At 41.1% G+C, this 72,089-nt stretch overlaps 1 protein-coding gene across 1 annotated transcript; it reads right to left on the bottom strand.

Moving 5' to 3' along the window:
• Positions 1-27,054: 27,054 nt before the first annotated feature.
• Positions 27,055-63,685, bottom strand: LOC140629034 (heat shock transcription factor, Y-linked-like). The gene is given in 5 exon segments (XM_072818434.1): positions 27,055-27,217; positions 27,219-27,854; positions 28,294-29,011; positions 30,312-30,528; positions 63,533-63,685. Coding segments are annotated over 3 exon segments (1,257 nt in total). The 5' UTR covers positions 28,804-29,011; positions 30,312-30,528; positions 63,533-63,685; the 3' UTR covers positions 27,055-27,106.
• Between the last annotated feature and the right edge of the window lie 8,404 nt (positions 63,686-72,089).

Here is a 72,089-nt window from a genome sequence, read left to right as displayed (position 1 = left end):
TGAAGCCTCCAGCTTTGTTCTTTCTCAAGATTGATTTAACTATTGGAGGACTTCTGTGGTTCCACACAAATTTTAGAAATTATTTAGAAATGCTATTTCTGTGGTTAATTCTTCAGAATGGTAAGAATTTGCTGAATCCATAGATCACTTTGTATAGTACAGATAATTTTAAAATATTCCAATTAATGAACATCCTTTAAATTATTGCATGTTCTTCAACTTATTTCTTTTTTCATCTAATGTATAAGTGTTTCAATATTATGTTGAATAAAAGTTGTAAGAGTGGGCGGGGGGAAGCTGTAAGGGTTGGTACACTTACCTTATAACGAATCATTGAGGAAAAGCTTTTATTGTTTCTACACTGATTCTGATTTTTTAAGAGATTTTATTTATTCATGAGAGACACACAGAGAGAGACAGAGAGGCAGAGACACAGGCAGAGGGAGAAACTGACTCCATGCAGGCAGCCTGATGCAGGACTCGATCCAGAATCTCCAGGATCAGACCCTGGGCTGAAGGCGGCGCCAAACCACTGAGCCACCGGGGCTATCCAATTCTGATGCTGCCTTAGGGTTGTTGTTGTTGTTTTTTTTGCCTTTAGGGTTTTTTACATGTGACTTTTACTGTGTTGAGAAACTTTCAACTATTTTATTTAGAATTTTCATGAAAAATATTTGATTTTTCAAACGTATTTTTTTCATTTTTTTAAAAAGCATTTTATATGTCAGTTGAAATAATCATATATTGCTCTTTCTTTCATATTGTTTTTTTTTTCTTTCTTTCATATTGTTAATGTATTGTGGCACATTGGTTTGTGCATATTAAATTTCTTTTCGGGTTGATCTTGTTGGAGCTTCAAGAATTTGCTTGTCAGTATTACTCCAAGAATTGGAGTATTTATTTTTTAATTAATAATAAATAGTTGGGAATCCCTGGCTGGCTCAGCGGTTTAGCGCCTGCATTCGGCCCAGGGCGTGATCCTGGAATCCCGGAATCGAGTCCCACATCGGGCTTCCTGAATGGAGCCTGCTTCTCCCTCAGCCTGGGTCTCTGTCTTTCTCTATCTCTCTCTCTCTCTCTCTCTCTCTCTGTGTGCCTCTCATGAATAAATAAGTAAAATCTTTAAAAATAATATAATAAATATTTGATAGTTCCTTTAAAAAATGATTTATTTATTTAGGTGTGGGAGAAGGGGCAGAGGAGAGAACTTCAGACTCCCCACACCAAGGGGAGTGTGTTAGGCTGGGATTGAGAGGGTGCTCAATCTCATCACTTAATGACCTAAGCTGAAACTAAGACTTGGAGGCTTAATTAGCTGGGCCACCTAAGTGCCCCAGCTTCTTTCTTTTTTAAATTATGAGTTTACATTATAGTTGATGTGTTATATTGGTTGCAGAGGTTACAGTAATTCAGCAATTCTATTAACTGCTCTCTGCTCACTGTGACAAGTATAGTCACAATATGTCACCATATAATGTCATTACGATTTTATTCACTATATTCCTTATGCAGAAAATTTCATCCAAGTGATTTATTTATTCTGTAATTGTTAAGTTTGTACCTCTTACTCCCTGTCTCCCCCATTTCTCTTCTGGAAACCATAAATTTGTTCTCTAGGTTTTCTAATCTGTTTTGTTTTGGTTTTATGGATGTTTGTTTTGTTTTCATATATAAGTAAAGTCATATAGTATTTATGACAGAATTTTTCTGTCTGAATTGTCACTTAGCACAATTGCTTGTTTCTATGCTCATCCGTGTTGTTGCAAATGGCAAAATTTTGTTTTTTTGTTGCTAAGTAATACACCACTATATGTATGATAGGTATATAGTCCCACATTTATAACATTAAAAAAAAATTTAAATGTAATTGGAGCAGCTTGGGTGGCTCAGTCCGTTAAGCATCCAACTCTTGATTTTGGCTTTGGTCATGATCTCAGGATCCTAAGACAGAACCTTGGCTCATGGAGTCTGTTTAAGATTATCTCTCCTCTCCTTTTGCCCCTCTCATGCTCACTTACCCTCTCTCTCTCTCTCTCTTTCTCTCTCTTCCACTTGGAAATAAATATATAAATCTGTAAAAAAAAGTTTTAGTGAAGTTTCATAGTATTTTAATATTCTGATTTATTTATTTATTTCAGTTAGAATGGTACCCTTGGTGTAAGTCTATCTTGTCTGTCACAAATCATAAGATTTCACATCCTTTTTTGTGAATGAGTAATACTCTGCTGTATTACTATCTATACCATTTATTCATTCTCTATTGATAGAGATTAGAATCTTTCCTCATGTTGGTTATGGTAAATCCTGCTGCAATAAACATAGGAGTGAATATATCTTTTCTTTTTTTAGTTTTTATTTTTAGTAAATTAAATTTAATAATAAAAACATTCTAAAAATGTAACATTTTTTCTTTTTCACAGTTGCTAGTGCTGCTCCACACCTCTACACAGTCTGGTGCTAACTAGCTACAATGACTTCTAAATAGTGTATTGAAACACTGAACCTATTAACTGCTATATTCTCAAGCTGACTCCTGTAATTTTCTGGAGATTATAGATGTTGTTGTTATTGTTTTTCTTATCGTTGTTGTTTTAAATAATCACATCCATGTTTTGAAAAAAATAATTGTCTTTATTTTTATTATAAAAATAAAACTGATCATAAAATTTGAAGCCTCATATCACATGCCTTAATTTCAAGGGTATTATTTTAATTTACACCAATTTGGCATGAGGCTGATTGTCTCATTTTAAGAATGGTCTAAATACTACTATTTTCTTTTTTAAAATAAATATTCAAACAGAATACCCAGTTGACCAGTATTGTTTGGTAAATATTTTAATACTGTAAAACTAGATTTATGCAAATCTTCCAGCTCTGCCCTGTAGCTTTCCTTTAGAGTCTCACCACTTTCTATTATAGTTTTCAGTTAGTTTTTAGCAGAACTAACCATTAACATACAGCTTAACACAAAAGAAGTTAACAGGAAAAAAAAAAAAAAAAAAAAAAAGAAGTTAACAGGGAAGCCGGGGTGGTTCAGCGGTTTAGCGCTGCCTTCAGCCCAGGTTGTGTTCCTGGAGACCTGGGATTGAGTCCCCGTCAGACTCCCTGCATGGAGCCTGCCTCTTCCTCTGCCTGTGTCTCTACCTCTCTCTCTGTGTGTCTCTCATGAATAAATAAATAAATAAATCTTAAACAAACAAACAAAAAAGTTAACAGGAAAACATTTAGAATCTTTTGCTTATACATTATAGGATAGTTGTTGAGATGTCTCTCTCAAGTGTGAATCTGTTAACAGTAAGCTTTGGGGTCTTTGAAATCCATTTGAAATAAAAAGGACTCATTAATTTTGCTAAAGATGTATAGCATCCCTCAGAGCCAGCTCACAGAGGCCATGTTGGTCCCGTGTCTGTAGAGAGCTCTGTTGTGATGGACGATGACAGGACTTCAAGCTACTGATAGGCTGGGAACTTAGTATGTAATGGTCCCAGAGAATTCCTAGTTATCAACCATACTAAGCTATTGCAAATAAGTATTTCTATTTGATAACATAGTTTAAATTTATTTGCAGAAAGAAAAGATGAATATGAAAGTGCTACAGGTGTTTTACTGAGAGAAGGGGATGCTAAAATCTCTTTGTATAGACAGAGTCTGCTGGTTCCATATCTTTAAAAATGGATTCTCTTGAGTGTTTTTGCACTGACAGGTCTCAGAGAGTCTATCTCCCAGAACTCAGAAATTGATATCAGCTTACATTTTTTCGTTGTTTGATCCTTCAAAAACCCAGAGAGATTAACTTGAAGAACAAATCAAAACAAAACAAAACAAAACAAAACAAAAAGCAAAATAAAGGCAACATCTTCCCTCACCCAGGAGTATCAGGAGTCCTACCAAAGGGTGGAACATGCAGAGAACTCCAGCCCTCAGTTCTTACATTATGTAGCTCCCCTGGAATTACATGTGAGCATGGAAGGACTGATAATGGCAATGCTCTTCAGGAGATGGAGATCTCTGGAAATCAAGCAACCGTTCATGGACTTTGATCAGCAAGGTACTTTTAGGTTGAAATATGCCCTCCAGCAGAAAGCCTGAACTTCATATATTGATATTTTTCTCTGTCAACAGAACACTATTAGGCCATACAGACATAATGAAAATGAAACACAAAACTAAGAAGTCTACTTGCTATTGAGCTTAAAATTTTTAATCCAAAGGTGCTTTTGTTTACTAGACTGCATAGAAAACCTATCATAGGATTGCATCAAACTCAGTTTTACTATAAAACTCCTAGGTTGAAAATATCTTAAGGTAAATACCCAGTAGTGAAGTTATCAGATTATATACATAATTTCCATTTTTAAATTTTTTGAGAAATCTTCATAGTGTTTTGTAGAGTGGTTGCACCAAGTTACCAACAGTACATAAAATTCCTTTTTCTCTACATCCTCACTAACATGTGATATTTCTTCTCTATTTGATATTATTAATCTGACAAACGTGAGGTAGTACCTCACTGTTGTTTCAATTTACAGAAGTTCCCAGATAATTAGTTTTGTTAAGGGGTATTTCCATTTGGAAAAATGTTCATTCAGGTCTTTTGCTCATGTTTAATTATTTGTTTTGTTTTTGGTGTTGAGTGTATAAGCTGCTCTATAGTTAGGATATTAACCTCTTATCAGTTATATAATTTGCAGATATCTTCAGTTCAGAGGGTTGCCTTTTTGTTTGATTCATTTACTCATTCCTTTGCTGTCAGCAGCTTTCCATTTCTGGTGTAGACTCAATAATTTGTTTCTGCTTCTGTTTCCCATTTTCTGAGGAAACATATCCGTAAATATGTTGCTATAGCTGATATCAAACAGATTGCTGCCTCTGTTTTCTTGTACTTGTTTTCTGGTTTCAGGTCTCACATTTAGGTCTTTCATCCATTTTGATTTTTATTTTTGTGTATGATATAAGAGAGGGGTCCAATGTCATTCTTTTTTTTTTTGTAGCTATACAGTTTTTCCCAGAACCATTGTGAAACAGACTCTCTTTTGCCATTGTGTATTCTTTTTCTTTTTCTTTTTTCTTTTTTTTTTTTTCCCATTGTGTATTCTTGCTGTGTTTGTCATACATTGACTATGTGGGTACTGGTTTATTCATCAGTTATCTATTTTGTTCCTTTGAACTATGTTCTTATTTTTATGCCACTACCAACCCATTTGATAAGTATAATTTTATTTTAATTTGAAGTCCAAAATTGTAATAACTCTAGCTTTGTTCTTTTTCAAAATTGCTTTGACTATTCAAGGTCTTTTGAGGTTCTATATGAACTTTAGGATTATTTCTTCTAGCTCTGTAAAAAATGCTATCAATATTTTCATAAGGATTGCATTAAATCTGTAGATTTCGGTAGATTGCTTTGAATAGTATGGACATTTTATTTTTTAAAATTTGTTTGTTCATGAGAGACCCACAGAGAGAGAGAGGCAGAGACACAGGGAGAGGGAGAAGCCAGCTCCTCACAAGGAGCTTGATATGGGACTTGATCCTAGGACCTAGGATTGTGACCTGAACTGAAGGCAGATGCTCAACCACTGAGCCACGCAGGTGCCCCTAGTAACATTTAAAATGTTATTAATATTTCAGGGATCCCTGGGTGGCGCAGCGGTTTGGCGCCTGCCTTTGGCCCAGGGCGCGATCCTGGAGACCCGGGATCGAATCCCACGTCGGGCTCCCGGTGCATGGAGCCTGCTTCTCCCTCTGCCTATGTCTCTGCCTCTCTCTCTCTCTCTGTGTGACTATCATGAATAAATAAATAAAATCTTTAAAAAAAATGTTATTAATATTTCAGTTCATGAACATCAAATATCTTTCCATTTGTTTCCATTGCCTTCAAGTTCTTTCAGCAATTTCTTACAGTTTTCAGAATATAGATCTTTCACTCTTTGATTAACATTTACCTATGTTATTTATTATTATTGGTGCAATCATTAATGGGATTATTTTCTCAATTATTAATAATTGATTATAGTGAATAAAACTTTAATGTTTTGTTGGACTCCACTTGCTGATATTTTATCGATAATTTTTGCATTTATGTTCAACAAATATATTAGGCTGTAGTTTTCTTTTTTGGTGGCATTTTTGTATGGGTTTCGTCCTAGAGTAATACTACTCTCAAAAAACAAATTTGGAAGCATTTGTTTTCTTTTATAATTTGGAATAATTGAAGAAGAATAGTTAACTTTTTAGAAATGTTTTCACTTGGAGGCAGTTTAGTCCGGGACTTCCACTTGTTTGAACTTTTTAAAATTTTTGATTTAGGGGATCCCTGGGTGGCCTAGAGGTTTAGCGCCTGCCTTTGGCCCAGGGTGCGATCCTGGAGACCTGGGATCGAGTCCCACGTAAGGCTCCCGGTGCATGGAGCCTGCTTCTCCGTCTGCCTATGTCTCTGCCTCTCTCTCTGATGACTATCATAAATAAATTAAAAAAAATTTTGTTGATATATTTTTGTTATAGTTCAGTACACTCCACTTTTCTATTTCTTCCTGAGCCAATTTAGGAAGACTGTATATTTTTAGAAATTTATTCACTTCTTTCTTGTAAAAGTGAAACAATGGAGCCAAATGGTGTACTGATAAATTTCATGTTGATCCTTCTTAACACAAGAAAGGCGACAAAAAGTGAATATTGGTTTCAGGAATAGAAGTTAGTGATTCATTATTTACATACAACACCCAGTACTCATCACAAGTGTCCTCCTTAGTCTTCATGACCTATTTCTTTTTTGGTGGACTTTAGGGTATTCTATATAGTAGAATGTCATCTGCCAATGGTGAAAGTTTTACTTCTTCCTTACCAGTTTGAATGTTTTGTAGTTCTTTTTCTTATCTTATTTCTGCAACTAGACATCCAGTACTATATTGAATAAAAGTGGGGAGAGGAGAGGATCCCTGGGTGGCGCAGTGGTTTGGCGCCTGCCTTTGGCCCAGGGCGTGATCCTGGAGACCCCAGATCGAGTCCTGCGTCGGGCTCCCGGTTCATGGAGCCTGCTTCTCCCTCTGCCTGTGTCTCTGCCTCTCTCTCTGTGTGACTATAAAAGTTAAAAAAACAGAAGTGGTGAGAGTGGACATCCTTGTCTTCATCCTGATCGTAGAAGGAAAATTCAGTTTCTCACCCCTGAGTATGATGTTGGTTGTGGATTTTTTATATAAGCTCTATGATTTTCAGGTATGTTATCTATCTACTTCCCTCTATCTACTTGAGAGTTTTTAATCATTAAAAAAATGTTGAATTAGGGATCCCTGGGTGGCGCAGCGGTTTGGCGCCTGCCTTTGGCCCAGGGCGCGATCCTGGAGATCTGGGATCGAATCCCACGTCGGGCTCCCGGTGCATGGAGCCTGCTTCTCCCTCTGCCTGTGTCTCTGCCTCTCTCTCTCTCTGTGTGACTATCATGAATAAATAAATTTAGAAAAAAAAATGTTGAATTAGAAAATGATTAAATGGGATCCCTGGGTGGCGCAGCGGTTTGGCGCCTGACTTTGGCCCAGGGCGCGATCCTGGAGACCCAGGATCGAATCCCACATCAGGCTCCCGGTGCATGGAGCCTGCTTCTCCCTCTGCCTATGTCTCTGCCTCTCTCTCTCTCTCTGTGACTATCATAAATAAATAAAAATTTAAAAAAAAAAATTAAAAAAAAAAAAAAAAAAGAAAATGATTAAATTATTTGTCTTCATCTACTGGAATGATTGTTATTTTCTTGTTAATGTGATGTATCACACATTGATTGACTTGCGATTATTGAAATACCACATGCTTCGCTGAAACTATGTATAATTTAAATGTGCTAAATGATTCTTTTAACATAGTCTTAAATTTGATTAGCTCATTTTTTGAGTATTTTCATGTCTATGTTAATCAGAGTTATGGGCTTGTACTTATTTTATTTTGTGCAGCATCTTTTTGTGTTCTTGGTATCAGGGTAATGCTGGACTCAGAGGATGAATTAGAAAAATTTTCTTTCTCTTACATTTTGGAATATTTCGAGAAAAATAGGTGTTAACTCTTCTTTGAAACTGACCTGGACTTGTTATTTGGAGATATTTTATTGATTTAATTTCACTTTAATTCCTTGGTGATTCGCTTGGGAAGATTATAAGTTTCCAGGAAATTTTCCATTTCTTTATATTGTCCAATTTGTTGCCATGAATTTTTATATTTTATAAATTAATTGTTTATAATTATAAACAATTATAATTGTTTGCATTTTTGTGCCTTTTTTTTTTCATTCTGAATTTATTTAAGTCCTTCTCTTTTCATTGGTAATTCTGGCTTATGGTTTATTAATCTTATCTTTTCAAAGAACCAGTTCTTGGGTCTATTTATCTTTTATCTTTTCTAAAAAGATTTTATTTATTCATGAGAGACACGGAGAGACAGAGCAGAGATATAGGCAGAGGGAGAAGAGGGAAAAGCAGGCTCCATGCAGGGAGCCCGATTTAAGACTTCTTCCCAGGATCACACGCTGGGCAGATGCTCAACCGCTGAGCTGCCCAGGCATCCCTCTATTTATCTATTTATCTTTCTATTTTTTGTTTGTTATTTCATTTAGTGTCACTCTAATTTTAATTTCCTTTCTCCTACTAGCTTTAATCTTTGTTCTTCTTTTTCTAGGCATAGGGTTAAATTTTTATTTATTTTTATTTTTTTATTTTTAAAGATTTTATTTATTTATTCATGAGAGACACAGAGAGAGAGGGAGAGACACAGGCAGAGGGAGAAGCAGGCTCCATGCAGGGAGCCTGATGTGGGACTTGATCCCAGGACTCCAGGATCACGCCCTGGGCCAAAGGCAGGCTCTAAACCGCTAAGCCACCCAGGGATCTAGGGTTAAATTTTTCACTGGAGATTTTTTTGTTTCTTAAAATAGAACTGTATTGGTATAAACTTCCCTCCTAAAACTTCTTTTTCTGAATGAAAAGAATATTGAATCATTATGTTTCATATTTGTTTATTTCCATGTAGTTTAGATTTCCAGTTTATTTCTTCCTTGACACTTAGGTTTTTAAGTAGCATGTTGTTTAGTCTCCATATGTTTGTTTTTATCTAGTTATTTGTTATGTAATTAATTTCTAGCAGCCTTATATGTGAGCTATTCTGGAGAATGTTCCATGCATTTTTGAAGGGTGTATTTTCTACCTTTTTTGAATTGAATGATTTCAATGTATCTTTTAGGTCCAACTGGTCTAGTGCGTCATTCAAAGCCACTGTTTCTTTTTTTTTTTAATATTTTATTTATTTCTGAGAGACAGAGAGAGAGAGAGAGGCAGAGGCACAGGCAGAGGGAGAAGCAGGCTCCATGCAGGGAGCCTGATGGAGGACTCGATCCTGGGACTCCAGGATCACGTCCTGAGCGGAAGGCAGGCGCTAAACCCCTGAGCCACCCAGGGATCCCAAAGCCACTGTTTCTTTATTGATTTTTCTGTCTGGATGATTTATCCATTGATGTAAGGAAGGTGATAAAGTTCCCTCCTATTCTTGTATATCAGTCAACTTGTCTTTTTTAGGTCTGTTAATAGTTACTTTACATGTTTAGGCATTCTTATGTTTTATATTTGGGGCAAAAATATTTAAAAATTTTATGTCCTCTTATAGTATTGATCTCTTTAACATTATGTACTGCCGTTTGCTGCATTCTCCTGTTTGAAGTTTATTTTGTCTGATGTAAGTATTGCTTCTCTGGCTTTCAAAATTTTTCATTTGCCTATTAAATCATTTTTGGGCAGCCCCGGTGGTTCAGCAGATTAGCGCCGCCTTCAGCCCAGAATATGATCCTGGAGACCCAGAATCGAGTCCCACGTTGGACTCCCTGCATGGAGCCTGCTTCTCCCTCTGCCTGTGTCTCTGCCTCTCTCTCTCTCCTGTCTCTCTCTCATGAATAAACAAATAAAATCTTAAAAAAAATTATTTTCAACTCTTTTTTTCCAATTTTTATAGTCTTAGGTCTGAAATGGTTTACTTGTGGGCAGCATGTAAATGGGTCTTTTTTTTTTCTCCTTTTATTTCTCCTTTTATTTACTGAAAGACTTTTGATTGCAGCATTTGGACCATTTATATCCGAAGTAATTATTAATAAGTACATACTTATTGCCATTTTGCTGTTCTCTGTTTCTTTTTTTTTTTTTTGTAGTTGTCCTCTCTGTTCCTTTATTGTTCATGTCCCTTATAGTTTGATTATTTTTTTATGATGTACGTTGACTCTTTCTTTCTTTTTTTTTTTGTGCATGTATGTACATAGATTTTTTATTTGTGATTACCACTGGGTTCATATAGAACATCCTAAGCAGGGGCATCTGAGTGACTCTGTCAGTGAAACATCTGCCTTCAGCTCAGTCATGATCCTAGGACTCCCTATTCATTTTGTTCTCTATTTAGCCCATCACAAAACCACCTCCATTAACCCTCAGTTTGTTCTCTATCATTAGCAGTCTCTTCTTCCCCCCTTCCCATGAGTTCATCTCTGTTTTCTTCTTACACTGCACATATGAGTGAAACCACACATTATTTGCCTTTCTCTGAGTGTCTTCTTTCACTCAGCAAAGTACACTCTAGCTCCATCCATGTCATTGTAAATGGCCAGATTTCCTTTTTATGATGCCTGAGTAATACTCCATTGTGTATCTTCTTTATGCATTCATCAGTCAGTGAACATTTGGGCTCTTTTCCTACTTCGGCTATTGTTGATAATGGTGCTATAAACACTGAGATGTATGTATCCCCTAGAATCTGTATTTTTGTATCATTTGAATAAATACCTAGCAATGCAATTGCTGGGGCTCTAAGTGCTTCTAGTTTTCACTTTTGAAGCACCTCTATACTGTTTTCCACAGTGGCTGCACCAGTTTGCATTCTCAGTAACAGTGTAAGAGTGTTCCCATTTGTCAACATCCTCACCAACACCTATTATGTCTTCTACTTTTTATTTTAGCCGTTCTAACAGGTGTGTGGTTGAATCTTATTTTTTTTAAGTTGAATTATAAATTAACATGCCATAGAGTTCACTTCTTTAAATTGTGTTTTGAGGTAGTTTTTAAGTGCACTCTCAAAGCTGTGCAGCTGGTGGCCACTAACCACTAGTCCCTACTGGACTATGAATGTTTTTAGCTGACATACTATTCAGATGGTATGAAGTTCACCCTATCAAAGTGCATGGATTCAGAGGATTTTAGTATGGTCACAATGCTGTGTACTCCAGCAATGCAGAAGAAAGAAATGATTTCTTAGCAAAATACATCACGATTTTGTAATCATGACCTGGTAGAATTACAAGGGATGATTTAGGTCATTCCATACAATCTATTTATTACAAAAGGTCCTATATTAGTCATATATTGTGCTTGATTTTGACCTTTATTAAGTGTTTCAGAGATAGGTGAAAGATTGTTTTTTTTTTTTTTTGAAAGATTGTTTTTAATGGGTAAGCTGTGTTCCCTGGAAAAAGTCCCATTGCACAAATGTCAGTTGTACCTTTTTAAAAAGATTTTTATTTATTTATTTACTCATGAGAGACCCAGAGAGAGACAGAGACACAGGCTCGGGGAGAAGCAGGCTCCCTGTTGGGAGCCCAATGTGGGACTTGATCCTGGGACCCTGGGATCATCATGCCCTGAGCCAAAGGCAGACACCGAACCACGGAGCCACCCAGGTGCCCTGTCAGTTGTGTATTAATAGGAGAAGATTATAATGTTTGCGATTTTAGTTTGGTACTTGCACCTCTAGAAAATAAAAAAAGAGGGACGCCTGGGTAGCTAAGCACTTGAGCATCTGCCTTTGGCCCAGGGTGTGATCCTGGAGTCCCAAGATCGAGTCCCATATCAGGCTCCCTGCATGGGGCCTGCTTCTCCCTCTGCCTGTTCTCTGCCTCTCTCTGTGTGTGTCTCTCATAAATAAATAAATAAAATCTTAAAAAAAATAATAATCATAATGACAACACAGAGTTTGTGTTCTCAGACCTGAGGCTCAAAGCAGCACTTGAAACATTTTACAACACTGAAGCCTTAGATGCTGAACAAAACAATGAATGTCTCTAAAAAGTAATGTTTTAATGTTCATTTGTCACATGGGGTGTTCATCTGGATTATTGCAGGTAGGCTTTTACAGAATTTTCATTGTACACTTAAGTACCTTCAGAAAAAAAACATTGATATCTCATCAGATGTCAGAGCATTTTTCAGGCCTCTGGGCCTCTCTTACGCTCAGCTTTGACTACTGTTTTGTCTGACCCATAATTTGTAAAGACAGTGAAATAGAGTGCCTGGATGGCTCAGTTGGTTAAACACACCTCACAATCTGAGGGTCCTGGGATCAATCTTGCTTTAGGCTCCCTGCTCAGTAGGAAGTCTGCTTCTACCTTTCCCTCTGCAACTCCCCTTGCTACTGCTCTCTTATGCCTTCTCTCTCAAATAAATAAAATCTTTTAAAAAGGAAAAATAAAAAAATATAGACAGACATAGTAAAACTACTTTTTAAATATCAAAAGGAAGTTATGGTACTAGATTTTGCAGATCTTAGGGTTTGTAAAGGATCAGTCTGGCTGCTGTAAAGGAAGAGATCTTTGGAAATTGTATTATACACTTCCTAATTGACTCATCTATTTATATTCCTTAAAAGTGTGTCAGAAATAAGGCCAACATGTAATATCATGGGACCAGCAGGCACTAGGGATTTTGTAAAGGCCTCTTGGTTGTCTCCTTTGCTCTTTGAGGTCCCCACTTTGAAGTGGGCCTGTGGGCCAAATCCAATAGGATTAGCAAAGGAAGCATAGTATATGTTCAAAAAGGTGTTAAGGGACAGAACATTCAATTATCATCAGTGATTAAATGCACTGACTTTACATGCATTGAATGAATTGCCGTAATGAATTATCTTAAATGTTAAAATAGGTGCTTTTGACATTGAACCCAAGTTACTGATATTACAGTAAAACCTATAGGATCCCACAAAAAGAGGAGACAATTGGGTAAGGAATCTCCCTAAGATGGAAAGTGTAGACACTTAAACTAAACCTTGAAGATGGGAAAGGACTTGATTAACCTCAGGGTGCCTGGAGGCACAATACTTTGGGAATCCTACTCACATAATTAGAAGTTTTTTGGGTGGCAAGGGTCCAATAAGGAAGAGATGGGCAATGCCTGTATGGCAAAGGTCATCTTTGGTGATATGGTGAGACTGGAGGAAAGAAGTGAAGCCAGTCACAAAAATTTGGCTCTCTGAGAACAGAGGTGTCCAGTTGAAGTCAGATGAGGAAACTGTGTGAGGATGAAGTGCTTACAATGTCAAGATTTTTAAGCAGGAATAAATATGACTTATTTGTAGGAGACAATGTCTTGCCCTTCATATCACAGGTGCTGGTGACTAAGGGGATAGATTATTTGGCCTTTTGGGGAGCATCTGAATTCCTGAATAACCAAACTCTGTATCTCTTGTCCTGATTTTTTCAGAGAGTGCTTTTCTGGAGAATTAGATATTTGACTTCTTCCTCTCAGTTTGTGATTGAAGAGCTACCTTTGTGATTGCCACATAGTGTCTGTGGTATGCCACTGTTTCCTGAAATAACATGTGAACAAATGAGGATTCCTTGAGAAAAAAACAAGTAATGGGGGTTACCCAATCAGAGTTAATAGCTACCCCAGACTGTCATGCAGTCAGTGATCCTAAGTGTTTAAAAAGGCGTTAAAAAGGTGGGGGGAGGGATTCTGAAAGAAGCTTAAGAACAGTTTCTGTTGAAAAGGATTCCTGTAGAGCCTGAGTTTGAGAAATTATTGAGTATGAGTTCTCTGCATAACCTTCCCATGCCTGAGGCTTTAAAGTACAGTACCAGGACTGAATGGCTGAGGATTTTGCACATGCTGGACTCAAGTATCTAAAACAAGAAGTATGATAGACTGCAACTAGGACTAGTTGCAGTGTGAACTTGAGTAAACTTAGACTGGAAAACACTGAAGAAAAGTAGAAAGGAACACAATGAATTGGTCCAGCAAAGTTCTGTGGTTATGGATGGGCCTTATTTTGAACTTGAGGACTGGATCACTTCTTGGCCTTTTGGTTAAGATCAATTGAACTTGAGGACTGGAATTGTGAGACAATACTAGAATATTTCAGAGTAGGCTCTAAATATTGTCTCAGTTACAAGCAAGATGTGGCGACCTGTTCAAAGTCTGAGGAGGTGTTAGTAGTGGCAGAGGTGGTAGGACAAGGAAAAAATAGAGACATGGGTTGTGAGGATGGATTGCAGGGAGGTGCACAAACTGAGATTTCTAAATCTGAAGGGACTCTGGATCTTCCTAATTTAACAAACTTGTCTCTAAATTAATTAGTTGCTGTCATGTATTTCTCTTTCCCACAAGGATTTAGGTTCAGCTTAATTTCTGCTTAACTAAGTCATTTCATCTGCTAAATCTGGGTGATCTTTACCCAGAGAGACCAGAGAGACTCCTCATTTTCTTCAAGGCATCTTGTCTATCTACAGTACTGCAAACGTTGAAAGAATGTCTACTATTCATAATTTTCCTCAGATATAGACTCAGGTATACATTGTCTACAAATACAGAAAAGAAGATATGTATACTGTACTTCATCAGAATTGACAGCAAAGTCTGAACCTTGTTGGATTCATGGGTAAAGAAAGTTGTTTATGTTAAAGAAGGAACCAACATTTAGAGAAAAAAACAAGTCATAGGAGTGACCTAACAGAGTTAATAGCTACCCTTTCCCTCTTCGTTTCCCATTTTGTCATCTGGTGATGACTTAACCATTCTAAACTGGATCTTCAAAGACACATTAACTCTTGATAAATGCATTAAGCAGAGGAGGAAGAAATAGTATACATCTTTTTGGGAATAAGGTGAGCTCAGTTAAAGGCACTCTAGAATTAAGTATTTACCTTTGTACCATAGACACAGTTTCAATAATTTTTTAAAAGATTTATTTATTTATTAATGAGAGACACACACACACAGGGAGGCAGAGACACAAGCAGAGGCAGAAGCAGGCTCCCCCCAAGAGGCCTGATGCTGGACTTTATCCTGGATCCCAGGATCACGCCCTGAGCTGAAGGCAGATGTCCAACTGCCGAGCCACCCAGGCATCTCAGTTTCAATACTTTTTAATAGCTTGTTAAAACCTTGGAGTATTCACAAAGGTGGAGGTTTTGGGTTTACCAGGAACGTGGAGACTAAAAGGGTGATGAGCTCGGGACCATGACTTCCTCCAGCAAGTAGCCTTATTGTTAGAAAATATCTTATCTGGGACACCTGGGTGGCTGAGCGGTTGAGCATCTACCTTCAGCTCAGGATGTGATACTGGAGTCCCGGAATCGAGTCCCATGTCAGACTTCCTACATGGAGCTTGCTTCTCTCTATCTCTGCCTCTCTCTCTCTCTCTGTATCTCTCATAAATAAATAAAATAAAATCTTCAAAAAAAGAAAGTATCTTATCTTTTCTTCTTCTTCTTCTTCCTTTCCTCCTTCTTCTTTTTGGTTATTATATTCTGTCTCTTTCCTTCTCTAAACTCCTCTTGGGGTTAATGTGCTCAAGATCCCAAAGAGAGGAGAAAAGCACACCATCAGGCTTGTGCAGGCTTTCCCTTTTGTGCCTCCTCTGCACGCTCACATGTTTGTGTGCATGTGGAATCTTGAGCATATTAACCTGGAGTGGTTTCAAATGGTCATTGTACAAGAGCATAAAAAATGGTTTAGCAACCATAAGCAAACTTACTTCACTTTATAGCATATCCTAGGACAGGTCTAGGTGTTGATTGTTTTCATTCAAGCCCATCAAGTATTGAGGATTAGCCTAGTCAAATGCTTCTTTTAAAAAAAAGATTTTATTTATTTATTCATGAAAGATACAGAGAGAGAGAGAGAGAGAGGCAGAGACATAGACAGAGGGAGAAGAAGGCTCCCCTCAGGGAGCCCAATGCAGAACTCCTTCCAGGGACTCCAGGATCATACCCTGAGTGGAAGGCAGATGCTCAACCACTGAGCCACCCAGGCATCCCTAGTAAAATATTCTTGTGTTCAGTGTAACTTAGTGTGTTTTTGGTGCTTCGCAAAAGTATATTTGCTTTAATTATGTTCATACTTATTTCTGATCAGACATTATCAGCACTGAGAAGATGGGAAAGTATTTCTGCTCAGTCTGTGACACCAATGGCTGTTTTGCCATTTCACTGTGTCACATACAGCACCAGAGGCAAAGGTAAGTCCTGGAAGCCAAGTCAAGTAGATTTGCTTGTTTCCAGACTGATAATCTGTCACTAATAGGGACTCAGGGATATTTCCCCACTTCAGGGTCTTGTGCTTGGTATAAGATGTCAGTATTCACTACCTGTCTACTGCAAATGCCAGAGACATATGCAAAGATGTTAAATATTATTCATTTGGCTTTAAATGCTAAGTACATTTACAGATTAAGTACATTAATCTGGTGGCACTAATGTGGAGTACTTATCTTGTCATCTGTTATATCTTTGATCTTTCATGGCCTTGAGCCTGCCTGGATGCAGGATCCATACATGATATGGAACTTTGTCCCACCACACAGACTGAGCCCCATAATAGGAATTGAGGATTGAGCAGAAAGTGATCTCCTGTCCAGAGGATTCTACAGTCACTGAGGGGAGAGGGTAGACAAGTGGGAGAAAAACAATGTCACATTTTAAAAATGTGGAACAACTAAAAAACAATTGGTTTTCTACAAATACTGTGGCTACCCCAGTAATAAAACGTTTAGTGTTCAACACACCTGACACATTCCTCTTCCGCATCACATTCCCATGACTGTGGAGGCTGACTTTTGCAGGTCTACTGGTGTTAAAGGCATCCTGTTAAGTATTTTCCCCTGCATTGGGGAAAAACAGTGCAAACCTGACCTGAGTTATTGTGCATAAAGGTTAGATTCAGAGGTTTATCAGTCTCGGTATATAGTTTAATGATGTTTCATCCACTTAATGAATAGTTACAGTGTGTTTTCTGTTTCAGAGCCAGGTAAGGAATCTGTGGGTGTTTCAAGGACTGAGGTGCATTGTGGAGCTTGGCTTAATGGTACCAGAGCACATCTTCTCACAGGATGGATGGAGGCTACATGGTACTAGATGCACTTTTAAAGAGAGAGGTAATGGGCAGCCTGGGTGGCTCAGTAGTTTAGTGCCACCTTCAGCCCTGGGCCTGATCCTGAAGACCCGGGATCAAGTCCCAGGACCTGATCCTGAAGACCCGGGCCTGAAGATCCTGAAGGCCTCCCTGTGTGGGGCCTGCTTCTCCCTCTGCCTGTGTCTCTGCCTCTCTCTCTGTATGTCTCTCATTCATAAATAAAATATTTAAAAAGAGAGAGAGAGAGAGAGAGAGAGAGAGAGAGGTAACATGTTTTCCAGAAGCAGTTTCATGTGTAGCAAATAATGGTCACTTTTAGGTAGTTAAAGACAAATGACTCTTGTTCCCAAGATTTCAAGTTTGATACTGTGGTGGAGAAATAAACAGATGGTAGTATGGCTAACACGCAGAAATGGTTGATCAGTGAGAGGATCTGCAACGGGTACAGTAAGCACACTAACAGATTCAGAGATAGAAAAACAAACTAGTGGTTGACAGAAGAGAAAGTATGGAAGGTGAGTAGAACAGCTGAATACAGCATAGGGAATATAATCAATAATGTAATAAGTTTGTGCAGTGACAGATGATAAGTATACTTATCATGGTGAGCTCTGAGTAGTAAGTAATATATATGTCAAGTATATTTCAATTTAAAAACTAAATAAATATTTAAAAGATAATGACAGAAAGGGTACATGGATGGGTATTTTTTGTTTATATTGTTGTTGTTGTCTCCCCTTTCTTCACCCTCAGCAGCAATGCTACCTAATATGACTATTAGTTCCAACTGAAGTGAGGTTCCAACTGAAGTGAGAGTACGTCACAAAAGTGATGTAAGAAAAGGTTAGAGATGGGATGCCTGGATGGCTCAGCAATTGAAAATCTGCCTTTGGCTCAGGGAGTGATCCTGGGGTCTGGGATTAAGTTCTACACCAGGCTTCTTGTGAGGAACCTGCTTCTCCCTCTGCCTATGTCTCTGCCTCTCCCTCTGTGTCTCTCATGAATAAATAAAATCTTTTAAAAAAAAAGGGGGGGGTGTAGAGAGTTGCAGGTAGGATCAAAGTCTTGAACAGATATCCTGTTACTGTGAGTTGAGTCTGGTTATACGCGTATAGCCTGCAATTTTTGGAGCTGATGAGTAAGGTAGAAAGAGGGTGGTATTTTTCTAGAGGCATTTTATTACTGTTTTTAAAGATTTTATTGACTTATTCATAGAGATACAGAGAGAGAGAGAGAGAGAGAGAGAGAGTGAGGCAGAGGGAGAAGCAGGCTCCCTGTGGCTCGGAGCCCGACATGGGACTCGGTCCTGGGCTCCTAGGATCATACCCTGGGCTAAAGGCGGCGCTAAACCGCTGAGCCACCGGCGCTGCCCGAAAGGTAGTGATTGTACCTTCCTGAAATGTTGGTTTGCTACTTTAAGAAGTAATACTTGATGGGGAACACAAGTTACATGGAATGGGTGTTGGTCAGCATCTATTTGTGCTGATCAACTATGTTTATTTGAGATAACATAATGTACCACTTGAAACTCCTAAACAGGGATCCCTGGGTGGCGCAGCGGTTTAGTGCCTGTCTTTGGCCCAGGGCGCGATCCTGGAGACCTGTGATCAAGTCCCACGTCCGGCTCCCGGTGCATGGAGCCTGCTTCTCCCTCTACCTATGTCTGCCTCTCTCTCTCTCTCTCTCTCTCTCTCTCTCTCTCTCTCTGTGACTATCATAAATAAATAAAAATTAAAAAGAAAAAGAAAAAGAAACTCCTAAACATCTCTTCTGGAACATAGTAGCATTGGATGGCCATTGGATTGATGATGGCCATTGGATTGATGTGAGGCATTTTGAACAGCCCCCATTTGATAAATGATATTTGAGCTTTGCTGGTATCACAAGTCAAGGAGGAGAAATAGGAGGTAGATAATGGACTGTCACTTAAGAGAGAATTGAGAGAAAAAAGGATTATATACAGAAATCATCTAACTGGCAAGTGAACACATCTATTTAACCTGTCTATATAGATGTTATATTCTCAACAATAGAATTAGATTTGCTGGGACTCTGTAACTACCTTCATAGAGCTCCAGGATATGACATATCATCAGAAATAATATGTCTCTGAGAAGGAAATGATAGATGATTCTGTGGCTCACTTAGATATGTCAAGCAAGAAGTTTTAACAAGTGATAAAGATTAGTTCAGCTAAGTACTCTTCTAGCATAGCAGCTACTAGAAAACTCTGGAACCAGTATTCCCTAATCAGTACTAAGTGGCTAACTGATATGGTATGGTGGGTTATCAGCTTTGAGTCTAGTTAACAAAGTTTTTCTCAAGATCCCTCCCTTTCTAACTGAGAAAATGCTAAAAATAGATGGTGAGCATTTTGGTTGGCTTTGCTTTTACATTTTGGTGAACCTTCCTGTGTTACAGTGCAAGTTATGCAAAGTGAGGCAGGAATCATATACCTTGTTACTAGTTATGCTGTACCATCCAATATGGATCACTGTCATCAGGTTGATAACATAGTACAGATTGATTTAGAGACTGGCAAGGCAGTGACTTCATCAAATTTTACATAGGTAAGTTTTCTGTTGCATTTTTCCTATTTGTTCCTCCTTTCTTCTCTACATCGCTCTTTCTTCGTTCCTTCCCTTTCCTGTTTTTTACTTCTATTTTCTCTATATCTTCTTCATTAGAAAGACCTGAAACTGAAAGTTAGACAATGCCTATGGATTCAGGTGGAGATGTTCTCATTGAGTCTCATCCCTCAGTCTATATATTTGACTCTGCAAAAGAACAAGAGGCTGCCAGGTGGTCTCTGAGACTTGGTGTGACCATCAACAATGGTATGGCTTTACATTTCACAGCATCCATCAGCCCACTATTTAAACATTTTTATTATTATCATTATTATTTTTCTTTTTTGGGGGGGAGAGAGTGACAGAGTACAGTGGAGAGGGGCAGAAGAGATGGAAAGAGAAAAATCACAAGCAGACGCTGCACTGAGCACAAAGCCTGAGGTGAGACTTGATCTCATAACGCAGAGAACACGACCTGAGCCAAAATCAAGACTCAGATGCTTGGGATGCCTGGGTGGTTGAGCTGACGGTTGAGCATCTGCCTTTGGGTTAAGGCGTGATCCTGGGATCTGAGGATTAAGTCCTGCATCAGTCTCCCTGTATGAAGTCTATTTCTCCCTCTGCCTATGTCTCTGCCTCTCTCTATACATATATCTCTCATGAATAAATAAATAAAAATCTTAAAAAAAAAAAAAAGACTCAGGGCTGCCTGGGTAGCTCAGCGGTTTAGTGCTATCTTCAGCCGAGGGTGTGATCCTGGAGACAGGGGATCAAGTCCCATGTCGGGCTCCCTGCATGGAGCCTGCTTCTCCTCTGCCTATATCTGTCTCTCTCTCTCTGTGTCTCTCGTGAATAAATAAATAAATAAATAAATAAATAAATAAATAAATAAAGACTCAGATGCTTAACTGACTGAGCCACCCAGGTACCCACATCCCAGTTTTTATAGTTTATTTAGCTGTATTAGCTACAGCTTGCCATGAGAAAGGGACTTTGTATTTCAAAGTGTGATAAATTTTAGGTGTGTTTGTACAGTAGAAGGGGGCTAGGGTACTGATGTAGTGATGAAGAGAAGATAGGCCCGTAGATTTTTCTGTTTCTCCTCCTCACGCCTCAGACTGCTCTGATAGAGGTTATTTTCCACTGTTTGCTGCTGTCTCCTATATTAAGAAAGTAAGCAATGTTCCCATACTTGTAGTCTAAGTTCCCCCAAACAAGGAAAAAAAAAATAGGACAAGGAAAAATGATGGGAACTTTCTTCTGTCTACTTGCATTTAACTGTAAACATTTGTTCTGCTGCTTTTGTGTCCTCCCTTTCTCTCATTTTCCTGTGATTGTCCTCTCCTTGACCTGGATCCAGGATCTGCCAAAGTTCTTACACATTGTAGTTTGTTGTAATATCTGTCTGGATCTCTTTTAAACTAAGAGAATGCCTCACCATTTAGAATTTGGAGCCTGGGCTGGTGGTCACATTCACTACTCCAGAGCCAGAGATTTTTTATTATTGTTTCATCACAATAACCTGGCACCTGTGCTATAGGCACTCCTGGTGGTGTACCTAGAAATTGTAAATCTGGAAATTGACTTGGAAATTGTAGACCAGAATACTTTGTTGGTGTCAAAAGTTTTAATAGTCTTCTGATTAAGTAAAAGCATTGGTGGGACATTAACCTGTTTGGGTCATACTTATGACATCTAAATGTGTTGCTCAATTTCAATATGACAAGAGAATAAGCAGACATCACTTGCCTCCCAGTGGCAGTACACAGTACTACTCATGAAGTATTCTTATCCGAGTAGAATAAAACATAATTAAGAGAGAGGGGGAAAAAAAGAAGAGAAAGGAAAATAAAGATTGGAAGATACCTAAGACACTTAGCAATGAGATATACTTATCTTTAGAGACACTTATCAAATGTTCTTCAGGTTTAGACAGGGTTGGGGCATTTCTTCTAAAATGATCCAGTACAGGAGTACTTACTTAGGTGTAGATGAATCAATGTAGGCCATAAGTTGGAAAATATTAAAGCTGGAATGGGATATGAATGTGGGGGCTCATTAGTGATATTCTGGGAACTTTTGTGAGCCTTTCAAAATAATTTTGAATAATGAATGATAAATATGAATTATATGTTCTATTTCCAGTTACAAGAGTAACTTTTTAGTAATTTGATTTCCAGCTAACATTTAACTTTACTGAACACAAAAATTCTTTGCAGTTGTTTTTGATCCTGGAATTATATTCCTGGTATTATTAAAACTGGCATTATTGGGCAGCCCTGGTGGCGCAGCGGTTTAGCACCGCCTGCAGCCTAAGGTGTGATCCTGGAGACTCTGAATCGAGTCCCATGTCAGGCTCTCTGCATGGTGCCTGCTTCTCCTTCTGCCTGTGTCTCTGCCTCTCTCTCTCTCTCTGTTGTCTCTATGAATAAATAAAAAACTTAAGAAAAAAAATACAACCTTGCCTTAAAAAAAAAAAAACTGGTATTGAATTATTAACAGTTGTAGTGGCAGATGGAGTCTTCAATGCCATACACTAATATCTGAAATGTTTGTGAGTTTGTGAGTTTGCAAACCACCCTTGAATATGATAATGCTTTGGAAGGATGCTCAAACCCATTAAGAGCTGTTATACTCAAATTACAATTTATTCTTGGGAAAGGATACAGGTTAAAATCAGCTAAGGGATGTGATACAATAGGAAAGGGTCCATGAAAGCTGAGTATTCCTGAATTGATGTATATGGAGTACTGTCAATAAGGCAGAGAGTACTGCCAATAAGGCAGAGATCCATTATAGCTTTTAGATGTCAGTCACATAAACATCACTGGCCATAATTATGGCTGATACAAGCCTCTAGACCTGGCATAAGGACCCTAACATATACACAATGGTAGCCTGTACTGTCTACCCAGAAATTGTCAGCTAACAAAAGCACTATTATACGGGGCGCACATTCCAGAGGCAAAGAGGCTTCTTACTTTGGAGTAAGAAGAAGACAAAGACTATATATATTCAAACAAAAATCTTAAAAAAAAAAAGGAAGAAATATAAAATTAATAAAAGAGGCATGGAAGAAGCAAGCCTGATCCTCTTTCCAGCAGAGTGTGATGTTTTGGAGCATCTCTAAATCATAGACTTGGCCCTTGTGGGGCTTGTGTTGGTCTTCTGAGGGAGAAGCCTGCCGGGCTGGTCCACAAGTTGACCTGCCTTTGTAAACATGCCTTGGCAGGCCAGGGGTGGGGTTTAGTGTAGGGGCCTCCAGTAGAGGTGCTGTGTTCCTCTCTGGAGTCCATTGTGCTTGGTGGGCATGGGGTGGGCCGGATGGATGTAGAATATGGCATCACACGACCCTCTCCGCCACAGAGTAGGACACACAGGCTAGAGCTTATTATAGTGCTCAAGGGAAATTGCAGCCAGGTTGTGTGGTCTGCACATGACTCAATCTCCTATTCCCTATGGCCCAGAAAAGCCATCCAGAAGCTTGACTCTATTGTGGCAGACAGCAAAAAGCAGGAGCCAGGCTCCTAACTGCTCCCTGAGCAGTTCTGCTACAGAAATGCAGCTGCTTGGTGCAGCCACAGAGGAGTTTAAGCCCACTGTGGCTCAAAGAAATAGTTAAGAGGTTTTCTGCCTCCTGGGCACCCCTCTAACCCTGCTATTGAGCACCTCTCCATGGCTTCTAGATATCCTTTTGTGCGTGGAGAAGGGAAATAGTTCTTCCAAATATACTCCAGAAAGGGGAGCAATCTTCTCCAGTGAGATCCTGGGGGCACCTTATCCTGGCTTATTGTGAGGTCACAACCCATTGTACTCTTCCCAGTTTCTCCTTTTCCAAGACTTGACTCCAGGGACGCCTGGGTGGCTCAGTGGTTGAGCGTCTGCCTTTGGCCCAGGGTGTGATCCTGGAGTCCTGGGATCGAGTCCCGCATTGGGCTCCGTGCAGGGAGCCTGCTTCTCCTCTCTCTACCCGTGTCTCTGCCTCTCTCTCTCTCTGTGTGTGTCTCATGAATAAATAAAATCTTAAAAAAAAAAAAAAAAAAAAAAAAAGACTTGACTCCATGAAACAGGTTTCCCGTAGGGTTTTCTCCTCCTCAGGTCCAGGGCACTGAACCTCAAACCTGCCACCTTCTCGCCCCAACCCCAGGGCCCTGAAATTGGCATCTTTCTCTCCCTCCAATTGCCAATTGTTTTCTTATCCTCAGATCCTCTTCCTAAGTGTTCAAAATAGGATATTGATCTAGCTATTTTCCAACGATGAGGCAAGCTCAAGATCCCCTTACTACTCTGCCATTTGAACTCTGTCCCATTGTGTGATTTTTCTTTAACATGTTAACATTGATATTGAAGTAATTAGCCATGCATGACAGGAAAAAAATAAAGGGATCATGGTGTATATTCATATTTTGACAAATATAAAATTTTTATACCTCTATTAGTGATGGTTATTGAGTGTGATTTTTTTTGTTCTATTCTGTTTATCTAGTTTTGGTTGGAGGGTAAAATTGCCTTCATAGAATTAATTGGAATATGTTCTCTTATTTTCTCAGAGAGTTTATGTCATATTGATATTCATTATCAGACTGTTTGGTAGATTCTTGTATTTTTATTTATTTATTTATTTTTTAATTTTTATTTATTTATGATAGTCACAGAGAGAGAGAGAGAGAGAGGCGGAGACATAGGCAGAGGGAGAAGCAGGCTCCATGTACCGAGCCCGATATGGGATTCGATCCGGGTCTCCAGGATCGCGCCCTGGGCCAAAGGCAGGCGCTAAACCGCTGCGCCACCCAGGGATCCCGATTCTTGTATTTTTAAATAAGATTATGTAGAATTGCTGTTAATTCTTTAAATAACAGTACACTTTTGCAGTGTAAGTGTAGATATGGGTTTCATATTGCATGAGTTGGGGTATACTGCATGTTTTACACAGAATTTGTGTCATCTAAATTATGAAATTTATCTGTGTGCAACTGGTTCATGCTATTTTTTTAATTAATTAATTAATTAATTAATTTATTTATTTATTTATTTATTTATTTATTTATTTATTTATTGTCTCCAGGACCTAGAGTGACATCCCATTTCATTTTGTATACTACCGAAGTCACCTCTTATTTTTCTCTTCAGTCTTGCTAGAGGTTTATCAAATTGACTACTCTTTTTAAAGAACTAGCTGTCTCATTTTTTAGTTTATATCACTAATTATTTTATTTCCTTTTGTTTGCTTTGAATTATTTTACTTTCAATCTAATTTCTCAAAAAAGTTCAGTAACTGAAGCATTTCTTTTTTTTTTTTTTTGCATTTCTTTTTTAATGTTTACAGTTAATGTCATAAATTTTGTTCTTAGCACTAATTTGCATGTATCTGTATTGATACATTGTAAATTCAGGTTTTTAAAAAAGATTTATTTATTTATTTATTTGTTTGTTTGTTTATTTATGAGAGACAGAGAGAGAGAAAGAGAAGCAGAGACACAGGCAGAGGGAGAAGCAGGCTCCATGCAGGGAGCCCAGCGTGGGACTCGATCCGGATCTCCAGGATAACACCCTAGGCTGAAGGCGGCACTAAACCACTGAGCCACCCGGGCTGCCCCATAAATTCTTTTTTAGTTCAATATATATTTCCTTTTGTATGACTTTATTTGTTCATGAGAGACACAGAGAGAGAGGCAGGAACATAGGCAGAGGGAGAAGCAGGCTCTGAACAGGGATGCCGATGTGAGACTCAGTCTAGGACTCCGGGATCACACCCTGAGCCAAAAGCAGACGCTCAACCACTGAGCCACCCAGGCGTCCAGGTCAAATTGAAATTATTATTATTTTTTTTAAATTTTTATTTATTTATGATAGTCACAGAGAGAGAGAGAGAGAGAGAGAGAGAGGCAGAGACACAGGCAGAGGGAGAAGCAGGCTCCATGCACCGGGAGCCCGACGTGGGATTTGATCCTGGGTCTCCAGGATCATGCCCTGGGCCAAAGGCAAGCGCTAAACCGCTGCGCCACCCAGGGATCCCTCAAATTGAAATTAAATTGTACTTTAGAATACAAAGAATTAGGGAAGGTAGGAAAAGAATATGCAAATCATGCTTACCTGTCTTTTGCATTTGCTCATTCACTTTTCTACCTCTTCTTTTTCTGACACCTTCTCTGTCTTTACTTTTGCCATATTTCATTCAATAGTTTAACCATATCACTCTACCTCTCATATTCTGTCATAATTTTCTTTTCTTTTGGTTCTCCCGGTGTTCTCCATTTATCTCACTTAAATATTTTTCACTTTTTGTTATCACTCATTTTTCTTTAAAACACTTATGTATAATATAATGTTGTTGAGCTACATTTTCTATAATTACACATTTGATAACTAAACAATTGTGATTAAGGCATATGGGCACGGATCATTATAACATTGTCATGAAACTCCAGAAAAAAATCAGGATCCCATATACAGAGTAATGATTCCAAATTTTTCTTTTTTTTCTTTTTTTCTCTTCTTTTTTTTTTTTTTTAAAGCTCTTATTTATTCATGAGAGGCAGAGACATAGGTAGAGGGAGAAACAGGAGGGAGCCTGATGTGGGACTCGATCCCAGGACCCCAGTATCACAATCTGACCCAAAGGGAGATATCTGCTCAACCACTGAGCCATTCATGTGTCCCCCAAACTTTTCTAAATAACTGGGAGAATGTAATGTAATTGAGAAAATAACGGGTAAATGCTGCATATTTGTGTTTTCTAGATTTCATTTACATACATCCATTCCACGTTATGTTTTCATTTTTTATAAAGATTTTATATATTCATGAGAGACAGAGTGAGAGGCAGAGACATAGGCAGAGAGAGAAGCAGGCTCCAAGCAGGGAGCCCGATGTGGAATTCAATCCAAGGACTCCAGGATCACGCCCTGAGCCAAAGGCAGACACTTAACCACTGAGCCACCCAGATGTTCCTCCACATCATTTTTTAAAAGATTTTATTTATTTGAGAAAGGGAGAGACCATATGCTAGGGAGAGGGAGAACCAGACTCCCCACTGAGCAAAGAGCCTCATACAGGGCTCCATTCTAGGACCCTGGGATCATGACCCGAGCTGAAGGCAAACGGTTAACCAAGCAAGCCACCCCAGCACTCTCTTTCATATCATTCTAATTTATGAACTCATTTGATTCATACTGGACTATTTTAGAAATTAACTCCAATTTCTTCTTTTCTTTTGCTCTCATTGTTTTTTAAACAGTTAACTATCTTATGATGTATAGAAATGTTCCTGCCAAATGACCAAAAGTTACAATAAATAAGACAATAAAGCATTACTCTCAACTATTTAAAAAAATAAACATATAAAACCATAAAGGTGAACAAGTAATTTATTGTTCAAATAAGAGAATTGCCAGAATGTGGTCATTTGCCAACAAATGTTAATCTTTGTTGTCTTGGATATAGATAGTCCTTTGATAAATCAGTTGTAATTAGGATGATGTACATAGGATGGAGAGGGTTGATCAGTTGACCTTGAAAGTGAGGCAGCAGAAGTATCAGCTATCATTGGCATCGTGAACCATGGGTTGCCTGCTGGTTGCATGTTAGGAAAATGAGCCTCATTTCCTGAAAAATCAGCATATCTAGCTGCAAAAGTGGGAGGCTCCACCATTGTTCCAAAGTAACTGCTCTGTAAAGGAGATATGATGCCATACTGAGATGTAGAAGTTGTAGTTGTAACAAAGTTTACAATGTGGCCATTTGCTTGAGTGTAGTTGCTATGTGAATGCATGTGGAAAGTGGTCAATTGGTTTAAAACAGCATGTTGCTCCATTCCAATTTGTTCTGATGGTCTAACTGACATTGGTGATGTAGGAGAAAAATCACTTTTCATGGGGTCAGTTGTAGTAGCAATTCTCTGACTGTTAGAAGGCTTCCTTATTAGAGGCACATTTAAATTGGTGGAGTTTGAATATACCCTTTCTCCACTAGTTTCACCAACCAAACCAAAATTAGGACTATCCACATTACCTTCTGCACTGCAGGGTTTCTTGTTGAAATCTTGTACTAATGATACTGTAGAAGCATTTTTAATCCCGACTCTTCTTTTCATTCTTACTAAAAGTTGGGGGCAGCCTTGTTTAAAATTTGGATTATGATAGAACTGTAACTAAAACCAGAGGAGACAGCTATTTAGTGACATTTTCAACCAAGATACAAGATAATCATCTATAAAATCCAAATTTAGTTTCATAACACAGTCATCAACTGATACAGGTACTATGTTAGTAATTTTTAAATTTTACCTATAGTAAACAAATATTTAATTATGGTTCATAATGCTCAAAGTATTATTTATCATTACTTGTAAATATGTGAATATATTTTCAAGTGGCTTGAGAACCCCACTTAAACAGGAGTTCATTGATAAAGCTCAAAGATACTAGCAAAATTTCTTATAACCCTGAATGTTTCATGCATAAGCTAGCCTTAATTTTTAAGAAATAATTATTTGTAAATTAAAAAAATTTTTTTTCATATAACTTTAAAAATCTGGCTTTAGCCTGTATACAGGTACATATCTACTGCTGTACAAATATTTTCAATACCTTGCTTAAAACAGAGGCTTCTTTTTCCTCTGCTAGAAAGTCAGCCAGAGAAGCAGATCTTTGAAAATTCTGTCGCATTTTACTAAATCCATAAAGGTTAAGCTGGCGAACTAAACTCTTCATACTTCCAGTTTCAAATATTCTGAAGGGAGCCTTTCTCTCCAAAACTTCTTTCTTGAAGAGTTCCTCATCAATCACTATAGATGTTCCCTTTTCATCCCACCAAATTGATTTGAACTGATCACTTTCAACTATTTTCCAAAGTTTTCTGGGAAAGGTCAGAGAAAGAAAATCATTATCTTCTTCTGGTTCAGAGACATAGAATGTGTAACGTGGTCTTTTTATCAAGGATCCTCCTGACAAGGCCTGAAAAGCATTTTCTTCAATCATAGATCTCAGGTCCACATCCCCAGTGAATGTGTGATCACACAAAGGAGAGCTGATAGAGGCTGCAGAACCTGTCGATCCATCTTTAGGAGAATCTTGAGTTTCGGAAGAAACATGTGCCATCTCAAATAAGATTTCCTTCAGCTACGTTTCTCATCTGCATGGTTTTGAAACTGCAGCTTCAAATGTCACTTTGGCTGGCCTACACAGATAAACTATCCTGACCATCACAATGGTTTACCACCTGAGTAGTTGTGACATCACAAGATGCCTAGTCTCCTGGCAATTAAAGGGTAACATTTAGCCAGTGTTTCCTTTTGAATTCATTCAGCTAAAATAAAATAGTTATAATAAAATCTCTTTAGGCAGCAACCAAAAAAATAAGATTTACAAAATCTCATTTTTACAGAACTTTTAAAAAAAATAAATATATAATCATATTTAGCCCCTGAAATAAAATTATTTCCTTCTTTCTAAACACACTATTGCTAGATTGATGTCAATTACATGAAACCTGGTAAATGAAAAGTGCAAAAAGTGAGTAAAACAAAAGATTTTAAAAGTTCTGACAACTTGGAACTTAAATAACCTATATACATAAAGAAGTCATAGCCCTTGAGACCACAGGTTAGTGGTTGTCCTTGGCCAGATGAGAGGGGAATGGAAAGTTCTGTTTAAAGGATTTCTCTTTAAGGTGATGAAAATGTTTAAGAATTAGGTGATATGATACATCATTACAAAGATACAAATGCCCGTGAGTTGTATATTTTTAAATGTTTATTTATACATAACGTATATTTTGCCTCAATTTTTAACTGTATTTTCACTGACAAAATATAATTAGATTTCTGAATATACACTTATCTGTGTATCTTATGTAACTAGTCTGTGTTAAACAGTATAAATACATTTCATAGTCATATTTTTTTCATAGTCATATTATTATAATAAATATTATTTTGTATGTCTGTAAAAACCTATTAGTCAAGAAGTAAAAGATTTTTAAGATAAAACAGTAGGGCTACCATGAGTGAAATCCTTAGGAGTGAAAGATAAAAATGACAAGGCAGTATTATAAGTAAAACCAATTTGCATGTCTATTTGTGTCTCAGGAGAAAATTGTTTATTGCAAGAGCCAATGTATTTATGTAAAAATATTAAGTGGAATAATCTTTGTTACCAACAAAGGAAAGATTCATTTGTGAGGCAATCTTACTTTGAGTAAAAAGTTCCTTCTCTGTCTAGAAATAACCATACTCCATCTACAGTAGGAATTTCCATAGATTAATGGTATAATATTATGACTGATTTGTCTTTAAGTATTCCATATGTGTAAAAGAAATTAATTCTTTTTATATTTGTCATATTCTAGCATGCATAGCAAGAGATATCAATGTTGGGAGGATGTCTTTGTTTTTTAACATTTTATTTATTCATGAGAGACACAGAGGGAGGCAGAGACACAGGCAGAGAGAGAAGCAAGCTCCATGCAGGGAGCTCAACATGGGACTCCAACCTGGGTCTCCAGGATCACACCCTGGACTGACGCGGCGCTAAACCGCTGAGCCACCCAGACTGCCCAGGACGTCTTAATTTAATATACTTTTTAATGGCTTATTTTTATGTATTACCTTGAGTAATAAATATTTTCATATCAGTAAATATTTCATGAGATCAAAAGATACTCCTTCCAGGCAGACTCAGTTAAGCATCTGACTCTTTGTTTCAACACATGTTGTTATCTCAGGGTCTTGAGATCAAGTCCCATATCAGACTATGCACTCAGCAGTGAGTTGGCTTGAGATCTTTCCTTGTCCTTTTCTTCTTCTCTCCAACACTTGTGAAACTCTGCCAAATAAATAAATAAAATATATCATTGTTTAAAAATTGATATTCCCTCCAGATGCAGATTCATGGATTTTGACAATTATTTCAATCAAACATTTTGTTTTGCAAAATTGTACAGATTTTATTTATATTCTAGGGCATTTCCTTAATTTGCACATCATGTTTTATTGGGGATCTAGTGATTACTTATGGCTACAAACAATGACGTGTGCATGTAGAGAAAACAGAGAGTTCACAGAAGGAACAGACAGCAGAAATTGTGGCTGAGACGTTTGAGGAGCTAGAAAGGATGGATCTGTAGGGAGGAAGAAGAGTTGGGGATTTTAGGAAAAGATTGCCTAATTAAGCTTTCACCTGACTCCAAATTATAACTCTTAAGAGAAATGAGCAATTTCATCTGGAAAATGTGAATATAATAGGTTGTATCTTCTAAGATTTCTGTCTTTGTAACCTCATTATCAGATAGCATGTGATACACCTTATATTTTCCCTGGCTAATGCTTACTCTATTTAAAAAAAAAAAAATTGTTTCTTTTTTGTCCTCTTTTTGTGAAGGGGTTTTCTAGATTGAATAGAGATTTTTCTTTTTAATTATGTTTCTCCAGTATGTATTATGTTTAACCTGGAGACTAAATGAAAAGAAACAGGCAAATGAGAGAAGATTAAGCTTGCAAAATAAGGAGACAGGTCACATGAATTCAAGGGAGTAAAGTCGCTCATTTGAGTAAGAGTCCTAAAAGATTTCAGATTGAAAATAAAACCACTTATACTTTGAATGTGTTCTAAAACTATAGGACAAGCCAATAAGGAGCAGCTCCAATAGTTCTCTTTCAGCTGTTTTTACCTGTCCCATTCTCTGCCTAAACCCAGATATTTTGCAATTAACTGTATTTGTTGTATTTGTCTCCTTTTCTAAGACTTAACTCCATGAAACAGGTTCCCTCCCCTTTCTGGGCCCTAGGGTTTTCCCCTCCTCAGATCCAGGGCACTGAACCCCAAACCTGCCACTTTCTCTCCCCAAGTCCAGGGCCCTGAACCTCCCACATTGTCTCCCCAGTCTAGGGCACTCAACCTCAAACTACCACCTTATCACCCCCAGTTCAGGACCCGGAAACTCATACCTGCCACCTTTTCTCCCCAAATCCAGGGCACTGTACCTTGTACCTCGTCACCTTCTCTCACCCAGTCCAAGGCCCTGAAACTCATACCTGCCACCATCTCTCCCCACCCCAGGGCCCTGAACATCAACATCTCCCAACTTCTCTCCCCCAGTCTAGGGCCCTGAACCTCTCACCTGCCACCTTCTCTCGGCAAGTCTAAGGCCCTCATGGTCACAACGACCACCTACTCCCAACTGCCAGGGCCCAGAATTCGCATACACCACATACTCTCCTCCAGTCCAGAGCCCTCAAACTCACACCTGCCACCTTCTCTTCCCAAGTCCAGAGCCCTCAAACTTACACCCATCACCTTCTCTCCTCCAGTCGAGGGCCCTGAACCTCACACCTACCACCTTCTCTCCCCAAGTCCAGGGCCCTGAACCTCTCACCTGCCACCTTCTCTCGGCAAGTCCAAGGCCCTCATGGTCACAGCCACCACCTACTCCCAACTGCCAGGGCCCAGAATTTGCACACGCCACACACTCTCCCCAGTCCAGAGCTCTCAATCTCACGCCTGCCACCTTTTCTACCCCCTCTCTAGGGCCCTGAACCTGTCTCCTGTCACCTTCTCTCCCCTGGTCTAGACCCTGAACCTCTACCTGTCACCTTCTCTCCCCAGGTCCAGGACCTTCACCTCATACCCACCTCACACCTGCCAGTTTCTCACCCAAGTCCGGGGGGCCTTTTCCCTAAGTCCAGGGCCCTGAACTTCACACTTGCCACCTTCTCTCCCCAAGTCCAAGGCCATAAACCTCACACCTGCCACTTTCTCACCCAGGTCCAGGGCCCTGAATCTCACACCTGCCATCTTCTCTCTGAAATTCCTGGACCCTGAACCTTGCATCTTCCACCTTCTCTCCCCCAGTCCAAGGCACTGAACCTTGCACATGTGACCTTCTCTCCCCAAGTCCAGCGCCCTGAACCTCCACGTGCCACCTTCTCTCCCCAAATCCAGAGCCCTTAACCTCACACCTGCCACGTTTTCCCTCCAAGTCCAGGGCCCTGAACCTCACACCTGCCACCTTCCATCCATAAGATCCAGGCCTGAGACTCGCACCTGCCACCTTCTTCTCCCAGTCCAGGACTATGTACCTCACAATTGCCACATCTATCCCAAGTCTAGGGCCGGAATCCCTCACCTGCCATCTTGTCTTCCCGAGTATAGGGCCCTGAACCTCACACCAACCACCTATTCTCCCCAAATCTAGGTCCCTGACACTCCCAACTGCCACCTTCTCTCCCCAAGTCCAGTTCCCTGAACCTCATACTTGCCACCTCTCTTTCCCAGTCGAACACCCTGAAACTCACACCTGCCACCTTCTCTCCCCAAGTTCAGGGCCCTGAACCTTGCACCTGCCACCTACTCTCCCCAACTTTACAGCCCTGAAACTCACAACTATCACCTTCTCTCCCCAAGTCAAAGTCCCTGAACCTCACATATACCACCTTCTTTTTCCCAGTAATAAGTCCCTGAACTTCACTCCTGCCCACTTTTCTACCTAAGTCTAGGGCCCTGAAAGTCACATCTGCCACCATCTCTCCCTGGTCTAGGACCCTGACCTTGGACCTGACACTTTCTCTCCTTAAGTTCAGGGCCATGGACTTCCCACCTGCCACCTACTCTACACCAGTCCAGGGCCCTGAACCTCACACCTGCCACAATCTCTCCCCAAGTCCAGGGCCCTGAACCTCGCACCTGCCACCTTCTCTCCTCAAGCCAAAGGTGCTGAACCTCACCTGCCACCTCCTCTTCCCATGACCAGGACCCTCCCCATGGCCAGGACCTGGCACCGGCCACTATCGCTCCTCTGGTCCAGGCCCCTGAACCTCACACTTGCCAATTCTCTCCACAATGTCAGGGCCCTGAGACTCGCACCTGCCACCTACTCTTCCCAAACCAGGTCACTGAATCTTGCACCAGCCACCTCCTCTCCCCAAATCCAGGGCCTTGAACCTCACACCTACCACCTTCTCTCCATAAGGTCAGGGCCCCGAGACTTGCACCTGTCACTTCTGTCCCCTAGTCCAGGACCCTGTACCTCGCACCTGCCACCTTCTATGCCAAGTCTAGGACCCTGAATCCCGCACCTGCGACCTCCTCTCCCCCATTCAGAACCCTGAAACTCACACACACCACCTTCTCTCCCCAGATCAAGGTCCCTAAACCTCACACATGCCATCTCTCTTTCCTAGTCGAAGACCCTGAATCTCGTACCCACTGCCTTCTATCCACCAATATAGGGCCCTGAAACTCACACATGCCACCTACTTTCCTCAAGTCTCGGGACCTGAAACTCACAATTTGCACCTTCTCTCCCCAAGTCCTGGTCCCTGAACCTCACAACTGCCACCTTATTTCCCCAAGGCCAGGGCCCTAAAACTCACAGCAGCCACCTTCTCTCCTCAAGGCTCTAATCCTTGCCTCTGCCACCTTCTCTTCGCAAATCCACAGCCTTTAGACTGGCATGCACCACCACCTCTCCCCAAGTCCAGGACCCTGAACCTCACACAGGTCACCTCTCTCCCCAAATCCAAGGCCCTGAAACTCATATCTGCCACCTTCTCCCACAGTCCAGGGCCTGTAAATGAGTCCTGCCACTATCTCTCCCCCAGTGCGGGAACTGAAACTCATACCTGCCAAGTTCTCTGCCCTTGTCCAGGGCACTGAAACTCACACCAGCTGAGTTCACTTCCCATGTCAGGGCCTTGGACTCACAACTGCCACCTTTCCTGGACCCTCTACCTTAGACCTGAAAAGGACTCTCCCCCAGTCCAGATCCATGAACCTTGCACATGCCATCTACTCTCCTCATCAGGGTCCTAAACTCACACCTGCCACCTTCTCTCCAAGTCCAGGACCCTGAACCTCACACCAACCACTATCTCTCCCCAAGTCCAGGGCCCTGAATCTCACACCTGCCACCTTCTGTCTAAGTTTCCAGGGCCCAGAAACGCACAACTGCAACATTCTCTCCCCAAATCAAGGGACCTAAACATTAGTTACCACCTCCTCTCCCCAAGTGCAGGGTCCTGAACCGTGTACCTGCCCCCTTCATTCCCCAAATCCAGGGCCCTGAACCTCAACCTGCCACCTTCAGTGACCAAGTCCAGGGCCCTCAACCTTGCACTGGCCACCATCGCTCCTCTGATCCAGGTCTCTGAAAATCATGCCTGCCTTCTTTCTCAAAGACTAGGGCCCAGACTCACACCTGCCACCTTCCTTCCCCAAGGTCAGGGCCCTGATATGCACTGCCACCTTCTATCCCAATTCTAGGGCCCTGACTCTGTCCCAGCTGGAAGGGGGAGGACCTAGCTGGGCCACCAGGTAGCAGAACAAGCATCACAGGTTATGCAACCTCTTTTAGCCACATTTATTTTTCTTATCGCAAAATGAGGATAAAACACCCAGGCTGCCCACACATAGGACAGATGTCAAAGATAGGATAGGAAATGAGAAGGTGATGGAATGGATAGAAGATGGTAGTGGAATAGGTAGGAGATGGCAGGGGAATAGGGGTCCTCAACTCACCTGGCCCCACCAACTCACCTAAATTACTTTCAAACCATCCTGAAAATCTACAAATTTGACCTGAGATTGATTGATTGATTGATTGATTGATTGATTGATTGATTTTAATTTATTTATTCAGAGAGAGAGAGAGACTGAGAGGCAGAGACACAGGAAGAGAGAGAAGCGGGTTCCACGCAGGGAGCCCGACACGGGACTCGATCCTAGGTCTCCAGGATCAGACCCCGGGCTGCAGGCGGCGCTACACTGTTGCGCCACCGGGGATGCCCTGACCTGAGATTTAAAGAGAGAACAGCCGGAACACTACAGAGAGAAGGTTTTCACTTCTGACAAGGTAGGAAGGCAGAAAAATAAAATAAAATGGAATCAAGTTGGGGAGGGGTCCTGCGAGTGTCCAGGCTAAAGAAAGGTGGTGGAGCCTCAGGACAGGAAAGACCAGCCCCAGAGAAGCAGGAACTTTAAAAAATCTGCACCGGGTACTTCTCGGAGGGAAAGGCACTTAGCAGGGAAATCCAGCAGAAACGCAGGAGGAGCTTTGGAGCCTCTGGTTTCCTGTAGTCACTAACAGAAAAAGTGCACCACAGGGGAGAGCAGGGCACAAACTGGGCGGATCTCAGTAAAGGGGTGGAGCGCACACCTGGCGGGGCCTCGGGGAGAGGCTGGTCGGTCAGGCGGTGGCTCCGGGTGGAGGGGTCTGTGCCCTGCTGCCTTCAGGAGCCACGTGCCCAGGAGCACAATTCCACCAGCACAGGTCCTGAATCCCAGGGTGCTGGGTGGACACAGCCCAGGATCTTGTGTTCCCCCAAGGACAGGCGGAGGACTCTCCTGCCGCCAGGTGCCCCAAAGCTATGCAGATCAGTGCCCCCCCCCCTCCCACCTCGCCCCTGCCCTGGGAGCATCTAGACCACTGCGTCCTGGGACACTGTAGTAGTTAACCTCTGGAGCTGACTCCAGAGCTGGAGACCTGGCCACCACCAGTGTTGTTCCTCCTGGTGTCATCCTGTGCCTGGGATGGAGCGGGGCTGCTGGGGAACAAGGGCCTCACAGGATTAACATCTCCCACTGAGCCATGGCAGGGGTCGAGGCAGCTACCCCAGGTGCACACAACTGAGAATCAGCACGCAGCGCAGCCCCCCACCCCGCCTTCCGCCCAGATCAGCTGGAAGGACAGGGGAAGAGCAAGTTCTTGACCAACCAGCCCTGGAAAGCTCCAGGGGAAGTCAATGGACGTACAGTATATAGAACCAGAGGGTACCACTCCTATTTTTTTTCTTCCTTTTTCCAGTACAACTCGGTTTTATATCAGACTGTAAATTTCTATTTTTTTCTCTTTTCCCACCTTAACTACAATATTTTACCACCTCTTCATTTTTAAGATTCTTCCTTTTTGACTTTCACATTTCTACAATTACAGGTCCTAGATATGTTTTCCACTTCTAGATTACCTTCAACATACTCAACTTAATTTGGGAAGATATACAAGATTTGTTTCTTTATTTTGTGTTTTTTGTTTTCTCTGCCTCACTTTGTTCTACAATGGCAGAAGTTAATAACTTCTAAAACATGACCAGCATGCACCCAGAACCAAGTGGTATACCATGCTGGTTCATTCTGTGAGATTCCTCATTCCCCTTCTGCCCCCTCTTTTATGTCATTTATGTTTTGCTGATCAGTGTTGGGTCCTTCTACAAGTATTTCTGGTTTATATAAATTTGGGACTGAGCATCTTCTTCTTCTTTGTTTTTTTGTTTTGTTTTGTTTTGTTTTGTTTTTGTTTTTAATTTTTTTTAAATTTTTATTTATTTATGATAGTTACAGAGAGAAAGAGAGGCAGAGACACAGGCAGAGAGAGAAGCAGGCTCCATGCACTGGGAGCCCGATGTGGGATTTGATCCTGGGTCTCCAGGATCGCGCCCTGGGCCAAAGGCAGGCGCCAAACCGCTGTGCCACCCAGGGATCCCTTGTTTTTGTTTTTTAGCGTCTTCTAATATACAGAACTTAATAGACTCAGAAACAAGAGGATCACCCTCTAGGTCTCCTCAGGTAGACTACATTCTCCATCCACCTCAACTTCATCACCACCACCGTCTCCCAGTCCCCACCCCCTTTTTTCCTTCTTTCTTCTTTTTTTTTTCTTTTTCTTTCTCTTCTTATTTGGGAGTCTCAGCCTTTTATTTTTTACTACTTTATTTTAAGATTTGTTTCTTACTTTAGTGGTCCTTTGGTTTTATATCTTTGTTTTAAATTTCCTGTCTCTGACCATGGCAAAAACATCTAGGGTGAAATTTACTTAGGTTGTGGTTGATATTCTTGACTCAGCCTGCTTATACAACCACTCTGCACTGAGCAAAATGACTAGAAAGAAGAACTCACCCCCCCCCAAAAATAAAAAGAATCAGAAACAGTACTCTCTGCCATAAAGTTACAGAATTTGGATTACAATTCGATGTCAGGAAGCCAATTCAGAAGCACAATTATAAAGCTACTGGTGGCTCTGGAAAAAAGCATAAAGGAATCAAGAGACTTCATGATTGCAGAATTGAGATCTAATCATGCTGAAATGAAAAAATCAATTAAATTAGATGCAATACAAACTGGAAGCCCTAACAATGAGGGTTAATGAGGTAGAAGAACGAGTGAGTGACATAGAAGACAAGTTGATGGCAAGGAAGGAAGCTGAGGAAAAAAGAGAAAAACAATTAAAAGAACATGAGGAAAAGTTAAGGGAAATAAAAGAAAGCTTCACAAGGAAAAATCTATGTATAATTAGGGTTCCAGAGAATGCCAAGGGGGTCAGAGGTCCAGAAAACATATTTGAACAAATCATAGATGAGATCTTCCCTAATTTGGGAGGAAGCAGGCATTCAGATCCAGTAGATAGAGAGGTTCCCCAGCCCCCCAAAACCAATTAATATCATTCAACACCTTGACATTTAATAGCGAAACTTGCAAGTTCCAAAGATAAAGAGAAATCCTTAAAGCAGCAAGAGACAAGAGATCCCTAACTTATATGGGGAGAAATATTATATTAACAGCAGACCTCTCCACACAGACCTGACAGGCCAGAAAGGACTGGCACGATATATTCAGGGTCCTAAATGAGAAGAACATGCAGCCAAGAATACTCTATCCAGAGAGGCTCTCATTCAGAATACAAGAAGAGATAAAGAGCTTCCAAGATAGGCAGAAACTGAAAGAATATGTGACCACCAAATCACGTCTGCAATAAATTTTTTTAAATTTTTATTTATTTATGATAGTCACAGAGAGAGAGAGAGAGAGAGAGAGAGAGAGGCAGAGACACAGGCAGAGGGAGAAGCAGGCTCCATGCACCGGAAGCCCGATGTGGGATTTGATCCTGGGTCTCCAGGATCGCGCCCTGGGCCAAAGGCAGGCACTAAACTGCTGTGCCACCCAGGGATCCCCGTCTGCAAGGAATATTAAGGTGAACTCTAAAAGAAAGAGGTGAGCCCAAAGAAATAATCCATAAAACAGGGACTGACTAGGTATTACGATGATACTAAATTAATATCTTTCAATAATAACTCTGAATGTGAATGGGCTAAATGATCCCATCAAAAGAGGCAGGGTTTCAGACTAGATAAAAAAGCAAGACCCATCTATTTGCTGTCTACAAGAGACTCATTTTAGACCTAAGGACACCTCCAGCCTGAAAATGAAAGGTTGGAGAACCATTTACCATTCAAATTGTCCTCAAAAGAAAGCAGAGGTAGACATCCTCATATCAGATGAATTAAAGTTTATCTCAAAGACTGTAGTAAGAGATGAAGAGAAACAACACTGTATCCTACATAAAGTGTCTATCCAACAAGAGGACCTAGAAATCATGAATATTAATGCCCCTAATGTGGGAGCTGCCAAGTATATCTATCAATTAATAACCAAAGTAAAGACATACTTAATACACTAATACTGGAAGACTTCAACATGGCACTTTCTGCAAATGACAGATCTTCTAAGCACTATGTCAACAAAGAAACGAGAGCTTTAAATGATAAACTGGACCAGATGGATTTCACAGATCATACAGAACTTTGCATCTAATGCAAAATGAATACACATCCTTGTTAAATGCACATGGAACTTTCTCCAGAATAGACCACATACTTGGTCACAAATCAAGTCTCAACCAATTTCAGAAGATTGGGATTGTCCCCGCTTATTGTCAGACCCTAATACTTTGAAACTTGATCTCAATCACATGAAGAATTTTTTAAAAGATTTTATTTATTTATTCATGAGAGACACTGAGAGACAGAGTCAGGGACACAGGCAGAGGGAGAAGCAGGCTCCATGAAGGGAGCCCGACGTGGGACTCGATCCCGGGTGTCAGGATCATGCCCTGGGCCGAAGGCAGGGGCTAAACCACTGAGCTACCCAGGGATCCCCCACATAAAGGAATTTGGAAGATACTCAAACTCATGGAGGTTAAAGAGCATCCTGCTAGAGATGAATGGGTCAACCAGGAAATTAGAGAAGAATTAAAAAGACTAATGGGAACTAATGAAAATGAAGATACAACCATTCAAAATCTTTGGGATACAGCCAAAGCAGTCCTCAGAGGGAAATACATCGTAATACAAGCATCCCTCAAAACATGGATAAAACTGAAACGTACAAGCTAAACTCGCACCTGAAGGAACTGGAGAAAGAACAGCAAATAAAACCTAAAGCAAGCAGAACACAGATAATAAAGATTCAAGCAGAACTCAATGAAATAGAGAACAGAAGAACTGTAGAACAAATCAACAAAATCAGGAGTTGGTTCTTGACAGAATTAATAAGATACATAAACCATTAGCCAGCCTTAGTAAAGGAAGAGAGAAAAGACTCAAATTAATAAAATCATGAATGAGAAAGGAGAGATCACCACCAATACCAAAGAAATACAAACTATTTAAAAAACGTATTATGAGCAGCTGTACACCAAATAATTAGGCAATATAGAAGAAATGGATGCACTTCTGGAAAACCCCAAACTACCAAAACTGGAACAGGAAGAAATAGAAAATCTGAACAGGCCAATAACCAGGGAAGAAATTGAAGCAGTCATCAAAAACCTCCCAAGACACAAAAGTCCAGGGCCAGATGGCTTCCCAGGGAAATTCTATCAAACACTTAAAGAAGAAACAACACTTATTCTACTAACGCTGTTCCAAAAGATAGAAAGCAATGGAATACTTCCAAACTCGCTTCATGAGGCCAGCATCACCTTAATTCCAAAACCAGACAAAGACCTCACCAAAAGGAGAATTATAAACCAATATTCCTCATGAACACAGATGCAAAAATTTTCAACAATATCCTAGCCAATAGGATCCAATATTACATTAAGAAGATTATTCACCATGACCAAGTGGGATTTATCCCTGGGATGCAAGGTTGGTTCAATAGTCGTAAAACAATCACTGTGATTGATCATATCAAAAAGAGAAAAAAACAAGAACCATACGATCCTCTCAATAGATGCAGAGAAAGCATTTGACAAAATACAGCATCCATTCCTGATCAAAACTCTTCAGAGTGTAGAGATAGAACATTCCTCAGCATAAAAGCCATCTGTGAAAAACCCACAGCATATATCATTCTCACTGGGATCCTTTCCCCTAAGATCAGGAACACAACAGGGATGTCCACTCTTACCACTGCTATTCAACACAGTACTAGAAGTCTTAACTTTAGCAATCAGGCAACAAAAAAGAAATAAAAAGTATTTAAATTGGCAAAGAAGAAGTCAAACTCTCCCTCTTTGCAGATGACATAATACTGTACCTAGAAAACTCAAAAGACTCCACTCCAAGATTGCTAGAACTCATACAGCAATTCAGCAGTGTGGCAGGATACAAAATCAATGCCCAGAAATCAGTGACAATTCTATACACTAAGCAAGACTGAAGAAAGAGAAATTAAGGAGTCAATCCCAGTTACAATTGCACCCAAAAGCATAAGATACGTAGGAATAAACCTAACCAAAGAGGTAAAGGATCTATACCCTAAAAACTATAGAACACTTCTGAAAGAAATTGAGGAAGACACAAAGAGATGGAAAAATAGTCCATGTTCATGGATTGGAAGAATTAATATTGTGAATTGGCAATGCTACCCAGGCCAATTTACACATTCAATGCAATCCCTATCAAAATACAATGAACTTTCTTCAGAGAGTTGAAACAAATAATCTGTGTGGAATTAGAAAAGACCCCGAGGAGTCAGGGGAATATTAAAAAAGAAAATCAGGGCAGCCCCGGTGGCTCAGCGTTTTAAGCACTGCCTTTAGCCCAGGGCATGATCCTGGAGACCTGGGATCAAGTCCCATGTCATCTTCCTGCATGGAGCCTGTTTCTCCCTCTGCCTGTGTCTCTGCCTCTTTCTCTCTCTCTCTCTCTGTCTGTCTCTCATGAATAAATAAATAGAATTTATTAAAAAGAAATGAAAAGAAAAGAGAAGCTGAGCCAGGTGCATCACAATGCCAGATTTCAGGTTGTACTATAAAGCTGTAAGCATCAAGACAGTTTAGCACCGCCTGTGGCCCAGGCGTGATTCTGGAGATCTGGGATCCAGTCCCACGTCGGGCTTCCCGCATGGAGCCCACTTCTCCCTCTGCCTGTGTCTCTGCCTCTCTCTTTCTCTCTCTGAGTCTCTATGAATAAATAAATAAATAAATAAATAAATAAATAAATAAATAAATAAATATCTTAGGGAAAAAAAGACACATAAATCAATGGAACAGAATAGAGAATCCAGAAGTGGACCCTCAACTCTATGGTCAGCTAATATTTAACATAGCAGGAAAGATATCCACTGGAAAAAGGACAGTCTCTTGGACAGCCATGTGCAGAAGAATGGAACTAGACCATTCTCCTACACCACACAGAAAGATAAACTCAAAATGGTTGAAATATCTAAATGTGAGACAAGTTTCCATCAAAATCCTAGAGGAAGAATGCAGGCAACACTCTTTTTGAACTTAGCCACAACAACTTCTTGCAAGATATATCTATGCAGGTAAGGGAAACAAAAGCAAAATGAACTATTGGGACTTAATCTAGATAAAAAGCTTCTGCACAGCAAAAGAAACAGTCAACAAAACTACAAGACAACTTATAGATGAGAGAAGGTATTTGCAAATGACATATCAGATAAAGGGCTAGTATCAAAGATCTATAAAGAACTTATTAAACTCAACAGCAAAGAAACAAACAATCCCATCATGAAATGGGCAAAAGACATGAACAGAAATTGCGTTAAAGAAGACACACACATGGACAACAAGCACATGAGAAAATGCTCCGCATTGCTTGCCATCAGGGAAATACAGATGAAAATCCCCATGAGATACCACCTCACAACAGTGAGAATGGGGAAAATTAATAAGGCAGGAAACAATAAATGTTGGAGAAGAGGTGGAGAAAGGGGAACCCTCTTGCACTCTTGGTGGGAATGTGAACTGGTGCAGCCACTCTGGAAAACTGTGTGGAGGTTCCTCAAAGAGTTAAAAATAGATCTGCCCTACAACCCAGCAATTGCATAGCTGGGGATTTACCCCAAAGATACAGATGCAGTGAAACAACAGGACACCTGCATCCTGATGTTTCCAGCAGCAATGTCCACAATAGCCAAACTGTGGAAGGAGCCTCAGTGTCCATCGAAAGATGAATGGATAAAGAAGGTGTGGTCTGTGTATACAATGGAATATTACTGAGCTATTAGAAACTACAAATAACCACCATTTGCTTCAATGTGGATGGAACTTGAGGATATTATGCTGAGTGAATTAAGTCAATCAGGGAAGGACAAACATTATATGTTTTCATTCATTTAGGGAATATAAAAAATAGTGAAAGGGAATAAAGGGGAAAGGAGAGAAAATGAGTGGGAAATATCAGAGAGGGAGACAGAACATGAGAGACACCTAACTCTGGAAAAAGTACAGGGGTAGTGAAAGGGGAGATGGCAGGGAGTTGGGGTGATGGGTTGGGACTGGGTGATGGGCACTGAGGGGGACACTTGAAGGGATGAGCACTGGGCGTTATACTATATGTTGGCAAATTGAACTCCAATAAAAAAATACAAATAAAAAAGAAAAATGTCTATTTAGGTGTCTGTCCATCTATAAATCACCTATATATTTTTTTGCTGGGTTGTATAATTTTTTAATGTCTTTTTTAAAAAATAAAAATAAAAAAATTAAAATACCTTTTTGACATTAACCCCCATATTAAATGTATCATTTGCCAATATCATCTCTCACCCTGGAAACTGACTTTTTCTTTTTGTTGTTTTTGTTAATAAAAAAAACCCTTTTTATTTTGACATAGTTCCGTACTTCTGCTTTTGTCTCCGTTGCCTGAGGAAAGATATTTAGAAACATATTTCTATCGCTGATGTCAAGAAATTACTGCCTGTTTTTCTTTTAGGATCTTTATGGTTTCAGGTTCACATATATAAGTCTTTAATCCACTTGAGTTTATTTTTGTTTACGGTGTAGGTTAGTGGTCCGGTTTCATTCTTTTGCACATAGTTGTCTAGTTTTCCCAAAACCGTTTGTTGAGAGTCTTTTTTCCATTGGATATTCTTTCCTGTTTTGTCTACAATTAGTTGACCATGTAATTGTGGATCTATTTTGTAATTCACATTATACAGAATGGGGACGCCTGGGTGGCTCAGCGGTTTAGTGGTTTAGCTCCTGGCCTTCAGCCCAGGGCATGATCCTGGAGATCCTGGATCAAGTCCCACGTTAGGCTCCCTGCGGAGCCTGCTTCTGCCTCTGCCTGTGTCTCTGCCTCTCTCTCTTTGTGTCTCTCATGAATAAATAAAATCTTAAAATAAAGTAAAATAAAATAAATAAAATAAAATACCTAAGAATAAAGTTACCTAAAATACCTAAGAATAAAGTCTTTTATAGGTAAAAGACCTATACTCCAAAAACTAGGAGTGCCTGGTGACTCAGTCAGTTAAGCATCTGGTTTCAGTTCAGGCAATGATCCTGGGACCCTGGGACCCAGTCCCTCATTAGGCTCCCTGCTCAGCAAGGAGTCTGCTTCTTCCTCTCCCTCTCTGCTACTCCCTATTTGTGCTCTCCCTCTGTAAAATAAATAAAATCTTTAAAAACAAAAAAACTATAAAACAAAACAAAAACTATAAAATTCTTACTGATGGAAAACAATGAAAATAACAAATGGAAAGATATTGCATGCTCATGGTTTGAAAGAACCAATGTTGGGACACCTGGATGGCTCAGTGGTTGAGCCTCTTGTCTTCAATCAGGGCATGATCCCAGAGTCCTGGGATCAAGTCCCACATTGGGATCCTTGTGTAGAGCCTGCTTCTCCCTCTGCCTATGTGTCTGCTGCTCTCTCTAGGTCTCTCATGAATAAATAAATAAAATCTTAAACAAACAAACAATGTTGTTAAAATGTCCATGCTATTAAAAGCAATCTAAGAGTTAGTATAATCCCCATGAAAATGTCAACAGTCATCTTTAAAATTTTTTAAATTTAATTATGGTTGACATATAATATTATTTTAGATTCAGGTATACAGCATAATGATTTGACATTTGTACACATTACAATGTGCTCACAATGATAAGTGTGGCTACCAACTGTTCTCAAAGTTATAACAATAATACCATAATCCCTATGCTATACTTTTCATCTCTGTGAATCATTTTATAGCTGGAAGTTTGTACCTCTGAGTCCCTTTTAACCATTTTTGCTCACCTTCCACCCCATCTCCTCTGGCAACCATCAGTTTTGTTCTCTATATTTGAATCTTTTTCTGCTTTTGTGTTTTTGCTTAGTTTATAACTTCCACATATGAGTGAAATTATAAGGTATTTGTCTTTTTCTGTCCTATTCTATTCAGCAGAATAACCTCTAAGTCTATCTGTGTTGTTTTTAATGGAAAAATAACATCTTTTATGGCTGAGTAGTATTCCATTATACATTTAAAGCACATTTTCTTTATTAATTTCTCTATTAGTGGATATTTAGGGATATGTTTGTCTTTTTTAATTAGTGTATTCAGGGCAGCCCATGTGGCTCAGTGGTTGAGCACCACTTTTGGCCCAGGGTGTGATCCTGGAGACCCAGGGTCAAGTCCCATGTCAGGCTTCCTGAATGGAGCCTGCTTCTCCCTCTGCCTGTGTCTCTGCCTCTCTCTTTCTCTGTGTCTCTCGTGACTAAATAAATAAAATATTTTTAAAAAATAATTAGTGTCTTCATTTCCTTCAGGTAAATATCCAAAAATGGAATTACTGAATTTTATGGTATTTCTTGTTTTAATTTTTTGATAAACTTCCATAACATTTTCCATGGTGGCTGCCCTAATTTACATTTCCAACAGTGCATGAGGTTACTTTCCCTTTTCTTGGAATTATAATCAACATTTATTTTTTCTTACCTTTTGTGCTCTAGCTAGTTTGAATTGTGTAATATCTTATTGTGGTTTTGATTTGAATTTCCCTACTGATTAGTGGTATAGAATATCTTTTCATGCATCTTTTGGTCCTATACATGTTTTCTTGGAAAAATATCCTTTCAGAGGCCCATCTTTTAATTGGATTGACTGGATGGTTTTTGGTGTTAGGTTGTATGAGTTCTTAGATATTTTGGTTATTGATCACTTGTTGGGTATATTGTTTGCAAAGAACTTATTCATTTTGTTGTTGGTTCCTTTTGCTGTGTAGAGAAGTGTTTTACTTCAGTGTGGTCCCAACTGTTTATTTCTGATTTTGTGCCTTTGCCTGAGGAGCCAGAGCCAAGAAAATATTACTAAGAATGGTCCAAGAATTTACTATGTTCTCTTTTGGAAGTTTAATGCTTTTAGTTTCTATATTTAGGTCTTCAGTCCATTTTGAGTTTATTAAGTTGCCCAATGTTCTTTTGCATGTAGCTGTCCAGCTTTCCTAACATCATTTACTGAAGTGACTGTCCATTCTGCCACTGTATATTCTTTTTTTTAAAGTTTTATTTATTTATTTTAGAGAGAAAGAGCATGAGCAGGAGGAGCAGAAGGAGAGGGAGAGAGAGTATCAAGCAGACTCCATGCTGAGTACATGTGGAGCCCAATGCAGAACTTAGTCTCATGACTAAGAGATAACGATCTGAGCCAAAACCAAGAACTGGACACTTGGGGGATCCCCGGGTGGCTCAGTGGTTTAGCACCTGCCTTTGGCCTAGGCCATGATCCTGGAGTCCCAGGATCAAGTGCCACATCGAGTCCCACATCGGATTCCCTGTGTGGAGCCTGCTTTTCCCCCTGCCTATGTCTCTGCCTCCCTCTCTCAATGTCGTTCATGAATAAATAAAATCTTTAAAAAAAGAATTGGACACTTGACCAACTGCCACCCTCCTTCATTCTTGCCTCCTTTGTTATAGATTAATTGACCACCTGTCTCTTAATTTCTGAGATATCTGTTCCACTTGTCTGTATATATTTTTCATGCCAGTGCCATGTAATCACTGTTTTGATTACTTTACATTTGTAGTATATTGAGAAATCTAGAATTGTGATAATATTTGTTTTTCTTTCTCAATATTGGTTTGGCTGTTTTCTGTAGTTCCACACAAATTTTAGTCTATATTCTAGTTTTCTGAAAAATACTATCTATATTTTCATAGGGATTGAATTAAATCTGTACATAGCTTTGGGTATTATGAATATTTTAAAAATATTAATTCTTCAAGTCCTTGTGCATGGTATATCTTTCCATTTTGGAGGGCCTGTTATCTTCAGTTTCTTTTATAAATGTTTTACTGTTTTTAGCATAAAGGTCTTTCACCTGTGGTTAAATTTATTCCTAGGTATTTAACTTTTAAGATGGAATTATAAACAGAAACTTTTCTTAATTTCTCCTCATAGTTCATTATTAGTGTATAAAAATACATTAGATTTCTATATATTAATTTTGTATCCTGCAACTTCACCTATTTCATATATTAGTTCTAACAATTATTTGGTGAAGCCTTTAGGGTTTTTTATATGTAGTAAAATGTCATCTGCAAATAGTGACAATTTTATAACTTTGTTACCAATTGGGATGTAATTTCCAGTACTGTATTCAATAAAAGTGGTAAGTGGACTTTTTTGGCTTTATTCCTGATCTTAGAGGAAAAGGTTTCAGCTTTTAACTTTTCATTTCTTCATTGAGTATGATGTTCGCTTTTATATAGCTTTTATTGTGTGGAGGTATATCCACTTTGTTGAGAGTTATTTTCATGAGAGGAAGTTGAATTTTGTCCAATGCTTTTTCTGTGTCTATTGAAATAATCATATGATTTTTTATCATTTATTTTGTTAATGTAGTATATCATGTTGATTGGTTTGTGGATCTGAAATATTTTGAATCATGGAATAAATTCCACTTTACTATGATTAATATTTTTTGTATGTATTGCTAAATTGCTAATATTTTACTGAGAATTTTGCATTCCTAGGTTATTCTTTGGGAACATTTGCGTGTAAGTTTTTTTGGTTGGTTTTGGTATCAGGATAATACTAGGGCAGCCCAGGTGGCTCAGCGGTTTAGTGCCACCTTCAGCCCAGAGCCTGATCCTGGAGACCAGGGATCAAATCCCACATCAGGTTCCCCAGCATGGAGCCTGCTTCTGTCTCTGCTTCTCTCTCTCTCTCTCTCTCTCTCTCTCTCTCCCTGTCCCTCATGAATGAATAAATAAAAAAATTTTTTAAAAGGATAATCTCATTATTTGGATCTTTCCTTTCTCATTGATTTCTGGAATAGTTTATGAAGGGATAGGTATTAACTCTACCCTAAATAAATTGATATGATTCACCTGTGAAACCATCTGGTCCTTGACTTCTGATTATAGATTCAATTTTGTTAGTACTAATTGGTCTGTTCAGAGTTTGTCTTTCCTGATTTACTCTTGGAAAATCGTATATTTTTAGGAATTTATCTGTTTTTCCTAGGATGTTCAATTTGTTGGTATATAAATTTTTCTTGTAATCTCTCATGATCCTATTTCTGTGGTGTTTGTTGTAATTTCTCTTTTATTTCAGGTCTTTTCTCTTTGTTTTCTTTTAAATCTTTATTTATTTATTTATTTGAGATAGAGGAAGTGACACACAAGTGAGCAGAGAGGGAGAGCAAAGGAATCTCAAGGAAACTCCCTACTAAGTGCAAGCCCAATGTAGTACTCAATTCCACAACCTCAACATCATGACCTGATTCAAAAACCACGAGTCAGGGCCATCTGACTGGCTCAGTGGTTGAGCATCTTCCTTTGGCTCAGAGCATGATACCAGGGTCCTGAGATCAAGTTCAACATTGGGCTTCTTGCAGGGAGCCTGTTTCTCCCTCTGCCTATGTCTCTGCCTCTCTCTCTGTCTCTGTGTCTCTTGTGAATAAATAAATAAAATCTTAAAAAAAAAATCAAGAGGCAGACACCCAACCTATGAGCTGTGCCACTCCCCTTCTCTCTTTTCCCTTAGAGAGTCTGGCTAAGTTATAAGAATTTTACTTTTTTGAAGAACCAGTTCTTCCTCTCATTAATTTTTTCTATTTTTTTAAGCCTTAGTTACTTGGATGACTGCTCCGATTTTTACTCTTTTCTTCACTCTACTCACTGTGTGCTTTCCTATCTTTCATGTTTTTCTTTCTCTCTTTCATTTATTGAGGCGGAAGTTTAGATTCTTTACCTTAGATGCTTCTTGTTTCTTGAGGTAGGCCTATGTTGCTATCAATGTCTATCTCAAAAAGCTTCTATTGTGTCCCGAAGATTTTTTTTTAAGATTTTATTTATTCACTCATGAGAGACACACACACAGAGAGGCAGAGACATAGGCAGAGAGAGAAATAGGCTTCATGCAAGAAGCTCGATATGGGACTCATCCCAGGACTCCAGGATCATGCCCTGGGTCAAAGGCAGGCGCTCAACCACTGAGCCACCCCAGAGTCCCTGTCCAGAAGATTTTTGAATGATTGTTTTTCCATTTTCATGTGTCTCAAGGTATTTTTAATATCCTTTTTCATTTCTTCTTTATTAATAGGTTGTTTATTAGCATGTTGTTTAGCTGTGTTTTTTTCAGCATTCTTGTGGTTGGTTTCTAGTTCTATATCACTGTGGTTAGAAAGGAATCTTGCTATGATTTCAATCCTCTTAAATTTATTGAGACATCTTCTGTGTTTTGTTATGTGATATATCCTGGAATATGTTCACGTGCACTTGAAAAGATGTATATTCTGCTGGTTTTAGACAGAATGTTCTGTATATGTCTGTAAAGTTTATCTGCTCTAATGTGATCTTCAAAGATAGTTCCCTTTTGATTCTCTTCTGAATGATTTAACCACTGGTATAATTGAGTGTTAAAATATTTTAATACTATTGCATTACAATCAACATTTCCCTTTATATTCCTCTTATATTTCCTTTCCTTTTATGAAATTAATTAATTTATTTATTCATGAGACACACATTGAGAGAGACAGAGAGGTAGAGACACAGGCGGGGGGAAAAGCAGGCTCCACACTGGGACTGGATCCCAGGTCTCCAGGTTCACGCCCTGGGCTGAAGGCAGCGCTAAACTGCTGAGCCATCTGGGATGCCCTATATTTCCTTTCCTTGTGGTTTATCTACTCAGGTGGTCCTATGCCTGGTGCATAGTTATTTATAATGGTTAAAAATTTTAACGATTTATCCATTTATCATTATATAATGCCTCTCATTTGTTTGCTTATTTCTTGTTACTTTCCTTTTAAAGTATATTGTCTGGGGACACCTGGGTGGGTCAATAAGTTAATCATCTGCCTTCAGCTCAGGTCATGATCTCAGAGTCCTGGATTGATTAATTTTTTGTATTTTCTATGCTTTTGTTGAACTCATGAGTTCACCGAGTCTGTCAAGTCTGGAGAGCACGTTTATGACCATTACTTTAAACTCTATCAGGGATAGCCCAGGGGGCTCAGCGGTTTAGCACTGCCTTCAACCCACGGCATGATCCTGGAAACCCAGGATAAAGTCGCTGCATGGAGCCTGCTTCTCCCTCTGCCTGTGTCTCTGCCTCTCTTTCTGTGTGTCTGTCTCTCATAAATAAATAAAAAAAAATCTTAAAAAAAAAAAAAAAACCTCTATCAAGTAAATTGCTTACCTCCATTTTAATTATTTTCTGACTTTTTATGTTTTTGTTTTTTTTCATTCTCTGGGATTGAAAATGCTGGCACAAACCATTTTTCTTGCCCTCTGTTAGCCTAACTGGCAAAAGCACCAATAGAAGTTTAATTGTAACCCGGGTGCTTTTTGCCCTGCTGCCACTGTGCTGGATGTGAGACTTAGTGATACAGTGTGCTGATCCTTTAGGAGCAGAGTCTGTTTCCAAAATTCTTATGGCTCTCCCAGAATTAATTCCCTTCTTATTTTCATTTTTTTACATTTTTGGTTTGTTTTATTCTCATATATAACTTAACCTATGCTATGGTATATACATTGTCAGTACTATGCAACAAATATATGAACTGCAAATGTCAGCCATATCTGTAATTTAAAATTTTCTGGAAGCCACATTAAAAAAAAGATAAGGGGTACCTGGATAGCTCAGTTGCTTAAGCAGCTGACTCTTGATCTTGGCTCAGGTTATGATCTCAGGGTAATGAGATTGAGCCTCAAGCCAGGCTCTGCACTAAGCATGGAGGTTCCCTATGATTCTCTCTTTCTGCCTCTGCCCCACCCCGCTGCCACTTGCTCTCTTGCTCTCTCTCACAAAATAAATAAATAACTAAACAAACAAATAAGTAGTAAAATGTATTTGAATAATTTATTCTATTTAATCCAGTGTATGAAAATATCATTTCAACCTTTAAAGTAGACATACTTTTCAATGTTATCTGTATTTTATATCTCTCAATTTGGATGAGTCAAGTTTCAAGTAATCAGTAGTCATCTGGCTAATGCCTACTAAAATGAAAACAGAGAGATAGACAGACCATAAGAGACTCTTAATTCTAGGGAAAAAAACCTGAAGGTTGCTGGAGGGGCAGTGGGTGCAGAGATGGGGTAATTGTGTGAGGGGCATGAAGGAGGGTACATGATGAACTCTGGGTGTTATATGTAAAGAATGAATCACTAAACACTACTCCTGAAACTAATAATATATTATCTGTTACCTAAATTGAATGTAAATTTTTTAAAAAATTAAAATAAAATGAATAACACACATCTAGTTCGAAAACATAATCTTATGTTAAAATATAACACTAGAGCACCTGGGTGGCTCAGTGTTTGAGTGTCTGCCTTTGGCTCGGGTCATGATCCTGGGGTCCTGGGATTGAGTCCTGCATTGGGCTCCCCACAGGGAGCCTGCTTTTCCCTCTGCCTATGTCCCTGCCTCTCTCTGTGTCTGTCATAAATAAATAAATAAAATAAAATTAAAAAAAAAAAGAAGAGGAGATAGGCTTGCTTTTCTTGCCTCAACTGTCTGTAAATTATTGTTATTATTTACTTTGACTCTTTGCTTACTATTCCAACATATGTAGATTTTATAAAAAGCACTGTGACCTCTTGTGTTGGAGATAAAATGTGCAGTATTCTATAACCTTAAAAAAGTGATTTCTTACATAGCAGACTTTAATGTTTTCATAAATCACTATGCTTTGAAAATTAGACACTTATCAATCATATTGCTGTGTTTTTCTTTTTAAAAAAGATTTGAGGGCAGCCTGGGGGGTGGCTCAGGGGTTGGGTGCCCACCTTCTGCTCAGGGCATGACCCTGGGGTCCTGGGATCCAGTGCTACATCGGGCTCCCTGCATGAGGCTGCTTCTCCCTCTGCCTGTCTCTCTGCCTCTCTCTCTCTCTCTCTGTCTGTCGTGAATAAATTAAAAAAAAAAAAAAGATTTCATTAAAAAAAAAAAGATTTGACTTATTTCTTTGAGAACGACAGTACAGAAGAAGTGGGGAGGGCAGAGGGAGAAGCCGATAACCCTTCTGAGCAGGGGAGCCCCATTTGAGTCTTGATTCCAGGACCCTGAGATCATGACCTGAGCATCAGCTACACAGGTGCCCCAACAAATTCTTAAAATACATATTGTTTACAATATCTGATTTTTAACTCTGTATGGAATCTGTTATACATAAATATTTTCACTATATTTGTATTTTTTAAAGATTAGGTATAACAAAAATTTTAAGGTGCAATTTATTAATTAATTAGTTTTATTCATTCAGTTCATTTTTTCTCTTTACAAATTTTTATTTGAATTCCAATTAGTTAACATACAATATAAGACTAGTTTCAGGTGTAAAATCTGGTGATTCATCCTTATATATCATACCCAGTGCTCATGACAAGTATCCTTAATACCTATCACCTATTTAACCCATCCCCACATGTACTCTCCAGTAACTGCAGTAATCTGTCAGGTTTAATCCAATCGGTAGTGAAATGAAATAGAGAGGCCAGGCAAAAGTTGGTAGAAACAGGCTTTTAATGGGATGTGCGCTCTCCCTCTCGGGCAGGGCTAGAGAGGTTCCAAGGCCTACAGGGGAGGGAGAAAGCAGGGAAGTTGCAGGCTGGGGAAGTGGCGAGCAGGAGAGTGCTTTTTAAGGGGGCTTTTTAAGGGGGGGGGGGAGGAGTAAGAGGTTGTGTGTCTGTATGAGTTGATAGGTATTAGGCATATTACTGGTGAAATCGGCATGGGGCAATAACTGCCCATGCCCATATATGGGGTCTGGGTAAAGTACAGTTCAGATTTCCTGCGTAGGTCCAGTCTCCCCCTGATGAAGTGTCCTGGGGCAGTCTGCTGGTGATGGGAAAGTTCTGAGGTGGGGGCAACAAGGTGGAGGGTCTGCCACCGTTTTCTTGGTGCCTCCTGATCCCCTTTGATCCCCCTGGCCCAACATAATCAATATCTTCTTTATAGTTAAGAATCTGTTTCTTGGGATGCCTGGGTGGCTCAGGGATTGAGCATCTGCCTTCAGTCCCGGGTGTGATCCTGGAGCCTTGGGATCAAGTCCTACATTGGGCTCCCTTCAGGGAGCCTGCTTCTTCCTCTGTCTGTGTCTCTGTTTCTCTCTCTCTCTCTCTCTCCGTGTCTCTCGTGAATAAATAAATAAAATCTTAAGAAGAAAGAAAGAAAGAAAGAAAGAAAGAAAGAAAGAAAGAAAGAAAGAAAGAAAGAAAGAAAGAAAGAAAGAGTCTGTTTCTTGGTTTGCCTTTCTCTCTTTTTTTCCTCCCTGTGTTCATTTGTTTTGTTTTTTGTATTGCACAGTAGTGCAATCATATGGTATTTGTCTTTCTATGACTGACCTATTTCACTTAGTATAATACTGATTAGCTCAATCTACATCCTTGCAAATAGCAATTTCATTCTTTTTATGGCCAAGTAATATTTCATTGTACATATGTACCACATCATTATCCATTCAACAGTCAGTGGACATTTGGGCTTTTTCTATAATTCGGCTATTGTTGCTCTGAATATTACCATACAGGTATCCCTTTGAATTAGTATTTTCATATCCTTTGGGAAAATACTTAGTAGTACAATTGCTGGATCATAAGATAGTACTACCCAGATACCAAAGTAAGACTAAAAAAAAAAAAAACCAAAAAACTAAGTCCAGTTCGTCAGATACAAGTATTTCTACTCCAGCTTTCTCCTGATATCCATTTATATGATAAATATTTCTTCCTCACTTTTAATCTATAGCTGTTTTTAGGTCTAAAATGAGTATCTTGTGCTCTCACCACATTTTTAATCCATTCTGAAACCCTATATCTTTTGATTGGAGGGTTTAGTCCATTTACTTATATTCAAAGTAGTTATTGATAGATATTGATATTGATAGATTGTATTTAGTGCTGCTTTATTACTTGTTTTATCATTTTTTCCCTGGAGATTTTCTTTTCGCTTTTTGTTTGTTATTTTTGGTCTTTCCTTTGCACTCAAAGAGTCCTCCCTACTATTTCTTGCAGGGCTGGAAAAAACTCACTTATTTTTTGTTTGTCTGAGAAACTCATTATGTCTCCTTCTATTCTGATGATAGTCCTGCAGGACAGAATATTCTTGATTGCAGATTTCTCTGGCCTTCTGAAGAAGAGGTCATGTATTGTCTAGGGCCTGTTACTCCAGGGAGTGTCTCTGGCATGTGCTATGTATACTCTGCTGCTGTGTTTTGGCTGCTCTGTCCTTAGGCTGGTCATCTGCAGAGGCTCTCTTTACTTGCAGTGGGCAGTGTTTGGTTGTTGGCCTAAAAGTGGTGAGTTGTAACTGGGTGTTCTCTGGTCTGCTTGTGAAGTGAGATTAGACATCATCTCCCGCAGAACTGAGGTCCTGCAGAACTCTCTGCATCTGGTGATGTGGACAGTGATTTGTGCTGGTCTTTGGGGGAGGGGCCTACTATGCAAGCTTGAGTGAGGGGGACAGTCCCACTGAAGCACAGGGCAGTGGGGCTCAATGTAAGTAAGCCAGCCAGACAATGTCTGTGCAGCACCACCTCCTGCTGGTGGCTCTGTGTTCATGCTGAGGGGAGGTGGAAGAAAATGGCATCAGCCAACTGCCCTATTCCTAGAAAGGCATCTCTGTGAATGCTGCCTCCCAGGAATACTCTCAAAGATTTGTGAATAATCTCATCACTATGTGCTCCACATAGTGTTCAGATTATGTTTCCAGGCTGGCTGCACCTGGGTTGGTTGCCTACCTTCTTCCCAGGAGCAGTACTGTGGTCTCAGGGCCCTATCCCAGCCCAGCCTGCAGACCTTTAAGACTCCAGGTTTAAGCCCCACGGACTGCAATAACACATGAAATCCAGGCCCTCTCACTTACCACGCCACTGGCTTTGGGGAAAAGTTCTTGTGTGTTCCTCTCTGTGTTCCTCTGTCTTACATTTCTCAATGACTATGGCTTCCCTGCCTCCACACTACCCACAGAACATTTCTTCCCTAAACCACTTCTCTGTACTACTCATCTTCTTTAATGGAGTATCTTCTTTTCCTTTATTTGTGGATTTTGTAAGGCTTCAAATAGATATCTGGGGTATTTAGGATAATTTGATAGATCTCTAGTTGTGTTTTGAGAGAAGATGAGCCTAGGGTCCTCCTACTCTGCCTCCTCTCCTCTCCTGACAATGGATTTCTGTTTATTGATTTTGTTATTTTACAACTTTACTGAATTTACTTATCCATTTTAGTTTTTTGGTGGAGTCCTTCAGATTTTCTATACAGAGTATCGACTGCAGTCATTGAAAATTTTACTTCTTCCTTTCTACTTTAGATGTCTTTTATTTCTTTTTGTTGTCTGATTGCTGAGCCTAGGACTTCCAGTATTATGTTGACAGAACAGCTTTGTCCTGTTCCTCATCTTAAGGGGAAAAGCTCTCAGTTTTTCACCATTGTATGTCATATTAGCTGTGTTTTTTTTTTTTTTTTTTCATTTACGGCCTTTATTGTGTTGAGACGTGTTCCCCCTACCCCTACTTTTCTATCAAGAAAGGCTATTATACTTTATCAAATGCTTTCTCTGCATCTTTTGAAAGGAATATATGGTTCTTATCCTTTCTCTTATTGATGTGGTGTGTATCATGTTCATTGATTTATAAATATTGAACCACTCTTGCATCCCAGTAATAAATCTTACTTGATCGTAGTGAATGATTTTTTAATATGTATTGTTGGATTCACTTTGTTAGTATTTAGAGGATTTTTGAATCTATGTTCATTCAGAGATATTGCCCTGTACTTTTTAGGGTGTGTGCTTTATCTGGTTTTGATATCAAAGTCATTCTGGCCTCATGGAATGCATTGGGAAGTTTTCTGTGAACTTTTTTTTTTTCTTTTAGATCTTATTTATTTATTCATGACAGATACACACACAGAGAGAGAGAGAGAGAGAGAGAGAGAGGCAGAGACACAGGCAGAGGGAGAAGCAGGCTCCATGCAGGGAGCCCAATGTGGGATTCGATCCCTGGTCTCCAGGATCACACGCCAGGCTGAAGGAACAGCTAAACCGCAGGGCCACCTGAGCTACCCTGTCAACTTCTATTATTTGGAATAGTTTAAGAAGAAAGGTATTAACTCTTCTTTAATTTTTTAAAAGATTTTTTTCATTTATTCATGAGAGAGGGGCAAAGACATAGGAAAAGGGAGAAGCAAGTTCCCTGCAGTGAGCCTGATGCAGTACTTAATCTCAGGACCCCGGGATCAAAACCTGAGCTGAAGGCAGACGTTCAACCACTTAGCCACCCAGATGCCCTCAACTGTTGCTTTTATTTTCATTTTTCTCTTTATATTTTTTTAATTTCCTATTTGATTTTTGGGTTGACCCATCCATTTGTTTGGTAGCATGTTCTTTAACCTCTGTGTATTTGTACTTCTTACAGATTTTTCTTGTGGTTGATTTCTAGTTTCATATGTTGTGGTCAGAAAAGATGCGTGGTATGACTTCAAACCTTTTGAATTTGTTTAGACTTCTTTTGTGGCCTAACAGTATGTATCTTGGGAATGTCCCACGTGTCCCATATAGTACTTCTTTTAAAGTTTATTTTGCCTAAGGGGTGCCTGGATGGCTCAGTTAAGAGTATGATTCTTGGGTGATGCCTGGGTGGCTCAGTGGTTGAGCCTCAGCCTTCAACTCAGGGCATAATCCCAGAATCCTGGGATCTAGTCCCACATCAAGCTCCCTGCATGGAGCCTGCTTCTCCCTTTGCCTGTGTATCTGCCTCTCTCTTTGTATCTCTCATGAGTAATAAATAAAATCTCTTTAAAATACCCTCAACATGGGATCCCTGGGTGGCGCAGCGGTTTGGCGCCTGCCTTTGGCCCAGGGCGCGATCCTGGAGACCCGGGATCGAATCCCACATCAGGCTCCCGGTGCATGGAGCCTGCTTCTCCCTCTGCCTATGTCTCTGCCTCTCTCTCTTTCTCTCTCTGTGACTATCATAAATAAATAAAAATTTAAAAATAAATAAATAAATAAATAAATAAATAAATAAATAAATAAAATACCCTCAACATAGTAGGTTTAAAGGGAACATAACATAAAAAATAACACATACGAAAAACCCTTAGCTGATATCCTCATTGGAGAAAAACAGACCTTTCTCCTAAATGAAGAACAAGACAGAGATGTCCACTCATCACTGTTGTTGATATAGTACTGGAAATCCTAGCCTCAGCATTAGGCAGCAAAAAGATATAAAAAGCATCTAAATCAGCAAGGAAGAAGTCCAACTTCCATTATTTGCTCATTATATAATACTGTTGGGCTGGCAAGACTGGGGACCTCAAAACCACTGACCCCAGGCCAGCAACCTCTCAATAACTCTGCCTTGCCACCCTACCTAACTTATCTTACAAAGACCTGTAACCCTTGCCCTAATTGGAATGCTGCCCTGCCCTCATCTTCCTGCTGAAAACTCTTTATAGACATCCCTGCGGTTTGCCTGGGCACAACTACCCTGGCCGGTAACTTCCCCGCTCTCTCCCTCCCCTGCGGTCCCTCTTCCTCCCCTGAGAGCACATCCCATTAAAAGCCTGTTTCCACCAACTTTTGCCTAGACTCTCTCTATTCCATTTCACTACCCATCAGATTAAACCTGACAGATACTATATATTTATATATATAAAACCTGAAAGAGTCCACCAAAAAATTGGTAGAACTTGTAAACAAATGCACTTAAGTTCCAGGATACAACTCAATGTACAGAAATATATTGCATTTCTATATACCAATTGACAATGTACAGAAATATATTGCATTTCTATATACCAATTCAAGAACCACAAAGAAAAGTTAAGAAAAGAATCCCATTTATAATTGCACTCAAAATAAAATATCTAGGTATAAACTCAACCAAAGAGGTAAAGACCTCTACTCTGTCTGGAAACTATGAAACTGATGAAAGCAGATGAGGACAACACAGGAAATAAAAAGATATTCCATATTCATGGATTGGAAGAAGAAATATTGTTAAAATATCTATATTACCCAAAGCAATCTACATGGTTAATGAAATCTCTATCAAAACACAAACAGGAGTTTTTCAAAGAACAATCCCATAACTTGTTTGGAACTACAAAAGACTGTAAAAAGCCAAAATGACCTTGAAAAAGAAAAGCAAAGCGAGAGGTATCACAATTTGGATTCAAGTTCTATTACAGAGATGTGATGATCAAGACAGTATGGCGTACACCTGGGTGGTTCAGCAACTGAGCATCTGCCTTTGGCTCAGGGCATGATTCTGGAGTCTAGGGATGGGGTTCCATATTGGGCTGCCTACATGGATCCTGCTTCTCCCTCTGCCTATGTCTCTGCCTCTTTCTGTGTGTGTGTCTCATGAATAGATAAATAAAATCTTTTTTAAAAAAAAAAAAAAGAACTTCTAGGGGATCCCTGGGTGGCTCAGGGGTTTAGTGCCTGCCTTCGGCCCAGGGTGTGATCCTGGTGTCCCGGGATCAAGTCCCACATCCGGCTCCCTGCATGGAGCCTGCTTCTCCCTCTGCCTGTGTCTCTCCCTCTCTCTCTCTCTCTCTCATGAATAAATAAATAAAATCTTAAAAAAAAAAAAAAAAAGAACTTCTAAAACTCAATACCCAAAAGACAAACCAATAATCAGCCTCTTAACTGTAGGGAACACATCAGAGGGGAGCTAGGTGGGGGCTGAGCAGGTGATGGGGATTAAGGAGTATACCTGTTGTTATGAGCACTGAATAATGTATGGAGATGTTGAATCACTATATTGCACACCTGTAACTAATATTACACTGTATATTAACTATCTGAAATGTAAATCAAAATGTCACGGGCACCTTGCTGGCTCAGTCAGCTAAGTGTCCAACTCTTGATATCAGCTGAGGTCTTAGTCTCAGGGTTGTGAGTTGGAGCTCCACGTTGGACTCCACACTGGACACAGAGCCTACAATAAATAATTATCTAAATATATTTAAAATTTTTAAAAATAACTTTAATAGGGACGCCTGGGTGGCTCAGTGGTTGGGCGTCTGCCTTCAGCTCAGGAAGTGATCCTGGAGTTCTGGGATCGAGTCCCAGGTCGGGCTCCCTGCATGGAGCCTGCTTCTCCCTCTGCCTATGTCTCTGCCTCTCTCTCATGCCTCTCATGAATAAATAAATAAAATCTTTAAAAAATAATAACTTTAGGGATCTTTGGGTGGCACAGCAGTTTGGCGCCTGCCTTTGGCCCAGGGCGCGATCCTGGAGACCCGGGATCGAATCCCACGTCGGGCTCCCCGTGCATGGAGCCTGCTTCTCCCTCTGCCTGTGTCTCTGCCTCTCTCTCTCTCTCTCTCTCTGTGTGACTATCATAAATAAAAAAAAATTAAAAAAAATAATAACTTTAATAAATAAAATAAAATAAAATAAAATAAAATAAAGAAAGTAAAACCACAGAAAAACAAAGAATACTATAAAAGAATACTACGAGAGGCCCTCTGGGTGGCTCAGTTGGTTAAACATCTGAGTCTTAGTTTAGGCTCAGATCAGGATCCCATAGGTACATAAAGCTCTGCACTTAGTGGGGTGTCAGCTTCAGGATTCTTTCCCCCTGTTCCTCCCCCAACTCACATGCATTTTCTCTCTCTCTCTCTCTCTGTGTCTCTCATGAATAAATAAATAAAAGACACACAGAGAGAGAGACAGAGAGACACAGGCAGAGGGAGAAGCAGGTTCCATGCAGGGAGCCCGATGTGGGACTCGATCCCAGGATCTTTAAACAAAAAGGAATGCTGTGAAAAACTGTCAGGTTTAATCTGATCAGTAGTGAAATGAAATAGAGGGGCCAGGCAAGAGTTGGTCAAAACAGGCTTTTTTAATGGGACATGCTCTCCGGCGAGGTTCTGCAGCCCACAGGGAGGGAGAGAGTGGGGAAGTTGCGGGCAGGGGAAGTCATGTGCAGGGGAGGGCAAGCGGGCATTTTAAGAGGGGAAGGGGAAGGAGGAGTGTCTTCACAGGGTGATAGGTATTAGGCATATTACTGGTGGAATCGGCCTGGGGCAATAACTGCCCATGCCCTTATATGGGGTCTGGGTAAGTATGGTTCAGGTTTCCTGTATAGGTCCAGTCTCCCCCTGATGAAGTGTCCTCGGGCAACCTGCTGGTGATGTGAAAGTTCTGAGGTGGGGGCAACAAGAGGATTGTCAAATATTTACAATGGAGTGCCCACTACTATTTTGTTGGTGCCTCCCGATCCCCCTAGATCCCACCAGCCCAACAAAAACTACATGTGAACAAACTGAACAAAAGAAATAGTTAGATCCCTAGAAACATAAAGTCCCAAAACTATATCAAGAAGAAAGAGCAAATCGGAACAGAGAGATTAGTAGTAGTGAAATTGAATAAGCAATCAAAGAAGTACCAAAAAATAAAACTCTAGGATCGATGGATTCAAAGGATGAATTTTATGAAACATTTAAAGAAGAGGTAACACCTATTCTTTTCAAGGTATCCTAAAAAATAGGAAAGAAGGAAATCTTGTAGATACACTGTATAATGCCAGCATTATCCTGATACCAAAATTAGACAAAGACATCACTCAGAAAAATCTACAGGCCAATATCCCTGATGAAGATACATGCAAAAATCTTCAACCAAATGAGTACTTTGCATTAAAAAACCATTAAAACTCACTCATTATGAACAGATGGATTTATTCCTGGGAAGCATGTGTGGTTCAATAATCACAAATTGTGGAGGCCCAGAAAATTAAGGCCATTCCACCTTAAGTTCAGCGTTAAGCGTTATCACTAGTACAGCAATATCAGGCCCCTGTGAATAAGAGCTGAACTTTACCTTACTTCAGTTACAGGAAAAAAACAGCTTAATGTCTTAGAAAGCCCCATACTAGAATGAGAACAGAGCTCAACACCAGTGGCAGGAAGCCTCCATGTTAGAATGAGAACAGAGCTTAACGCCCCTGACAGCCCCATATCAGAATGTAAACAGAACTTGAGAAATTCCTCCACCCCTTCTGGAGGTCCCCTAGACCAGCCCATAAAACTAAGCTGGAACCCACCTTGAGGTCCAAGTCCCTGCTCCGTTCTGTCAGGTATACTTGGACCCAAGCTCGAACTTGTTAATAAACCCTCGTGTACTTGCATCACTGTCAGCTCCTCGGTGGTTTCTTGGATTCGCAAACTTGGGCACAACAAAATCAAAGAACTTGATATTTAACATCAACAAGATGGAGGATAAATATTTTACAATCATCTCCTGAGCAGTTGAGGTGGCAGAGTAGACGACCCTATGTTCCCCTGGTCTCTGGGTTCAGCTGGATAATGATAATTATCAAATCAGCTGGATGAATGATAATTATCAAATCATTCTGAACATCCATGAAATCAGTTGGAGTTCTGAGAAAGATATGCTGCATGCTGCAATTCTACCAATAGAAGAGACTACTTTCTTGAAGGGAGGAATGTGGATACTTGAATCTATGCTAATATAAAGAAGCATGGCATGGAGAGTATGGAGCCTGCTTCAGGAGACTATTACTAAGTATTACAAGCCCCAGAGCACAAATTCAGAACCTTCAGAACTGTGCTATGGTGTGGGATATGCCTAGCTTAAAGGCACTTATGTAGAAAAGCAGGGTAAAATGTCAGGAAGGACAGGGTAGTGTAGAGAGAAAACCAGGTCTTCTAACAAGAAAAACAGGGGTGCCTGAGTGGACAGAGTTCCCAAACATCAGAGTGAGGAAGCAGGGTGACAAAAACCATTCTAGACTAACTGCTTGATATTGAGATAATTGCTAGAGTTAATTGACTACACTCTTGACACAGAACAAAAAAAGACACCAATGGAAAAACCTCACTCACAGAAGCAGCATTATGTATACACACACACACACACACACACACACACACACACACACGACAATTGCAATACACATGCTCAGAAGGCCTTAGGCAGCATTGCCTCTAGGACAGTCAGGCCATGACCTGGAGATTTCATTTTAGTCTTTGGCTTCCTCATCCTGTTCATCATCTCCTCTAGTCTTAGGCATGGTGAAAGTGGACAGAGCTCTTGTAAGTTCAGAACCCAAAGCGTCCTCTAGCTTGGAAAAGAGATCCAGATCCAGTAGGTGGCAAGCCTTAAAGATTTGGATGAAGTGCTTGGCATAATAATAACAACAATTGGGTTCTTGGATGCTAAGTCCTTGAACTCTCTAGTAATGACAACCGCCTTCTGGACTCCTAAGTGAGGTCTACCTTTGGGGACAGGGAAAGGGTCAATTGCGAGGGGTTGGAAGCTTCTTGTTTGGGGAAAGTGATTGGAAATCACCTTTCAGTAGTGCCCTCCCCAACCCACCTCCCTACCCCCCGACCCCCCCACAGAGCACGACAACAGTCACATACTGCTTTTTCGGGGCAGACAGGCTGCTTGAATACCACAAAATACATTCAGAGAATAGTATGTACCAACTTCTTGTGACGAACGCCCGACGTGACGTTTTGAGGTGCAAAAGACACGAGCGAAACGCCACGTTTCTAAGCGACTCTAATCCTAGGAAGGAAAGGGCAATGAGAGGGAAACTACTAGAGAGCACGCCGAAGGAAACTCTTATTTTCATCTAGTCTGGGCTGCGGGACTCGCTTACACCCTGCGGCATGCTTGGAGGACAGAAAACATATTTGACGTCTCCGCAACTCTGTGAGCCCAGGACACCGGAATTTGTTCGAGTCGATAGGTTCGGTTTGGGTGGTGATGCCGACGATGTCGTTTCAGGTCTGAAACAAGAAGGGAGCAAAACTTTTCCTGTCTGATCACCTCCCTGAGAGCGTCAGCGGTTGGTTTCCCGCGCGGGAAGTGCGGCAATCTTTTCCCTTGTCGGTTCGCTGGTCTTACCCACGAGAGGGGCTTCTTTGCACCCACATGCGAGGGGCTTCTTTCCTTCCCCTCTATTAGTTTCTGCGGCAGGTCGTGCGGTTGTGTGCACCTACGGAGAAGTTTTCCCGCTCCATCCACCGGGACGTGGAGGCGAGGAAATACGCAGGCAGGGCTGAGGAGCAGAGTCGCTCGGCTTAGCAAGCGGTCCTCGGGCCACCTGAAGCGCAGTGGTAAGGTACAAAACGCAGCTGGACACCCCGAGACAGGACACCCCTGGACACCCCGAGACAGGAGGCTCAACGACACAGACGCCCTGTTTCTCTGACTCAGGAAGGCAAGGCCCCTGACGGAACGTACTTGCAGTCTCCAGAAACTCGCCTCCTAAGGAGACCGCCAACGGGAGACGGGAGAAGAGCTCTTCAGGCCTTGCCCGGGGTAGGGGACCGCCGTAGGATGACAGGGGCGGCGATTTTAGGGAAGGACGGCACGGCTTACTTACACTTAGACGCAGACTGGCCAGTACCCGCACGGGATGGAGATGGGGAAAAGCATGGCGCTTTCAAGGCTAGGCACTGAGCGGGACCCGGAAGTTGCAGTGCACAGGTGTACTCCCTACGCAGTACGACGAGGACCCCCTTATGACACACCATCACTCACAGATAGGTCGTACACGCGGAGCCCATGCCTGCGCCTGTGCAAGTCACCTCAACACACACTCCGTGTCTGTTTAGGCGAATGGCAGTCCGGGAGACCTCGTACACTCTTCAGGTACTCCGTATGTCAAGTGTAGTGGCCGGTGGTTACAGCAGAACCAATTACACGTGTGCTGCTAACACGTGGTAACGCTGGCTACCCACAACGTCCTCAGGAGAGGACCTGTGGGAAAACAGGTGCGCCACCATCCGGTTACCTCCCCGGACCTGGGTGTACGTCGCGTATCTTCTTCCTGGGCTTGTCTGCCTAAGCGGGACGAATGCGGAGGAAAGGAGGGTCAGATTGGGCAGAAAGGAGATGAAGGTTTCACGGGAACTCCGCTCTTTTTCGAGCAGATTCTTCGAAATTTGAGGGGCCCAAATGCTTCAGCGCAGGGCGAATTCAGTCTGCAGTTCGCTTGCCCAAATACCGGGGCCATCGAAACCAGTTTTTGGGTCCGGGCGGTTCCATTCTCATTCCCTCACACTTGCTGTCCTTGGATACATCGTGGACTGCAAGCACTCCATCGTGTGCCGGACCCAGAAGGAAAACGCTGCCGACTGGAGTCAACGTGAGAACTTCTTACAACCCTTAAAAGCTGGGGATCCCTGGGTGGCTCAGCGGTTTGGCGTCTGCCTTTGGCTCGGGGCGTGATCCCGGACTCCCGGGATCCCATCCCCCTCGGACTCCCTGCAAGGAGCCAGCTTCTCAGTCTGCCTGTGTCTCGGCCCACCCCCCTCTCTCTGGGTCTCTCATGAATAAATAGATAAAATCTTTAAGCACCAAACAAAACAAAACGCCGGAAAAGACCCCACTCCGACACCGGGCAGGTGAAAACGTGCCCATAGGACGGTTCTCCGTATAGGAAAGCGTGCTGACGGTACCTTTCGCCTGACGTCCATACCTTTCGGTCGCGCTGGGTCTCCTCGCTCTCTCAGCCTCCTTTTCTGTCCCATCGCAGCTCCTCCCGCTTGGCCCTTTCATCCACTTTAGCCTTCTCTCCTCCGGAGTCGTCCTGAAGGCATAAACTCGTCAGGTTTCAAAAGGGCACCGACGTGCCCCCTTTTGCCCCCGCGGTAGCCTCGCGTCAGTGGTCTAGCCAGGAGTGTAGGAAGTGAGGTGCCACGTTCAGAAACAGGGAATGGACTGGAAACTTGGTGTCGCCAGTGACCCGTAAAGTAGAAAGTTCCGGACTGTCCCCACACATGGAAAGGCTACTCAGGAAACATTGTGACCCTTATGAAAGAGAAAAGCTGTACAAGGAGCAGGGACATCAGCCGGGCATGGACTAGGGCAAGCAGCCCAGTTGGCTCCCACACATGGCGAGACAGTCCCCTGGGGACAATACAAGGCCTGGCGGAGCTCAGTGCTCTTCTTCCAGGAGCTGTGGGGAGGAGGCAGGACTTAACGTGGCAGGCGCTCACGGGGAGGTGAAGCGTGTCGGCAGGAACACACAGAAGCAGCTGGCCGTCCGGTCACGGTGAACAGCCGAGACCAATCACTCAGGGCGAGGTCCCAGCAGCAGGGCCGGGCACGCGTCCGCCCAGGCAGAAGGCAGTCGATGCCCAGACCTGAATCCCCAGGGACTCAGGCAGGGATCCGGCAGCGGGCGGGGAGTCGGCGTGAGGCGGCCACCGCCAAGGATCCTAGGCAGCCCGGGGAGCGCCAAGTCCGCCCATGCGGACGTGGGCCAGGGTGGGGAGGCCCGGGCCTGGCCCCTAGGCGGTCAGGTGCCACTCGGGGCGCCATCGTGCGGTGTGACCGCGCCGTCGGCCTCAGGTTCCGCGCGGGGTCAGGAGAAGGGGTGTGGCCTGGGGTCTCCCCTCTCCCCACACCCTAGGGCAGCCTGGAGGGCGACTCACCACAAACAGTGAGGGGAGCCCTGGGCTCTGAGCTCTGGGTTGCCCGAAGGCGCCAAGGGCTGCGCGGTCCTGTGAGCGCCTTCCTGGGACGCGTGCAGCCAAAGGCAGAAGACTGGAGGGAGGAACAGCACCCGCGGGTGCGGGTGGGGGTGCGGGTGCGGGTGCGGGTGCGGGTGCGGGTCAGGGTCTGCCCACCGGGTGCATCAGACTTGCGCTTTGGGAACCTAGCCGCCTGCCCGCGACGGACGAAACTGCGGGCCAGAACGCCCGCCAACACACACACACACACGCACACGCACACGCAGAGGGCACGCCGAGTTCTGGCGGAAACCGGGGACACCACAGTGATTGACGCTCCTGGGTGAGGGCTCTTGTCGGTGGGGGCCTGCACGGGGCGGCCCCGCCACAAACATCCCAGCCACCGGTGCGGAAGCCACGCGGGTCGCGGGACCACAGCGCCACCTAGCGCAGGCCGCAGCCGCTTACAACCAAGCCCTGCCTCCCCAGGCCCTGCAGCCAGAAGCCCTGCCCCTGAGGGCAAGGCCACCCGAGCAGCCCAACCACGCCGCGGGCCCCTTGCCCGCAAGCCCAGCATCCACCGACACCTGCTCGCAGGCTCGCACCAGCACGTCTCCCCAGCGCAGGCACCTGCCAAGGTTCCGCCCTCGCTCTCAGGGAGACGTGGACCAAGCATTCCATATACTTGTGATCTTCAGCTGTTTTCTATTCCTTGTTTTCTTCATTTTCAAATACCTTGTGTACATTGTCAGCTGTACTTTATACTTAAACATGTCTCGCTTTTTTTCTTTCATAGTTTTTCTTTTTTGGGGGAGGGGTTTCTCTTTCTCTTTTCATTTTTATACTTTCCAGATACACTTGTATATGGCTATTACATTCGGGTTTTTTTACTAAGATGGTTTCCCCTTTTCTTCTTAGTTTGTGATCTACTTTCTGGAACAAGCAGGCCAAAACACACCCAGGATCTCTTTTGATGTGTTTCTTGTTGTTGTGGCCGCTACCGCTGCTGGTACTACTACTGCTACATTTGTTTCACTATTACAGTTCTTTTTCCTTTTCTCTCCTTTTCTGGACAAAATGACCTGATGGAGAAATTCACCCCTAAAGGAAGATAAGGATGTCTTCCCCACAGCCAACGATGGATCCCATATGGAACTAAGTCAGACGAAAAAACTAGCATTTGAAACAACTGAAACATACTACCAGAGCTTGCAAAAAAGCAATGAAGACACTAGAAGCCCCCTCACTCTAGAGACAAAAACCCTCAAATCCACTCTGGCTGAAATAAAACTTGTAGAACCAAGAGGCAGTCCCATGTGGAGACCATAAAAACAAAGAATAAATCAAAATTGTGCATCAGTGACTTACCTAGTTGAGAAATTAAACAGGGGTGGGGGTGGGGAATGAGGTTCAGGAGAACAGGACAAGAAAACTACTAGATCACAAAGTACACTGAAGGAACTTGGATATGCCCTAAAGCAAACTATATCCACGCTGTACGAGACTCAGGAAAAAAAAGAGGGGGTGGGGAAAGGATGCAGAAGATTTACTGGAACCAGTTACAGCTGGTATACATGTATTTCCCTAATACATGAAAGGACATAGAGAGTCAAGAGGCATAGAGAAATCCCCTTAAATTCAGCCAAAAGAGGTCAAGCCCATGACTTATCAGAAGGAAACTTGCAAATGACAAAGAGAAAGGGAAAACTGAAAGCAGCTAGGGAGAAGAGGTCTGGAACTGACACGGGTAACACATAAGCCTCCCAGCAGGGCTGTCCACAGAGATCTGGCGGGCCAGGAAAAGACTGGCATGACAGACTGGTGTGCTAGATCAGAAACATGCAGCCAAGCTTCCCTGAGCCAGCAAGGCTGTCATTCAGAACACAAGGAGAGATGAGGAGTTTCCATGACCAACAAAAACAAAAGGGATTTCGGATCAACAAACCAGCTCCCTAGAATAAAGGGCACCCTCTGAGTGGAATGAGAGAATGAGAGACCAAATGTGACAAAGACTAGAAAGGAACACAAACAAGCTACAGGAACAATGACTTGACAGGTTATACAATGGCACTAAATGCAATTCTCTCCATCATTACTCTGAAATGTTAAAGGACTAAATGCTCCAGTCAACTTAGGGTATCAGAATCAATAAAAAAAACGAAACAAACAAAAAACAAACAAAAAAAACAAACCAAGAAGGCTACAATACCTATCGATAGCTGGCCCACAAGAGACTCATTTCTTTTATTTTTTTTATTTATTTTTTATTTATTTATGATAGTCACAGAGAGAGAGAGAGGCGCAGAGACACAGGCAGAGGGAGAAGCAGGCTCCATGCACCGGGAGCCCAATGTGGGATTCGATCCCGGGTCTCCAGGATCGCGCCCTGGGCCAAAGGCAGGCGCCAAACCGCTGCGCCACCCAGGGATCCCAAGAGACTCATTTCTGACCCAAAGATACCTTCTCATTGACAGAGAGAGGGTGGAGAAGCATTTGCCGGGCTAAAGTGACATCCACAGAGAGCTGGAATAGCCATACTTCTTTTGAACAAATTAGATTTTTTTTAAGACTTTATTATTTATTCATTCATGAGAGAGAGAGAGAGACAGAGAGAGAGAGAGGCAGAAACATAGGCAGAGGGAGAAGCAGGCTCCATGCAGGGAGCCCGAAGTGGGACTCGATTCCGGCTCTCCAGGATCAGGCCCTGGGCTGAAGTAAGCCACGGTAAACCTCTGAGCCACCCGGGCTGCCCAACAAATGAGATTTTTGACCAAAAAATGTTAGAAGAGGTGCAACAGGACGCTATGTCCTACTAAAGGGGTCTGCCAAACAAGACTTTTTTTTTTTTTTAATTTTATTTATTTATGATAGTCACACAGAGATAGAGAGAGAGAGAGGCAGAGACATAGGCAGAGGGAGAAGCAGGCTCCATGCACCGGGAGCCCGACGTGGGATTCGATCCTGGGTCTCCAGGATCGCGCCCTGGGCCAAAGGCAGGCACTAAACCGCTGCGCCACCCAGGGATCCGAAGACGGTTTTAACAATGATGTCTGGGCCACTTTTCGTTTGTTTGTTTTTTCAGTTGATTATGTGTCCCCTAGAAAGTTTATCTTATCATTTTTCAAATAAAGATTCTTTTGAGGGGAGTGCCTGTTTGGCTGAGTTGTTGGGCATGCAACTTTGATCTTGGGGTGGTGAGTTCAAGCCCCACATTAGATGTAGAGCTTACTTAAAAAATAAAAATAAATAAAAATTTAAAATTCCCCCTCTCAAAAAAAGATTTTAACAATGGAACATATCTAGGCCTCTGACGTGGAAAAAGCCACATGTATGAACTCAATAGATCACAACCTTAAAGACTCACTGATTATAATACAATAATAGTAGGGGAGAGGACCCCCACCCCCCACCCCCCACTACAGCCAGTGGACAGTTGCTCTCACTAGAAGATCAAGAAGGAAAAAGAGATTGGAAGGACACCCTGGACCAGATGGACCTAACACATATATTCAGGGCATTTCCTCCTAAACAGCAGAAATATCCATTCTTTTCCAAAGCACAGGGAAGAATCTGGGTCACACATCATGGCTCTACTGACACTAAAAGACTGAGATCCTACCATGCATATTTTCAGGCCACAATGCAATGAAACTTGACATCAATGGCAAGAAAGCATTGGGAAGGACCAGAGTGCCATGGAAGGAATGTCCTACTAAAGAGTGGATGGAAAAAAAATAAATAAATAAATAAATAAATAAATAAATAAATAAATAAATAAATAAATAAAATAAAGACTGGATGGGCCAAGCAGGAAATCAAAGAATTTAAGCCCAAGTACATGAAAGCAAAGGAAAAGGAAAACTGGAAAGTCCAAGGCCTTTGGCATGCAGCAAAAGTGGTCCTAAGTGGGAAGTCTCTAGCAAGGCAGGCCTTCGTCAAGAAGCAAGAGAGGTCTTCAAGACACAACCTACCCTGACACTGAGTTAGGTGGGACAAGAACTGAAAGGAGACCCTACCTCCAGCAGGAGAAGAGGAATAATACCAATTAGAGCAGAATTCAATGAAATAGAAACCAGAACAGTGGAACAGATCAATGGAAGTTGGAACAGGCAAAGAGAAATAATCAAGAGAAGAGCAGAAATCCATGGTATCGAAAGCAAAAACAAAACCGAACCAAACCCACTAACATAGATCATGAAACTAAGAATGGATGCCTTGAACGAATGAACCGACAGGTAAAGTCCTAGGCTTATGAGAAAGAAGAGGCAGGACCTCAATAATTATACTCATGGGGGGCAGGCCAGGTGGCTCAGCGGTTTAGCACCGCCTTCAGCCCAGGGCGTGATCCTGGAGACCCGGAATCGAGTCTCATGTCGGGCTCCCTGCATGGAGCCTGCTTCTCCCTCTGCCTGTGTCTCTGCCTCTCTTTGTCTCTGTGTCTCTCATATAAAATTAAAAAATAAAATAAAATAAAATAAAATAAAATAAAATGTAAAATAAATAAAATAATCAAATAAAATAATAAAATAATTATACTCATGAATAAAAGAGGACACATTACGACCAACACCACAGAAAGAAACACAATTCTTTTTTTTTTTTTTTAAGATTCTATTTATTCATGAGAGACAGAGAGAGAGAGACAGAGAGACAGAGAGAGAGAGAGAGAGAGGCAGAGACACAGGCAGAGGGAGAAGCAGGCCTCATGCAAGGTGCCTAATGTGGGACTCAATCCCAGGTCTCCAGGATCACGCCCTGGGCTGAAGCTGGCGCTAAACCGCTGAGCCAGCGGGGCTGCCCAAGAAACACAATTCTAAGAGAATATGGCGAGCAATGATATGCCAACATAGTAGGTGATGAGGAAAAAGAGGTAAAATTCCTACAAACATACAAACTACCTAAATTAGAGCTGGAAGAAACAGAAAACCTGAATAGACCCACAACCAGGAAAGAACTTGAAGTAGTCAGCAACAAGAGTCCAGGGCTGGATGTCTTCCAGGGCAATTCTACCTGTCTTTTAAAGAAGACCTAATAATACTCGCTCTTTTGAAACAGTTCCAAGAAAGAAATGGAGGAGAAACTCCTAAACTCATTCTCCAAGGCCAGTGTTATCTTGATCCCAAAAGCAGACCAGACTCCAAAAGAAGGAGAATTACAGGCCACTATCCCTGAGGAACCTGGATGCAAAAATTCTCAACAAGATACTAGCTCTGCAGATCCAACACGACATTAATAGGATTACTTTTTTTTTTTTTAAAGATTTTATTTATTCATGAGACGCACAGAATGAGAGGCAGAGACAAAGGCAGAGGGAGAAGCAGGCTCCACACAGGGAGTCCGCTGTGGGACTCAATCCCAGGCTCCAGGATCATACCCTGGATTGAGGGCGGCACTAAACCGCTAAGCCACCCGGGCTGTCCTAAATATAGTTTTTTTTTTTTTTTAAGTTTTTTATTTTTTATGAGAGAGAGAGAGAGGAGAGAGAGAGAGGGGGGGGGGGCACAGACACAGGCAGAGGGAGAAGCAGGCTCCATGCAGTAGGCCTGATGTGGGACTTGATCCGGGGCCTCCAGGATCATGCCCTGGACTGAAGATAGCGCTAAACTGCTTAGTCACTGGGGCTGCCCAGGATTATTCTTCACAACCAAGTGAGATGGATTCCTGGACTGCAGGGCTGGCAAAACATCCACACATCCATCCATTTGATACACCCCACTACTGAAAGGAAGAACTATGTATAGCATTCACTCAATAGATACAGAGAAAGCATCTGGAAAATACAGCATTTTTTCTTTATAAAAACCCTCAATGGGGGATCCCTGGGTGCCACAGCGGTTTGGCGCCTGCCTTTGGCCTAGGGCGCGATCCTGGAGACCTAGGATCGATTCCCACGTCGGGCTCCCGGTGCATGGAGCCTGCTTCTCTCTGCCTGTGTCTCTGCCTCTCTCTCTGTGACTATCATAAATAAATAAAAAAAAAAAAATTAAAAAAAAAAAAACAAAAAAACCCACAATGGAGTAGGCATAGGGGGCATATACCTCATCATCATATATAAAGGCCATATATGAAAGACCCATAGCTCATATCATCCTCCAGGGGCATCACTTTGAGCTGCCCCCCTTGCCCCCCTGGAAAAGGACAGGACAATGCCAAGATGTCCTCTTTACCCCTGCTGTTTAGCACAGTCCCTGAAGACAAAGTCTCAGCAATCAGACCACAATAGTAAATAAAAGGTCCTTATATGCTCACTAGACACATTTAAAAATGCTCAACATTACTCAGCATCAGGGAAATACAAATCAAAACCATAGTGAGGTCTTACATCACACTTCTCAGAATGGCTAAAATTAACGAGTTGGGAAAAATAGCATATATGGACTGGACTCAGAGGAAGGGGAAGGTACATTGTTGATGCAAATGCAATCTGGTGGAACCACTCTAGGAAAAAACAAAAAACAAAAAAAAAGGATCTTTTTTTTTTTT

This window comes from Canis lupus, chromosome Y, assembly GCF_048164855.1.
Source record: "Canis lupus baileyi chromosome Y, mCanLup2.hap1, whole genome shotgun sequence".
NCBI lineage: Eukaryota > Metazoa > Chordata > Mammalia > Carnivora > Canidae > Canis > Canis lupus.
This window is presented reverse-complemented; position numbering and strand designations above follow the sequence as displayed.